At 38.5% G+C, this 72,089-nt stretch overlaps 1 protein-coding gene across 2 annotated transcripts; it reads right to left on the reverse strand.

The window, feature by feature from the left end:
• Positions 1 to 16,902: 16,902 nt before the first annotated feature.
• On the reverse strand, positions 16,903 to 46,621 carry ZC4H2 (zinc finger C4H2-type containing). Of its 2 annotated transcripts, XM_043569784.1 has the most exons (5): positions 46,456 to 46,618; positions 24,829 to 25,000; positions 23,084 to 23,256; positions 22,052 to 22,214; positions 16,903 to 18,332 (listed from the first exon to the last, which is right to left on the reverse strand). In XM_043569784.1, exons 1-5 carry the CDS (start codon positions 46,506 to 46,508, stop codon positions 18,219 to 18,221), a joined length of 675 nt encoding a protein of 224 aa, XP_043425719.1. In that variant the 5' UTR covers positions 46,509 to 46,618; the 3' UTR covers positions 16,903 to 18,218. The 2 variants fall into 2 exon arrangements, with proteins under 2 accessions (XP_043425719.1, XP_043425720.1); XM_043569785.1 differs by lacking the exon at positions 22,052 to 22,214 and having other exon boundaries at positions 46,456 to 46,621.
• Between the last annotated feature and the right edge of the window lie 25,468 nt (positions 46,622 to 72,089).

Here is a 72,089-nt window from a genome sequence, read left to right on the forward strand (position 1 = left end):
CCTTGTCTCAGCTAAGATGGTATTTAAGCCTGAATTCTTACTTTCCCCAGCTTCATTGAGATATAATTGACATATAACACTGTGTAAGTTTGAGGTGTAAAATGTGATGATTTGATTATTGTATATATTGTGAAGTATTTACCACAACAAGATGAGTTAACACATCTTTCTTTTCATATAATTATCATTTAATTTATTTTTGTGATAAGAACTTAAGCCTGAATTATAAGCCACCTCTTTTAGAGTTACTTATTTTTCCCTGAGTATCTCCCATGTATACATGAGAAATACATTTTAATAAAACTTCTGTTTTTTTTTCTCTTGTTAGTCTGTTTTTTTTTGGTTGCAGGGGCTCAAGCCAAGAACATAGAAAGGTAGAGGGAAATTATTTCCCCCACCCCAATAGCTGGAACATATTTTATCTTTTATTTAAGTTTTTAATTCATTTTCTGAAGAGTGTTTTGGAACAAAATGGCAGCAAAAATTAAGTAGACACATAAATGGAAGTTATTCATTGCTCAGGGACGTTTTCCATTTCTGTTCTGATTTCTCTGGGATTCTTTTGGCTTGAGCACCCAGTAATTGAGGTCTGTCCCTATGACCCTCATAAGAACAAAAACTAAAGCAACAAGGCCCTTTTCTATTTTCCTCAACCTCTTCACATTTCTGGGAGTTTGTTTTCATCACACCTCACCTGATTCTAGATATCCTATGATTTCCCTAGTCTTTCTCAAAGCAAATTCATCCTCTTGAGCTTGATATTCCAAGACATGTGTAATCAAGCCCACCCTACCTATCCAATTTTACTTCTTATTCTTTCCTAATATAGATCTTCTATTAGCCTTAGGCCATTCTCCTCATTCTCTGAAACTCATCAACATTTATATCATGAAAAAATAAAACAGACTCAATGTGGGTGTATAGTAAATGGGAAAAAGAAAGAGCACAGACCCTGGAATCAAGCTTTACGGACTCAAATCTCAGCACTGTCATTTATTTGTATTGTGGCTTTAAGAAAATTACTGTTAACCTCTGAGCATTAGTTTCTTTACCAGTACAGTGGATCTACTGATGTCTATCCAGAACAATTGTTATGAAACTTATAGAGATTCTAGGTACATTCAATTCAGAAATCAAATAGAACTGAAATACCAATAATGTGGCCCCTTCAACTCCATGGGAGCTTCTTTGCATGTGAGACCAAGGAGTCCTCTAGGGGAACAGTTAAAGGATGGGAGAATCAAGAATAATGGTTCAGTGTTTAGTATAAATATGTATGTGAGTACAGTATGCCACTCACATACACTTAGTCTCTGAGAATTCATTCCTAAGTATTATGAAAAGAGGGCTTAGATATTGCTCTAGAATCTTTGCCTATTTTACATGGAACTAGTGATATTAGAGTCAGTTTTTCCTCATAAAACAGACCAAATAGTAAAAAAAAAAAGTAGAAAAAGGGAGCATCATACACCAGGGAGACAGAGAAAAATGAGGTTAAGGTGATGTATAGCATGTAGTAACCAGAAAATATCTGTTACAAGATATATGAGACCTTCCTGAAAATTCCTAAATCCTTTTAGGGTGCATTCAGTGTACTAGATTTCCCACTGAGGAAACCTGGATAAAACTAGGAAAAAATATTTGTTGCTAGTTATTATAACTTAAATTTTCCCCAGATGATTTTACAATTAAAAATTCCAAGAATATTCACAATTAGAGAGAATAATAAGATCAATTCTTATGTATGCATCCTCAAGTTCTTTTTGTTTTTAATTTAAATTTTAGGTATTTAACATAGAGTGCAATATTGGTTTTGGAGTATAATTCACTGATTCTTCACTTACATACAACATGCAGTGCTCATCACAAGTTCTCTACTTAAAACAAGATGAAAACAAACAGGGAGGCAAACCATAAGAAACTCTTAAATACAGAGTACAAACTGTGTATTGCTGGAGGGGGGTTGGGTAGGGGGATGGGCTAAATGGATAATGAGCATTAAGGAGGGCACTTGTTGGGATGAGCACTAGGTGTTATATGTAAGTGAAGAATCACTAAATTCTATTCCTGAAACCATTATTACACTATATGCTAACTAACTTGTATTTAAATTTAATTAATTAATTAACTATTTGAAACACTAAAAATATTCCCTTTTTAATACCCATCATCCATCTAGCCCATCTCCTACCCACATCCCTCTGTCAACCCTCAGTTTATTCTCTAGAAGTTTCTTGTGGTTTATTTCCCTCTCTTCTATTTTTCCTACCCTTCCCATATCTCCATTTGTATTGTTTCTTGAATTCCACATATGAGTTAAATCATACAGTATTTGTCTTTCTCTCATTGACTTATTTTATTTAACATGATAAATTCTAGCTTCATTCATGTTGTTGCAAATGGCAAATTTCATTTTTTTGATGGCTGATTAATATTCCATGATATATATATATATACCACATCTTCTTTATCCATTCATCACTCAATGAGAATTTGGAATCTCTCCATAGTTTTACTATTTTTGATAGTGTTGGTACAAACATTGGGGTGCAAGTACCCCATCCAATCTGTATTTTTTGTATCCCTTGGGTAAATACCTAATAGGGATATTGATGGATAATTGGGTAGTTCTATTTTTAGTTTTCTGAGGAACATCCATACTATTAGAGTGGCTGCACCAGTTTTCATTCCCACCAATAGGCAAGAAGGTTCCCCTTTTTCCACATACTTGCCAACACTTATTGTTTCTTGTGTTTTTAATTTTAGCCATTCTGACAGGTATCTTATCATGGTTTGGATTTGTATTTCCCTGTTGATGAGTAATGCTGACCATCTTTTCATGTGTCTATTAACCATCTGGATGTCTCCTTTGGAAGTGTATATTCATGTCTTCTACCCATTTATAAACTGGGTTGTTTGTTTTTTGGCTGTTGAATTTGATAAGTTCTTTATAGATTTTGAATTCTAACCTTTTACCAGATATGTCATTTGCAAATATCTTCACCCATTCTAGGCTGCCTTTTAATTTTGGTGATTGTTATCCTTACTGTGCAAAAGCTATTTTATCTTGATGAAGTCCCAATAGTTCATGTTTGTTTTTGTTTCCCTTGCTTTCAGAGACATATCTAGTAAGAACTTGCTTTGGCTGAGGACAAAGAGGTTGCTACCTGTGATCTTTTCTAGGATTTTGCTTGTTTCCTGTCTGTCATTTAGGTCTTTCACCCATTCTGAATTTGTGTTTGTGTATGGTATAAGAACGTGGTGTAGTTTCATTCTTCTGCATGTCGCTGTCCAGTTTTCCCAACACCATTTATTAAAGAGACTGTCTTCTTTTCCTTTGGATATTATTTCTTGTTTGTCAAAGATTAATTGACCATATAGTCATGGATCCATTTCTGGGTTTTATGCTCTGTTCCCTTGATCTGTGTGTCTGTTTAGTGCCAGTACCATACTGTCTGGATGACTACAGCTTTGTAATATAGCTTGAAATCCAGAATTGTGATGGCTCCAGTTTTATTTATTTTTCAGGATTGCTTTGGCTATTCGGGGTCTTTTCTGGTTCCATACAAATTTTAGGATTGTCTCTTTTAGCTCTGCAAACAAATGGTGGTATTTTGATAAGGATTTTCAGTAAATGTGTAGATTGCTTTGGGAAATATAGTCATTTTAACAATGTTTGTTCTTCCAATCAATGAGCATGAAATGATTTCCACCTCTTTGTGTTTTGCTCAATTACTTTCATAAGTGTTCTATAGTTTTCAGAGTACAGATCGTTTACCTCTTTACTTAGGTTTATTCCTGGGTATCTTATGGTTTTTGGTGCAATTGCAAATGGGCTCAATTGCTTAATTTCTTTTTCTGCTTCTTCATTATTGGTGTATAGAAATGTAACAAATTTCTGTATGTTGATTTTATATCCTGCAACTAAACTGAATTCACACATTTTTTTGTGTAATCTTTTGGGTTTTCTACATAGAGTATCATGTCATCTGAGAATAGAGAATGTTTGACTTCTTCTTTGCTGATTTGTATGCCCTTTATTTCTTTATGTTGTCTGATTGCTGAGGCTAAGACTTCCATAGTATGTTAAATAGTAATGATGAGACTGGACATCCATGTCTCATTCCTGATCTAAGGGGAAAAGGTCTCAGTTTTTCCCTATTGAGAATGATATTAGCTTTAGGTCTTTCATATATGGCCTTTATGATGTTAACGTATGTTTCTTCTACCCCTACTTCCTTGAGGGTTTTTATCAAGAATGGATGTTGTATTTTGTGAAATTCTTTTTATGCATTTATTTACAGGATCATATTTTTCTTATGGTTCTTTCTTTTATTAATGTGGTGTATCACTTTGATTGATTTGCAGATATTAAAATAGACTTGCAGCCCAGGAACAAATCTCACTTGATCATGGTGAATATTTTTTAAGGTACTGTTGAATTTGATATGCTAATATCATGTTGAGAATTTTTTCATCCAAGTTCATCAGGAATATTTGCCTGTAATTCTCCTTTATAGTGAGGTCTTTGGTTTTGCAATAAAAGTAATGATGGCTTAAGAGAATGAGTTTGGAAGCTTTCATTCTAGTTCTTTCTTTCTTCTTCTTTTTTTTTTTGTAACAGTTTGAGGAGAATAGGTATTAAGTCTTCTTTAAATGTCAGGTAGAACTCCCCTGGGAAGCCATCTGTCCCAGGACTCTTGTTTGTTGGGAGATTTTTTAAAATTAAATTTACTTATTTATTTTGAGAGAGAGAGAGAGAGAGAGAGAAAGAGAGAAGCATGAGTCATGGAGGAGTACATGGAGAGGGAGAGAGAGAATCCCAAGCAGGCTTGGCACTGTCAGAACAGAGTTTGATGGCTCAAACCCATGAAGTTTGTGAGTTCAAGTCCCGCGTTGGGCTCTGTGCTGACAGCTCAGAACCTGGAGCCTGCTTTAGATTCTGTGTCTCCCTCTCTCTGCCCCTCCCCCACTCACACCTCTCTCTCTCTCTCTCTCTCTCTCTCTCAAAAATAAATAAGCATTAATTGTTTTTAAAGAGACAGATGCTTAACTGACCCAGGTACCACTATTTGTTGGGAGATTTTTTATTATTGTTTCAATTCCTTTGCATGGTATAGGTCTGTTCAAATTTTCTATTTCTTCCTACTTGAATTTTGGTAGTTTGTGCGTTTCTAGGAATTTGTTCATTTCTTCCAGATTGCCCAGTTTTTCACAGTATTCTTTTATAATTCTTTGTATTTCTGTGCTGTTATTTGTGATCTCTCCTCTTTGATTTGTGATTTTATCTATTTGTGTCATTGCTCTTTCTTTTTGATAAGTCTGGCTAGGGGGTTATCAATTTTGGTAAATCTTTCAAATAACCTGCTCTTAGTTTCATTGATCTGTTCTACTGTTTTCTTTGTTGTTGTTATTTCTATATCATTTATTTATGCTCTAATCTTTATTATTTCCCTCTTGCTGACATCAGACTTTATTTGTGGTTCCTTTTCTAGCTCTGTTAAGTATACGGTTAGTTTGTGTATTTGGGTCCTTTCTTGCTTCTTGAGATAAGCCTGAATGGCAATATACTTTCCTCTTAGGACTTCCTTTGATGCATTCCAAAGGTTTTGGATTATTGTGTTTTCATTTTCATTGGCTTCCATGTTTTGTTTCAATTTCTTCTGTAATATCCTGGTTAACACATTCAATCTTTAGTACGATGTTTTTTAACCTCCATGTATTTGAGGGGTTTCCAAATTTTTTTATTTTGGTTGAATGTAAGTTTCATAGCATTGTTATCTGAAAAAAAGGCATTGTATGATCTTGATTTTTTTTTATTTCTTAAGGGCTGATTTGTGACCCAGTATGTGACCTATACTGGAGAATGTTCCATGTGCACTCGAGAAGAATGTGTATTCTGTTTTAGGATGAAATATATCTGTTGAGTCTATCCAGTCCAGTGTGTCACTCAAAGCCATTGTTTCCTTGTTGATTTTCTGCTTAGATAATCTGTCCATTAATGTAAGTGGGGTTTTAACATCCCATACTATTATTGTGTTATTATCAGTGAGGTACTTTATGTTTGTTATTAATTGATTGAAATATTTGGGTTGTTCAAGTTGGGGGCATAAATATTTACAATTGTTAGATCTTCTTGATGGATAGACCCCTTGATTATGATATAATGCCCTTCTTCATCTATTGTTACAGTCTTTGTTTTAAAGTCTAGTTTGTCTGATATAAGTATGACTACACAAGCTTTCTTTTGATCTCCATTAGCACGACAGATGGTTCTCCATCCCCTCACTTTCAATCTGAAGGTGTCCCCAGGTCTAAAATGAGTCTCCTGTAGGCAGTATATAGATGGATTTTTTTAATCCATTTTGTTACCCTATGTCTTTTGATTGGAGCACTTAGTCCATTTACATTCAGAGTGAGTATTGAAAGAAATTAATTTAGTGCCATTGTGTTGCCTATAGTGTTGGTGTTTCTGGTGATGTTCTCTGGTCCTTTCTGGTCTTTGTTGCATTTGGTCTGTTGTTTGATTTTTTGTTTTTTCTCCACTCAAAGAGTACCCTTTAAAATTTCTTGTAGGGCTGCTTTAGTGGTCATGAACCCTTTTAGTTTTTGTTTGTCTGGGAAAGCTTGTATCTCTCCTTCTATTCTGAATGACAGTCTTGCTGGATAAAGACTTCTTGGATGCATATTTTTCCCATACGGCACATTGAATATTTCCTGCCACTGTTTTCTGGCCTTCCATGTTTCTGTGGACAGATCTGCTGCAAACCTGATCTGACTTCCCTTGTAGATTAAGTTTTTTTTCCCTTGCCACTTTCAAGATTTTTTCTTTGTGTGTTTATTTTGTGAATTTGTCTATTATATGCCTTGACAATGATTGGCTTTTGTTGAATTTAATGGGAGCTCCCTGTGCTTGGATTTTAATGCCTGTGTCCTCCTCCAGATTAGGGAATTTTTCAGCTAATTTATTCAAATAAACCTTCTGCCCTTCTTTTTCTGTCTTCATCTTCTGAGACTCTTATAATACAAATGTTACATTTTAATAAGTTGCTGAGTTCCCCAAGTCTGCCTTCCTGTTCCATGACCTTTCTTTTCCTCTTCTTTTCAGCTTCATTATTTTCCATTTTGTCTTCTGTAGCACAGATTCGTTCCTCTGCTGCATCCATCCTCATTTTTATGGCCTCCATTTGGGATTGCATATCAGTTATAGCATTTTTAATTTTGATCTGACTATATTTTAGTTCTTTTATCTCTGCAGTAAGAGATTCTCTAGTGTCTTCTATTGCTTTTTTCAAGCCTTGCTAATATCTTTATAATTGTTGTTTTAAGTCTAGTTCAGACATCTTATATCTCCCTTGAGTAAATCTGTGGCCATAATTTCTTCCTGTTCCCTTTGGGGGTGAAATCCTCCGTCTTGTCATTTTGGACACAAAAAAAACACAAAAAGATAAATAAGAAATTGATAACAAAATAAAAATAAAGTAAAATTACAAAGGATTCGTCTGTCACAAGAAGCTTGCTAGGAAAAAAAAATAAAAAGCAAACAAGAAAAAATTAAAAATTTGAAGTTAAATATTTTGAATAATTTTTAAAAATTAAATTAATTAATTGCTCTTTTTGTATCTAAAAACGAAAGAAACAAAGACACAAAAATAAAAAAAGAAATAAGCAAAAACCCAAATTACACTAGATCTTTTTTTTCCCCAGAGCCAACCAAAGCTTTGCAGTAACACCCTATGATCAGTAGAGTTGGTGTGGGAGATGGGTTTCTGCTAGTCTTTGGGGATGGGGTCTGCTGCTCTGATTCTCAGGTGCATTTGCCCTAGTGGAGATGTGCCTACAGGGCCTAGGCAGGAAGGGCTTGGTGCTGCAGGTCTATTCTCCATCAGTGGTGCTATTTAGCTCATTGAAGTTGATCAAGCTGCTGAGTACAGGGAGAAAATGGCCTCCCCCATTCATTCATCTAAGCAGCAGGAAATGCACACCACCCCTCTTCAGTAAGCCCTCACATATGCATAAACATTGACCTCGCCTGGGTCCCTGGTTTCCATCCTGCCTTCACCTTCTCTGTGTCCAAGATATTTGCCTGCCAAACAGTGTAGCACTCCTATGTTTTATCTCAGGCATGGCTATGTTTCAAAACCCCACATTTCAGAGACCCCACCAGCTGGGACCTGCACTGGTCTTCTGGGAAAGTGTTTTCCTGCATTGTGGAATTTGCGGGCTGGTTACAGAAGACAGCAATGTGACAGTGTCCTTGCTAAGAGTTCATGGTAAATTGCAACATACAACCAGAGCCAGGGATTCCTAACCTCAGCTGGAGTCTTTGTTCCTATACTGGTGAGCAGGACAGCTTGATGGTACCTGCAGAGTCCTTTGCCTACAGAGAGGCTGTATCACCTTTACCAAATGCACTCAAAGCAGGGGAACCACTTCTCCGTATATAACCCTGGGAATCTTCAGGCTGCTGCTGCTGGTGTTCAGCTCTGCTTTCACACCAGAGCACTGCTAAGTGCCCCAGGCACAAACCTGGCAATGTCCAGACCTCAGAAACTGGAATCTGCACTCTACTCTTTATAGAAAACTGCAATCTTCTCCTTTTTCCCCATCAAATGTGTTGGGAAGTCGTTTTCTTGTGTAATTACTTGCATGTATTTTCACTCTTTTTTCCCCCCCAGCTTTTTCTTTCTCCTCCTTCTCTCTTCTACTCCCACCACAGTTACTACTTCCTCCCCTGGGGGAGCACCCATGGTTCTTTTCTTCCACAAACTCTTAAATACAGTTCCTACCTTCCATGCGTTGTTTTTCTGGTTTATAGACATGCCGCTTGGTTCTCTAAGACTACCAGTTGATTTCTTGGTGTTCAGAATGATTTGATATTTACCTACCTGTGTTCAAGGGAGGAGGCACCCTGCTTAGAGCCACCATACTCTTCTGCCATCTTATCTTCAACCCCCCATCTTCCAATTTTTAAAAAATTTTTAACATTTATTTATTATTGAGAGACAGATAAAGACAAAGTGTGAGGAGGGGAGAGGCAGAGAGAGAGGGAGACACAGAATCTGAATCAGGTTCCAGGCTCTGAGCTGTCAGCACAGAGCTCGACCCAGGGCTCCAACTCACAAACTGCTAGATCCTGACCTGAGCTGAAGTTGGACGCTTAACTGACTGAGCCGCACAGGTGTCCCCCCGCCACATCTTCCAATTTTAACATGGCCACTTTATAGCCCCCTTTATTCTCTCAACTTTTCACTGGGTTACTTTAAAAAAATGCAAACATGGTCTTATTTCATGTTAAAATACTGCAGTATGTACATTTAAAATTTAAGAATTCTGCTTTACAACATTACCACATTATCATTATCACAACTTAAGAAGTTAACAGTTATTTAATGTTATTAAATACTCAATTAGTGCTCAAATTTCCCTGTTTTTTCCTCATATTTTACACTTAGTTTCTGAATTGAGATCCAATCCAAGATCTAGAGATTGCATTTCCTTGATATATCTTACTTTTCTTTTAACATTTTGGGGAAGATCAAATGGTACAATGGATGATAAAGTGCTTTTGTAAATTTTCCACACCTTATAGAAGAAGAAAATAAGGTTTAAGGGAGATTATGGACCTGCCCAAGGTCACAAAACCAATAACTTGAAGACACAAGGTTTAAACTCAGATGACCCTAACTATAGACTGCCCTTCTCCTCTACCTATGCTGACTTAACATATGCAATTTTGAGCACCCATATGACCTCTAGGTGACAGCTCTCACTCTTCTTCACTGAAGGAATAAGGAAAGGAAGATGACCAGGGACCAACGGTATGGTGACCAGGAACTAACTGCATAGCGCTAAAGACCCAGATAAAGTTAGGGTCTATGAATGCTAAGCAGGTCCAGACTACACAGGATTAGAGGGTGTTCCCTGCAACACTTAGCTGCCCAGAACAATAGCAGCAACTGTCCTTGATTTGAGTTCTCCAAGTAGCATTTAGAAAGGATGGGAATGAAGACAGCCTGAAGGCATTGGCAAGTGAAATACTAAAACAATTGACCAGAAGGTCTAGGCTGGAGTAGGAAGGCAGGATGGAGTTGGTGGACCAGGAAAGTGTCCCAGGCCTGAAGCCTCTGAGGTCCAGGAGTAGGTGGACTGGAGGAACTTAGAGAAAGAGGAAGGAGACTTGGAAATATGAGAGGGGGCTGAGGGGCAGAAAGGGGGATCTGAAGCCATAATTTTTAAGAGTCTGAGCCCTTTTGGAAGTGGAAAAATCTGGGAATCAGGAGCTGAGGTGGAGCATACTTGAAGGTCCAATAGGCTTTGATCTAGAACTGGAAGGAATTAATGCCTTCTCTTAAGAGATGAGCTTTAGGCAGTAAAGACCATCTTGTTAATGGAAAGAGTTCAGGTCAGTCTTTCTAGATGGTATACAGGACTGGATTTTCCCCCAAAACATTGTTTGTCCCATGGGACTGAGCTCTTTTATGTCAAATTCCCCCATCACAGCTCACTGGCTACTGCAACAATGGCCAGAGACCTCCTTTGGTCATGTTAGGAACAGGACCAAAGATACCCTAGCAAAGAGGAGATCCAGTGTAAAGACATCTAGGTGTTTAGATGAATTAGGACAAAGTTGGCATCAGGAACCTGGAATAGGCTGGGATTCAGGAGAAGACCTTGGTTCTAGCTCTACCTCTGTGATTTGTGACCTGTGCCAGTCCCTTCCCCTCTCTGGATTTGTTTCCATTAGTACAAGGATGAGTTAGACTAAATGACTCTCAGCACCTTTCCAGCTCTAAATTACTAGATTCAAATCTAAATAGAGATAAACTATGCCAGGAATGGGCTCTAATGTCTGAGAAGTTATTAAAAGAATTTGAATGGGATCACACAGGGAACATATGGGAAGGAGGAAAAAGGGAAACAAACCATAAGATACTCTTAATGATAGAGTATAAACTGAGGGTTGATGGACAGAAGTATAAATGGGTGATGAGTATTAAGGAGGGCATTTCTTATGACATGTATGATGAATCACTACATTTTACTCATGGAATTATTACACTATATGTTAACTAACTAGAATTTAATTCTAGTTTGAAAAAGAAAGATAAATCATATAAAATGCTCACTCAGTAAAGAGAAATTATTATACTTTGGCTCTTTCAGATCTTTCCTCACCCCAATGCATGTGTCACAGACTGTTGTATATTAGAAGGCATCAAGCAAGCCATATAAAATCCTGGTAAGCCATAGTTTTTTAAGGCCTATGGTGACTTGCCAGAGTAATATTAGACAGAAGAAGTGTACTTCTCTGTAGGCTTTTCTCTTGGGAACACTTAAAAACAGATATTGTATCTTTGGGGATTGCTAGGTTAGTTCTTCACTTTTTCCAGGTGCTGCCATATATATGAGCTTTGTTCCTTACCCCTTTTGGACAAATACAGGCACCTGCTTGCTGTGGAGGCATCCCTTCTGCTTTCTGGATGGAACCCAGACACCTCCTTGTAAGCAGTGTGGTTACTTGGTCAGAATGTGGAAGAATGTCTGGATTCAGTGTTGGCAGTGGGACCCAAATATCAAGGGCCATGTCTCTGTGCCCTTGGAGATGTCAGGGTTATGGGATTTCAAACTTGAATGGCTAGGACTGTGGTGATGTATACAGGAGAAAGGAGCAGGCATAACTGCTTCTGCACTGGGTGTGCACAACAATGTGGGGGAAGTTCTGTAATACATGCGCCCCATCACCAGCAGGGTGCAGCATCTGCCCAGTTGGCAGAGTGAATGAGTCAGGGCCAGATCTCAAAGTATTTGCCCAGAGCCCCTAAGCATCCTATGACATAAATTAAAAACAGTAAAAGCTGCCCTTAACACCACCAAAGAAAAAGAAGGCTCACAGTAAAGCTGGGACCAAAGGTGCAGTAAAGTGACCAACCATTCCAGTTTGCCTAGGACTGAGGGATTTCCCAAAATGTATGACTTTCTGTTTTAAAATCAGAACAGTCCTGGGAGGACTGGGACAAGAATGTCACCCTATGTGGGAACACAAATCTATCACCCTGTCTCCATTATCTTCTGTCCTCCCTGGTGCTCTGCCAACTCCATTGGGCTTAACAAAAGCTATGCTGATCATACAAGAGGTCAAATTATAAAGTGATAATACTAGTTAACAATCTGAGGCTTGTAGGCAAAGGAGCAATATTACCAGATAGATGTTTTACCTCCTCAATATTTTCTTATGAAAAATTTATACATACAGCAAATTTTATAGGTAACACCCACATGCCCTCACCTAGATCCTACAATTAGCATTTTACTGAACTTCTTTGATCACCTATCCATCAATCCATCAATCCACCTAAGAGTTGATGTATTTCATAATAAATTGCAGGCATCAGTACACTCTAAACATTTTTGTGGTTTAGTGGAGTCAGACCTAAATTTAAAGATACTTGACTTCTATCAGCCTCAATTTTCTCATCTCTAAGTTGGTGACACCAAGTGTTGCTAGGAAGATTTGATTTATTTGCTTTCTCACTCAAATAATGCTTTCTTTGTGCATTTTATAAATGTTATCTCATTTTATCCTAACAATTCAATCAGGTAAATTCTATTATTACCCCCATTGCAAACATAAGCTTTCAAGAAGTTAATGAGCTTACTGAAGGTCACACAGCAAATGTCATTGCTGAGAGTTGCTAAGAATTTCTTTACTATTGATGCTCTTAGCCACTACACTATGCTATCTTCTGTATGTGATAAAGTATATGAAAACACTCAACACAGTACCCACTAAATTACGGGCATTCAGTAATGGTGATCCTTCCCTTCTTCATTTTGAAAGTTTTCACTGCAACCCCACACAGCAATTATTATTTCCAGTGTACAAATGAGGAAACTGGAGGTCAGCAAGTTTGGTGACTTGCTCAAAGATGCACTGCTAATAAATAAAAACAATGGATTTGAAACCAGAAACAACTGGTTCCTGAGTCAATGTCATGTCTATATGATGTACAGTTCAAAAAACATTGAAGTGCACATGAGCCTATACCACATATTAGGGATTCTTGTTTAAGGATACTCTTACATCCCTATCCACAAGCAGAAAAGAATGTGTTAGAAATAGGGGCTTCTGCCTACTTCCCAAGAGGGCGCTGTGTCTTTTACAACTGTTAAACAGACTCAGTGACAGGTGGCAGAAGAGCCTGAGTCTCATCAAGCTCCAGGAAAGGAACCATGGCTTTCGGCTATCACCTTTTCCCTATTTGGGATGCCCTACATGATGTAATCTCTTCCCTATTGTACCCTTCCCTTTCCCCATCCTCTCCCACTTCTTCCCTAATCCCTTCATCACTCTTTTACTCTTCTTCCTCATTACCTTCCTCCTTCCTCTTTCTTCCTCATTACCTTCCTCCTTCCTATTTTTCCTCCCCATCTTTGTCCTCTCAGGAAGTCCCTCATAATCATTATTTTCTTCCTCATAGCTACCATTTACTGAATGCTTCTCAGATGCTATTCTAGGCACTTTACATGTATTAGCACATTTAGTCTTAACAATGCTATGAAGAGAGGTCTACCACTGCTCCTGCCCCACATTTGAGAAAATGGAGGCCAATAGAGGGTTAGTAACTAAGCTAGGAGAACCTGGACCTGAGTTAACAGACTTCCCAGAATTTATCTTGAGACATGTTGATCATTCCAAATATGCTCATAGCTGATGGCACAGTAGTAATAGGGAACTGGACTTTGAGAGATTTGCTAAAATTGCCTGGCCTTCTGTAGAGTGAGCTCCTATTCTCGGCATAAAAGCAACCTCTGGCACAAAGCATGCAAAAAATTCATTCCCACTGTGTCAAACATGTAAAGAGGTCCCCAGATTGGGTTATTCCAAGATTGGAAGGCCTGAGTTCTAGTTGTGCCTTTAGTTCCTCTTAACTTGCTATATGACTTTGCGTAAGCAAGTTTCCCTCTCTGGGCCTCATTTATAAAATGTGAATGATAATATATTCTCTACTAACAGTACAGGGTTATTAGCATTAGCATAAGATGAGAATATTGAAACAGGTGCTTTCATTGTAAAGGATTTTACCAATATAACAATTAACTTCCTTTATTCTCCTCCATCTTTTCTCTCTCTTTAATCTCCATTATCTTCTTCTTTCACTGTATTTTTATTCCTTCTCTTCCCTTATTCATTCTCCTTTAAGCAGGTCTTGGACTTGCAGCACTGCACTTAGGCAGAAGGAACACAGGCTTCAGAGGCAGATGGACCTAGGTCTGACCTCTGGTTCTGCCTTTTTCCTAGTTGTTGGGCAATTACTTTACCATTTTGAGCCACAGTTTTATCATCTATAAAGTGGACAGACATCACACCTTCCTTGAAATGTTGTTGCTGGAAGATGTGGTAGATTGTGTGTAAATATGGCCAATAATTCCTCCTATCTCTGACATGCATGCAGTCCTTCCCATCAGGGTATGGAGTCCCTTTTCCTCACTCTTTAAACCTGGGCTTCCTGTGTTAGCCCAGCTGGGCTTGCTTAGACCAGTAGAGTACAGCAGCAGTGTTGCTGTATCATTTCTGGTCTTATGCCACAAAAGGCCTTGAAGCTCTGTTTTTTACCTTTTTGGAAGCTGCTGCCAGGTTAAAAATGTCTGACTACTCAACTTGGAAGAGAGGCCATAGAGGATAAAATACCAACAAAGGAGTTGGGAGGTCCAGACAGCCCATAGCTCTTCCAGCCACCCCAGCTGAGGTGCCAGATCAAGAGTGCCGACATCTTGGATCCTCCAGCCCTAGCCAAGCCCTCCAGCCTGACTCAAGCTGTTTGAGTCAACACCACATGGAATAGAAATAAGCTATTCCCTGAAAGTCTTGTTCAAATTGAAGATAATGAGTAATGGTTGTTTTAAGCCACTAAGTTTTGAGGCAATTCGTTTCACAATAGATAAATAAACCAGAAAAACTAAATGAGGTAGTAGCACCCCAACCAGTGGCTATCAGATGTAGGTGCTCAACACGTGACTGTTCCCTTCCCATTCAGAAGTGTCCCTGGGAAATGACTGACCTAGTGGTGCTACAACTGAATTTTATAATTGACAAATATGAACTCCAGTGTGTCAAGGATGCAGAGCAATAACCACTCCTCATATACTTCCAGGGACCTACTGAGGCCTATACAGGTTATACTCAAAGTCACATAGCTCAGTGTGCTCTTTTTGCCCACAATGAGCCTGGGACACCTCAAAAGCAGTCCTGTAGATGAAAAAAATCTTGGGTAAGGAAGTAATGTTAGTTTTTTTTTTTTAATTTTTTTTCAACGTTTATTTATTTTTGGGACAGAGAGAGACAGAGCATGAACGGGGGAGGGGCAGAGAGAGAGGGAGACACAGAATCAGAAACAGGCTCCAGGCTCTGAGCCATCAGCCCAGAGCCTGACACAGGGCTCGAACTCCCGGACCGCGAGATCGTGACCTGGCTGAAGTCGGACGCTTAACCGACTGCGCCACTCAGGCGCCCCAAGGAAGTAATGTTAGTTTTGACAAACAGTATTTCTTTTGACTAGTCATTCAATTACCTGAAGGAAATTAACACGTATTGAGTGCTTACTATGTACATAGCATTGTTTACAATAGTCCTGGAAGTGGGTACTATTATTTTCCCCATTTTCCAGGTGAGGACACTGAGGCACAGAGAAATTTTTGTCAGCTACTGGGTTACTGGGAAACACTAGGACAGTTTAATGTACAAGATGTTAATTATGGAACCCTTGGGATCAACACTTGTAGAAGAGAAGCATTAGAGGAAGCAGTGTTGAACAGAGGGAGCTGTTGAGCTGAAAGTCTTTTCTTTATTTTTTAAGTTTATTTGTTTATTTTGAGAGAGAAAGAGAGCACAAGCAAGGGAGGGTCAGAGGGAAGGAGAGACATAATCCTAAGCAGATTCTGCATCCATCAGCACATAGCCCGATGTGGGGTTTAAACTCACAAACAGTGAGATCATGATCTGAGCCAAGGCAAGATCAAGAGTCAGACACTTAACTGCACCACCCAGGCACCCCTAACTGCAACACAGTGTTAATGGAAACCTTAGTCCACCCTATGGGGAGCTCTGAAACTAGATGGTTTTTCACTGTTGTTCCCTATTGTATCCCTGTATGGAAGGAGGCCTTTGTATTCCTGTATCAGTCACTGGATTCCTAGACCTTATTTTCTAGTTTAGAGTTATTTCAACTACTCCTATCATCAAACCATCCCCAAAGGGAGAAAGGCTTTAAAAAAAAATAATAATTATAGAGAAAAAGTAGGGAAAAACAGGCTCTAGAACCAAATCTGGGTTCACATCTTAAAATTTCTCTTACCAGCTGTTTAACTCAGGACAAGTTATTTAACTTGTCTGAACTTTGGTTTATTTTTTGGAAAATGGTAATAAAAGTACTTAGCTTGAAACATTTTTGGGCACCTGGATGGCTCAGTGAGTTAAGCATCTGACTCTTGATTTCAGCTCAGCTCATTATCTCAGGGTTGTGAGATAGAGCACTGCATTAGGCTCTGTGCACTGGGTGTGGAGCCTGCTTAAGATTCTCTCTCTCCCTTTCCTTCTACCCCTCCCCCACTTCCTCCTTCTCTCTCTCTCTCTCTCTCTCTCTCTCAAAAATATTAAAATTAGAAAGATTGTTTTGAAAATTAAATACAATCATGTACATACAGCATCTTGCATAGAGACCTGGGACAGAGTGGGTAGAGAATAAATGGAAATTATAATAATAGGGTAAATTATTGTGCAGTGGTTTATTCAGTTTCCTCATTTATAGGGTGGAGGGAATGAAAGGGAAGAAGAGCTACCCAGAAGGGGAAAAGGCACTATGTCTTTTATATTACTTGGTACTTAGAAGCATTCAGTCAGCATTCACTCCAATGAACAAATGTTTATTTAAAAGAATTCGCACGGACATAACACTCTACTTTCAAAGAGCAGAGTAACTTTTTATATTATGAACACATGAACACCAGCAACTTGAAACTACAGTTAAAGAAGGAAGAAAATATCCCCCTTTCCCCAGCCAGGGACTGAGATTGGAGTTAAAACTTTCTCACTCAGCCAACTCCCATCTGTCTTTAAGTATAAGAGTAACTTGACTAGACATCTGATTTTGGTAGAGAGGAGAGATACAGGGCCTGAGGAGCCTAGTGCCTTTTCTTCTATAAGGGAAGGCCACCTGGAGAATCTATAGGAAAGGGGGTGGCCAGCAGCTGACCTGAGCTGAGGCCTCCTTACAGAAGAGGGCAGACCCAAGAGAGGGATGGATGGATAGAAGGAAAGTCCCACCCTCTTGCCTGTGTAAAATGGTTATCACTCACTTGATTATCATATATATCACTATGTAAGTGCCAGAATAATAGTTCTGAACAAAAATGGTTTTGTTCAAAATGTTTTTGAAAATTTGGCAACACAGATGTCAGCATAGGGTCCCTCTCAACATAAGGCAGCTCCTACATTAGAGCCCAATGATTTAGGCAGCAAGTTATAAAGGACTTGTGGAGTGGGTGTGGCTCCCTAATTTCACCGTGGGGAACTTCTGCCATTGATTTGAAAAGCTAAGGTTATGGGAGAAAAACCCGTAAGTCTCAGAATCTCTAGACACACAGCCTGGTACCTGAGAACTTTAGTATATCTGGGAGACTAGGGTGAGAGTGAACTCCAAAGGAGGCCTTGTCCAAGTTACTTCTGGACTTTGATTAGATGAGATGAGATGAGTGTGGCAGTGGGGGAGAAATATACACCAAGGCTACTGGAAAGTCCTACAAGAAGACTATTGTCCCTTCAGAGCCTAAGGCAAAAGTACAAGGAGAGGTCACACTGGAGCCTTTACCTGAAGTAAGGGCCTCCTCCAACCCTCAGCCCTTAGGCCCCAGGCCTCAGACATAAGAGGCAGAGAATCACATCTGGGCTTTCTGTCCTTCCCTCAACTTCAAACAAGGGCAAGGGTTGAAATGTGGATGGGAGAGAAGGGATCATCAGACACACTGTCATTAGCACCTTCTTAAATCAGAAACTCCAAGAGAAAAAAGAAATAAGAGCAAAGTGAGAGGGGTTGTGCTTCCATCACATTAAATAGGAAACTTGCCAGAGGTAGGGGAGGGTGGTCTCAAATCAGGACATTAATCACTCTGGCCAAGGGGAAGGGTTATGAGCAGCAGAGCTCTATGTATTCTCCATCTCTTCATTCATCCTGCTTCCGTTTTGGCTTTTTGGGGTTCCGGGACCGACTCTTGGCTTTGCACAGAGGACATATAGGTGCATTCCGATGAATTTGCTGATGACATGACAAGCAGGCCTAGTGAAAGGACACAGGACAAAGAAAGTTAGTAATCAGATTCTTTTAGCCTATAGTTCAGGCTTCTGATCCCCAGAAAGCAGTTGTGATTTTCCAACAGAAAGGAGTAGTAATCAATGACTGAGACTCAAGTAGAGAGATCAGTGCCAGATGTAACAGATGTAAGGGCTATAAAGGAATGAGGGTCAAAAAAGGGTACTGAGGAAAAATATCCAAAGTTGGGAAATAACACAAAATGAGAGTTATATATCCATTTAATATTATGTTAAAGCATGGACCAACAGGTTGTGTCAAGGATTATTCAATTCTCTAGGATACATATTAGTAAACTTTCTCTATAAACACCAAGAGAATAAATATTTTAGACTTTTTAGGTCACATGGTGGTAGTTAAAACTACTCAACTATAACTGTTATACGTGAAAGAAGCTACAGAGAATACATAAACAAACAAGCATACATGTGCGCCAGTAAAACTTTATTTACAAAAACTGGGAGCAAATCAGACTTGGCCTGTGGGTTCTAGTTTGCTGACCCCTGCTCTAGGAGAATGTTCCTTTATTTGATTATTTACTATTGATCAGGGCCCAACTCTGTGATTTATGCTAATAAGCAACAAATGGTTTTTGCCCAGTAGAGATGCAGATTATTTCTGTTCCAAAGGAAAGATAATTAAAGGTTATAGTTCATCAACCAGTTCTGTATTTAATTTTCCAAACTTATTTCAGCATTCCTTTCATTCCCTTACTATATATGTGTGTTTCTTAAATGCTTTTTGAACCAGCTTTGTAATCCTGTTGAATTCCTCATTAACAACACATGCTCACTATATATTTGCACAAGTTTTGTTTCTAACTTTTTAAAAATTATGCTTTGGCAGATCCTGTCAATCTCCCTGCATTGTAGCCCCTCTGGGAATGTGAGGCTATAAAATCAGCTGGTATGCCACATGAACAAATGCTCAACACTAATCATCTTCAGAGAAATACAAATCAAAACCACAATAAGATATTGCATCACACCTGTCAGAATGGCTAAAATTAACAACTCAGGAAACCACAGATGTTGACAAGGATGCAGAGAAAGGGCAACCATTTTTGCACTGTTGATGTGACTGGAAACTGGTGCAGCCACTCTGGAAAACAGTATGGGCTTCCTAAAAAAAAATGAAAAACAGAACTACCCTATGACTCAGCAATTACACTACTAGGAATTTATCCAAAGGATACAAAAATGCAGATTCAAAGGGGTGCATGGACCCCAATGTTTATAGCAGCACTATCAACAATAGGCAAATTATGGAAAGAGCCCAAATGTCCATTGACTGATGAATGGATAAAGATATGGTGTGTGTGTGTTTATATATATGGGAATACTACTTGACAATGAAAAAGAATGAAATCTTGTCACTTGCAATAATGTGGATGGAAGTAAAGGGTAGTAAGCTAAGTGAAATGAGTCAGCCAGAGAAAGACAAATATCATATGATTTAACTCATAGGTGGAATTTGAGAAACTCAACAGATGAACATAGGAGAAAGGAAGGAAAAATAAGATAAAAACAGAGAGGTAGGCAAACAATAAGAGATTGTTAAATACAGAGCACAAACTGAGGGTTGCTGCAGGTGAGGTGGGTGGTGGGATGGGTTAAATGGATGATAGGCATTAAGGAGGTCACTTGTTGGGATAAACACTGGGTGTCATATGTAAGAGATGAATCACTGGGTTCTACTCCTGAAGCCAAGACTACACTGTATGTTAACTAATTTGAATTAAAAAAAGTTAAAAATAGTTGGCCATACTTTTGTGGGTCCAGTTCTGGAGTCTCTATTCTATTCCATTGGTCTATGTGTCTGTTTTTGTGCCAATACCATGCTGTCTTAATGATTACAGCTTTGTAGTAGAGGCTAAAGTCTGGGATTGTGATGCCTCCCACTTTGGTCTTCTTCATCAATATTACTCAGGCTATTCAGGGTCTTTAGTGGTTCCATACAAATTTTAGGATTGCTTGTTCTAGCTTTGAGAAGAATGCTGGTGCAATTTTGATTGGGATTGCATTGAATGTGTAGATTGCTTTGCGTAGTATTGACATTTTAACAATATTTATTCTTCCAATCCACAAGCACGGCATGTTTTTCCATTTCTTTGTATCTTCTTCAATTTCCTTCACAAACTTTCCATAGTTTTCAGCATACAGATCTTTTACATCTTTGGTTAGGTTTATTCCTAGGTATTTTATGATTCTTGGTGCAATTGTGAATGGGATCAGTTTCTTTATTTTTCTGTTGCTTCATTATTAGTGTATAAGAATGCAACTGATTTCTGTACATTAATTTTGTATTCTGCGACTTTGCTGAATTCATGTATCAGTTCTAGCAGATTTCTGGTGGAGCCTATTGGGTTTTCCATGTATAATATCATGTCATCTGCAAAAAGTGAAAGCTTGACTTCATCTTTGCCAATTTTGATGACTTTGATTTCCTTTTGTTGTCTGATTGCTGATGCTAGAACTTGCAACACCATGTGAAACAACAGCAGTGAGAGTGGACATCCCTGTTGTGTTCCTGATCTCAGGGGGAAAACTCTCAGTTTTTTCCCATTGAGGATGATATTAGCTGTGTGCTTTTCATAAATGGCTTTTATGATGTTTAAGTATGTTTCTTCCATCCCGACTTTCTCGAGGGTTTTTATTAAGAAAGAATGCTGAATTTTGTCAAAGGCTTTTTCTGCATCAATTGACAGGATCATTTGGTTCTTATCTTTTCTTTTATTAATGTGATGTATCACACTGATTGATTTGTGAATGTTGAACCAGCCCGCAGCCCAGGAATGAATCCCACTTGATCATGGTGAATAATTCTTTTTATATGCTGTTGAATTTGATTTGCTAGTATCTTACTGAGAATTTTTGCATCCATATTCATCAGGGATAAACTACCTGATGATCCAGCAATTGCACTACTAGGTATTTACCCCAAGGTTACAAAAATACTGATTCGAAGGGGTGCATGCACCGCAATGTTCGTAGCAGCATTATCAACAATAGGCAAATTGTGGAAAGAGCAAAATGTCCATCGACTGATGAATGGATAAAGAAGATGTAGTATATATATACAATGGAATATTACTCAGTCATCACTAAGTATGAAATCTTGCCATTTGCAACAACATGGATGGAACAAGTGTGTTATGCTAAGCAATATAGGTCAGTGAGAGAAAGACAAATACCGTATGAGTTCACTCATATGTGGAATTTAAGAAACAAAACAGATAAACATAGGGGAAAGGAATGAAATAAAATAAGATAAAACCAGAGAGGGAAGGATACAAACCATAAGAGATTCTTAAATACAGAGAACAAACTGAAGGTTGCTGGAAGGGAGGTGGGTGGGCAATGGGCTAAATGAGTGAGGGGAATTAAGGAGGGCTCTTGTTATGATCAGGACTGGGAGTTACATGCACGTGATGTATCACTAAATTCTACTCCTAAAACAAATACTACATTATATGTTAACTAACTTACATTTAAATAAAATCTTGAAAGAAAAAAAAAACAGCTGGTCTGCTACAGCACATATGAAACACCCCTTCTTCTGTGTCCTAAGCAAAGGCTGTTTTAGGAAGGCACCAAATAGGCAATTCCAAAGCCCCCATCCCAGCCTTCCATGAGGTTGCTTGAAGACACCTTTCTTCCTCCACAACCCCTACCCAGCTCACTTACTTTCATAGGTGGAGGCTGTTGCCTGAAGGTGGCTGTCTGCCGAGTGTCCTGCTTTCTAGCCACCTGGAGTTGTTGGGCAGCAGCGGCTGCAGCGGCCAGGGACTCAGGGATGGGGGGCTCCTGAGGCTCCGTCTGCCACTCTGCTTTCTGCTTCTCAAAGTAACTTTGGAGATGAAAGACATTAGCTGGATCATTCTGAAAGCAAGGAGAACCTTGCCCCTCTTAGAGACTCCATGCCACAGAACCAAAGGGGTTGGGCTGTGGCTCAGTATAGAAAGTTCCTACACCCTCCCCAGCACAAGGTTCCCCTTGGGTACCTGGCTCATTGTCTGCTGGTAAGGGTAATCCTTCTGCTCTCTGGCTCTGATAGATCCAGAAAATCAAGAATCCCAGGGCTAGCAAAGTCCTTAAAGGGCATTTTCCTATTTTTTATCCCATGTACCTTTGCAATATTCCCATCAAGTATCCTCAGGCCTATGCTGACATGCTTTTCAGAGTAAGAAGCTCACAACATCCACAGGCAGCCTGCTCTGCCTTATGGAAGTCTGCTTCCTTCTACTGAATTGAACTGTCTCTGTAAGGTGAGTGTAGTTCTTAATTCTGGGTCTTAAACAGAAGTTCCAAGGCTAGCCGCTAGAGACCATGAAAGCCCAGCCTTCTATATTTTCAAAGGTTTCTAGACATCCCTTCTGGACCTTGACTTGGGAAGTAAACTTGTAAGAGTCACAGACACACACACACACACACACACACACACACATAAAGAGTCACAGACACAGTCACGTGTTACCAAAATTGCACAAAGAATTTTAAAAGCCACCTAGAAATACTAGTCTAACTGTCCTTGTTTTGGTGCACAGAGACTTGCCCAAGGTCATACATTGAGTCAACCACTGACAGTCCTGGGGCTAGGACTGGGTACCATGACTTTTAAACCAGATTTTATGTTTGTATATGTGCCGCTACATGTGTGTGTAAGTATGTATGTGTTGTGTGTGTGTATGTTGCAAGGACAGGGAGCAAGCAGCTTACTCCAAGGACAGCTTCTCCTCCTCTTCACATAGGTCAGGGAGCCTCTGCAGGCCTAGAGTCATGCGCAGGGCATCCACATGTTCCTTCAGTGGCTTATACTCATCATGCAGCCGCCGTGTAGACTCTAGCAGCTTGTTTAGGTCATTCTCAGACTGTTTGATGGTGTTTTCCATCTGAAACATAGAGTGAGGTAGGTACCAAGAAAAGACACCAACATTCTCCACAAGGGTCTATAGCTGAGTGGATAAAATAGCACAGGCTCCAGAGCCAGGCCAATCTATAGTCATGTCCTTAATTCACCCTGTAGTCTATATGACTCTCTTCAAGCCTCAGTTTTTTTCATCTGTATAATGGTGATAATAATAGTTCCTACCTCATATAATCTTAGGAAAATTCAGTGATTGAGTGCATATAAGCTTTAAGTACAGGGACTACCACAGAGTAAAGGGTCAATTAATGGTAGTTATTATTCAAATATAGCACCTTAAAGCTAGAATGGACCTTAGAGCTCATTTAGTCTGCCCCACCAACATTTTAGATATCAGATAATTGAGACTCAAGAAGAAAAAAAAAACTTCCTCAGAGAAATACTTCTCAGGGGCAAAACCTAGACAAAAATTCAGGACTTCTGCTTCCCAGGCTAGTGGCTTTTCTCTTAGATCAGTGGTTTTCAAAATGTGGTCACTAGATCAGTAGCATTAGCACCACCTGAGAACTCATTAGGAATTCAAATTCTCAGACACCACCCCAGACATATAAAATCAGAAATTCTGGTGTGGAGTCCAATAATCTATGTTTTAAGAGCCTCTTCCATGTGACTTTGATGTATGTTTGTTTGAGATCCACTGGGTTAGATTCTCAGCCCCAGCTAATATTTTCTTAACTGAATTGACTTTGTATCCTTGGTTAGCTGGCAGCAGAAATGCCAACTCCTCATGAGACCCTGGAATCCTGTGATCCTGTGACACAGAAAATACCATTACTACTGTCTAAGTCACATCTATATTTCCTTTAAGGTCCTTGGCTTGGCAATACCAGGAAATAAGTATTGTCATAAAAATGAGTTTCCCAAGAATAAAAACTTAACTCCTTCAAATGTGATTAAAAAAATACTTTTTATTGTCATAAGCTCTAAGGATTAGAAAGGACATTATAAGTAAGCACCTCCAATTTTCCTCCTGGTGCAGGAATATCAATACCGCAGCTCAGACAGGTGATCATTCAGACCATATTTGAATAACTCCAAAAAATGGGAAACTTATCACCTTAGCTGGCAGTTTATTCTCCATGTTCCAAGTATCTCCAAAAGAGAGACTCTAATGAGGGAGCCTCACTTTAGTAGCCTGGCAGATATTATTTGTTTAGCCTACTTGGAAGCTTTGGAGCCCTTTGAGCTAGACCCAAGAGGCAGTTGTCTGCTCTGCTTTACCCTAAGGCTAACTCTCAACTCCCAGAATGAGAGCACATCAGTGCTGAAAAAGACTTGAGGTGACTGACTCCCTGTCATAGTAAAGAGAAGGAAAATAGGGCCTAGCAGAAAAAGGGATTTGTCCAGTGATATACAGTCAATCAGTGACAGAGCCAAGAATAGATCTCAGAACTCCTGGATTCTTCCATTCCACTACAGCCTGATGCCTACTCTCCCAAGTTGGTTGGCCAAAGCCACATCACAAGAGGCCATGGTACTCACTACTGTCTATTTCTCAGAGGGCCTAGAGGTAGGCTTCTGGCCATCAGCTACATACCACATTGATATCAGCATGGATCAGTCGGAGTTCCTCCACATGGGCCATCTTCTCCTGTAGCAACAGGTCCATCTCTTGCTTGTATTCTTTCAGGTGCCTCTCCTCTGATTCAAGGGCCTCAAACTCAGCCTTCAAACGTGCCTTGATCTTCTCCATCTGCAGTGTCTTGTTCCTGCAATTACCAAAAAGCAAGAAACAGACCAGTAGGAGAAGGGAGGAAAATGGGAATAGAGTGCAGTTAGGCCCTGAACCAGGGTTATTTTTCTAAGCCACCTTTCTAAGCTTTTCTTTCTCCAGGCATAGCCAACCTAAAGCCAGCGACAAAAAGTTAGGAGATTCTCTATTCTAAGATAGAAGCTCCGTGGGTCTCAAAGGGGATAGTTTTATTCTATTGTGGGACATTTGTAAATGTGGAAGACTTTTTGTTATTAGACTGATCCAAGAGAGAACACTACTGGCATGTAGTGAACATGGGCCAAAGATGCTAAACAGCCTCTCAAAGCACAGTAAAGTCCCATACCACAAATAATTCCCACTCGAAATGCCACCCATGACCTTTTGAGACATTCTTAAAGGAGCACTGTCCATTAACTTTTGTACAATGATGGAAATGTTCTGTCTCTATGCTTTCCAATACACTAGCCACCAGGCATGTGTAGGTACTGGGTACTTGAAATGTTGGTAGTGCAACTGAGGAACTGAATTTTGAATTTTATTTAATTTTGATTAATTTATCTTTAATTTAAACCACACATGTGGCTAATTGGACAGCACAGCTCTACAGGGTCAACTACTCAGTTCCAGAAGAGGAAGAGGACTAGAAGAACTATAGCTCATTTCTTTTCCTAAAAAAATAAAACCTGTTATTGGTTGTTAAATCCCAATTGTATACTCTCTGGTTAAGTAATCCCACCCTTGTGAATTTATTCTAAGGAAATAAGGAAAACAAAAGGTTAATACACAAGACTGTTCATTATGGACTATGGGCAAAATTGTAATATTTAGAAGCCATTAAAATGAATCATTATGAAGACTTGTGACATGAAAAGTACTGAAGATATGATACTCAATAAAATGTATATGCACTCAGATTGCATTTTTCAAAATATACATGCACAAAATGGAAGGAGGCCCCACTGCAGCACACTTTTGTCCTCCCCCTGGCTCTCTACTCTCTGGTTCTGAGGTACTTCCTAGCTGTTATCCATCACTAGCTGGGCTTGAAAAAAGCACAGAAGACATGAAGGAGTCCCTTATCTCAGAGACAAAAGAGCTTAAAATCATTCAGGCCAAAGTGAAAAATACAATAGCTGAGATGCAAAATGGACTGATGCAATGAACACAAGGATGGAAGAAGTAGAGGAAAAATAAGTGAAAGAGAAGATAGAATAATGGAAAATAATGAAGCTGATCAAAAGAGGGAAAGAAAACTCTTGGATCATGAAAGTATACTTGGGAAATCAGTGACTCCATGAAATATAATAGCATTTGTGTCATAGGAGTCCCAGAAGAAGAAGAGAGGGAAAAGAGAGCAGAAGGTTTATTTGAGGAAGTTATAGCTGAAAAATTTTCTAATCTGAGGGAGGAAACAGACTACCAAAACCAGGAAGCTCACAGAACTCCCACCAAAATCAAGAAAAGCAGGGAAACACCAGGGATATTGTACTTAAATTTGCCAAATATACAGATAAAGGAAAAAATCCTAAAAGCATCAAGAGAAAAAAAAATCCTAACTTACAAGGGAAGACAAATACGATTAGCATCACCAGATCTCTCCACAGAAATGGCAGGGCAGAATGAAGTGGAATGATATACTCAATATGCTGAGTAGAAAAAACTTACATCCAAGAATACCCTATCTAGCAAGCCTATCATTCAGAATAGAAAGAGAGGCAAAGAGTTTCCCAGACAAACAAAACCTGAAGGACTTTGACCATTAAAACAACCCTACAAGGAATATTAAAGGGGACTCTTTGGGAAAAAGACTAGAAAGGAAATGAGAAAATCTCTGGAAATAAAGACAACAAGCAATAAGATGGCACTAAATTCATAACTATCAACATTTACTCAGAATATAAATGTACTAAATAGTCCATTCAAAAGAATGGGTGTTGGGGTGCCTGGGTGCCTCAGTTCATTGAGTGTCCAACTTTGGCTAAGGACATAATCACATGGTTCATAAGTTCGAGCCCCACATTGGGCTCACTGCTATCAGCTTAGAGCATGCTTTGGATCCTCTGTTCCCCTCCCCCCATCCTTCCAATGCTCACTCTCTCTCTCTCTCTCTCTCTCTCTCTCTCTCTCTCAAAAATAAACATGAATAAACAAGAATAGGTGATGGGTATTGAGGACACTTGTTGGGATGAGCACTGGGTGTTGTATGTAAATGTTGATTCATGGGAATCTACCCCCAAAATTAAGAGGACACCATATACACTGTATGTTAGCTAATTTGACAATAAATTATATATATATATATATATATATATATATATATATGAATGGGTGTCAGAATGAATAAAAAAAGAGAAAGATCTATCTACATGCTGCCTACAGGAGATTCATTTTAAACCTAAAAATGTCTGCAGATTGAAAGTGAGGGGATGGAGAAATATTTATCATGTTAATGGACATCAAAAGAAAGCTGAATACCCATACTTATATTAGACAAACTACTTTTTAAACAAAAGACTGTAAGAGATGAAGAAGGATACTATATCATAATGAAGGGTCTAACAAGAAAATCTAAAAGATTGTAAACAGGTATGTCCCCAACTTTGAGGAACCCAAATATATAAAATAATTAATAGCAAACATAATGGAACCCAATGATAATAATACAATCATAGTAGGGCATTTTGACATCCCACTTACATCAATGGACAGATCATATAAGCAGAAAATCAGCAAGGAAGCTATGAATGACACATTGAACCAGATGGACTTAGCAGCAGAATACACTTTCTTGTGAAGTGCACATGGGTGCACTTCTCAGTATAGATCCCATACTAGGTCACAAATCAGGCCTCAACAAGTACAAAAAGATCGAGATCATACCATTACATATTTTCAGACCACAACACTATGAAACTTAACCCCCCCACATACACACACATGTGGAAAGAAAACAAATAAATGTCAATTAAATGGGTCAACCAGAAAATTAAAGAAGAAATAAAAAAAATACATGGAAACAAATGATAATGAAAACATGATGATCCACATCTTTGGGATGCAGCAAAAGCAATCATAAGAGGAAAGTATATAGCAATACAGGCCTATCTCAATAAGTAAAGAAAAATGTCAATTACACAACCTGAACTTACACCAAAAGGAGCTAAAAGAAGAACAACAAATGAAACATGAAGCCAGCAGAAGGGAAATAATAAAGATTAGACAGAAATTAATAATATAGAAAAAAGAAAAAAACATAACACAACAATAAAATCAGGAGTTGGTTCTTTAAAAAAAATAATAAAATTGATAAGTACCCAGTCAGACCTATGAAAAAGAAAAGAGAAAGGACCCAAATAAATAAAATCATGAATGAGAGAGGAGAGTTGACAATACCACAGAAATACAAACAATTATAAAAGAACACTATGCAAAAAACGTGTTCTAACAAATTGGACAATGTGGAAGAAATGGATAAAATACTTGAAACATATAAAGTACCAACACCGAAACAGGAAGAAATATAAAACTTGAACAGGCCTATAACCAGCAAGAAAATTGAATGAGTAATCAAAAAACTCCCAACAAACAAAATTCCAGGGCCAGATGGCGTCACAGGGGAATTCTCCAACACATTTGAAGAAGAGTTACTACCTATTCTTCTCAAACTGTTCCAAAAATAAAAATGGAATGCAATCTTCCAAACTTATTCTATGAAGGCAACATTGCCTTGATTCCAAAAGCAAATACTCCACTAAAATGGAGAACTATATGCTAATATTCTTCATGAAGGTGAATGTAAAAATTCTCAACAAGATAATAGGAAATCAAACAAAACACCACAATCAAGAATTATTCACGACAATAAAGCAGGATTTATTCCTGGGCTGCAATGGTGGTTCAGTATTTGCAAATCAAGGAATCTGATACACCACATTAATAAAATAAAGGATAAGAACCATATGATTCTTGGGGAACCCGGGTGGCTCAGTGCATTGAGTGTCTGAATCTTGATTTCAGCTCAGGTCGTGATCTCAGGATCATGGGATCAAGCACCATGTTGGGCTCCACACTAAGCATGGAGCCTACTTGGGATTCTTTCTCTCTCTCTCTGTCTCTTTCTGTCTCTCTCTGTCTTTCTCTCTCTCTCTCTCTCCCTCCCCTGCCCCTGTCTCCTGCTTGTGTGCTCTTTCTTTCCCTTTATCTCTAAAATAAAAGAAAAATTTTAAATAACCATACGATTTTCTCAACAGATGCAGAAAATGCATTTGACAAAGTCCAGTATCCATTTTTTTTAATAAAAACCCTCAACAAAGTAGGGATAGAGGGAACATAAATGAACATCATAAAGGCCATATATGAAATATCCACAGGTGATATCATCCTCAATGGGTAAAAACTGTGAACCTCTCCTCTACAGTCAGGATAAGACAGGGATGCCCATTCTCACCATTGTGATTTAACTTAGCACTGGAAGTCCTAGCTTCAGCATCAGACAACAGAAAGACATGAAAGGCATCCATGTTGGCAAGGAAGAAGTCAAACTTTCAATATTTGCAGGTAACATGATAATATATGTAGAAAAGCTGAAAGACTCCACCAGAAAAGTGTTAGAACTGATACACGAATTCAGTAAAGTTGCAGGGTGCAAAATAAACAAACAAAAATCTATTGAATTTCTATACATCAATAATTAAACAGTAGAAAAAGAAATCAAGGAACTGATTCCATTTACAATTGCACCAAAATCCATAAAATACCTAGGAGTAAACATAACCAAAGAGGTAAAAGATCTCTACTCTGAATCTTTAGAACACTTATGAAAGAAATTGAAAAGGGCACAAATATTTGGAAAAATATTCATGTTTATGAACTAGAGGAAGAAACACTGTTAAAATGTCTATACTACCCGAAGCAATCTACACATTTAATGCAATCCCTACCAAAATACCACCAGCATTTTTCACAGAGCTAGAACAAACAACCCTAAATTTGTATGTAACCACGAAAGACCTCAAAGAGCAAAAGTGATCCTGAAAAGGAAGGAAAACAAAGCTTTAGACATCATAATTAAGGATCTGAATCTATATTACAAAGTTGTAGTCATCAAGACAATACGGTACTGGCACAAAAAAAAAAAGACACATAGATCAATGAACAGAATAGAAAACCCAGAAATGGACACACAACCAAACGGTCAACTAATCTTTGAAAAAGCAGGAAAGAACATCCAATGGGGGGAAAACAGTTTCTTCAATAAATTTTGGGAAAACTGGACAGCCACATGCAGAAGAATGAAACTGGACCACTTTCTTATACCAAACATAAAAATAAACTCAAAATGGATGAAAGACCTAAATGTGAGACAGGAAACAATCAAATTCCTAGAGGAAAACATAGACAGCAGCCTCTTTGATTTTGGCTGCAGCAACTTTTTACTAGACACATCTCCAAAGGCAAGGGGAACAATAGTAAAAATGAACTATTGGGACTTCATCAAGATAAAAAGCTTCTGCTCAGGGAAGGAAACAATCAATGAAACTAAAAGATGATTTATGGAATGGGAGAAAATATGTGCAAATGACATGTCTGATAAAGAGTTAATATCCAAAAGCATAAAAAAATCTTATCAAAGTCCATACCCAAAAAAGCAAGTAATCCAGTAAAGAAATGGGCAGAACACAGGGTGCCTGGGAGTGTTAGTTGGATAAGCATGTGACTTTTGATTTCGGCTGAAGTCATGATCTCAAGGTTCATGGGATCGAGCTTCGTGCCAGGCTCTGTGCAGTCAGTACAGAGTCTGCTTGAGATACTTTCACTCTACTTCTCTCTCTGCCCCTCCCCCTTCAAAATAAGTAAAAAAATAAACATTTTTTACAAAGAAATGGGCAGAAGACATAAATAGGCATTTTTCCCAAGAAGACATACAAACAGCTTACAGATAAATGAAAAGATGCTCGATATCACTCATCATCAGGGAAATAGATATCAAAACCACGATGAGATATCACTTCACACCTTTTAGAATGATAAAATTAACAACACAGGAAGCAACAGATATTGGTGAGGATAAGGAGAAAGGGGATACTCTTATACTCTTGGTCTGAATGCAAAGTGGTGAAGCCACTCTGGAAAACAATATGAAGGTTCCTTAAAAAGTTAAAAATAGAACTACCCTATGACCCAGAAATTATTATATTGACCCAAAGGATAAAAAAACACAGATTTTAAGGGACACATGCACACCCAATGTTTATAGCAGAATTATCAACAATACCCAACCTATGGAAAGAGCCCAAATGTCCATTGAGTGATGAATGGATAAAGAAGAGTGGTGTGTATGTATACACACACACACACACACACACACACACACACTAGAATATTACTCAGCCATAAAAAAGAAATGAAATTTTGCCATTAGCAAGGACATGGATGAAGCTCTAGCTTCATTATGCTAATTATGTATTTATGTAATTATGTAATAATGAGCGTATTATGCTATGCAAAATAAGCCAGCCAGAGAAAGACAAATACCATATTATTTCCCTCACATGCGGAATTTAAGAAACAAAACAGATGAACATGGGGGAAGGGGAAAAAAGAAAGGGAAGGAAATTATAAGAGACTTTTAAATATAGAGAACAAACTGCGGGTTTATGGAGAGAAGTGGGTGGAAGATAGGCTAAGTGGGTGATGGGCATTAAGGAGGGCACTTATTGTGATGAGTACTGGCTGATATGTTGGCTGTGAACCACTAAATCTACACCTGAAACCAATTTTACCATATATTTTAACTAGGATTTTTTTTAATTGAAATAAAAATAATAAAACATAAAAAAATGCACAGTGAAGAAAACAATAAAAAAACTAAAAGGCAACCTTCTGAATGGGAAAAGATACTTTCAAATGGCATATCTGATAAAGGGTTACTATCCAAAATCTATAACAAACTTATCAAACTAAACACACAAAACAAATAACCCAGTTAACAAATGGGCAGAAGACATAAAGAGACATTTTTCCCATGAAGACATTCAGATGTCCAATAGACATATGAAAAGATGCTGAACATCACTCATCATCAGGGAAACATGAATCAAAACTGCAATGAGATATCACTTCATATTGTCAGAATGGCTAAAACTAACAACACAGGAAACATGAATATAGGGGGAAAGAGAGGAAATCTGTAAAACCTACTACTCTTAACTATAAAGAACAATCTGAGGGTTGCTGGAGATGAAGTGGATGGAGGATGTGTTAAATGTGTGATGGGTATTAAGGAGGGCAGTTGTGATGAGCAATGAGTGTTGTATGTAAGTGATGAATCTCTAAATCCTACACCTGAGACTAATATTAGAGTATATGTGAAGTAATTGGAAGTTTAATAAAAACTTGAAACTACAAAATATATATATATAAATAGACTCAACCATAGAGGTCAACCTGATGGTTACCAGAGGGGAGGCAGGTGGGGGGGGTGGGTTTAATAAGTGATGGGGATAAAGAATGCACTTGTGATGAGCACTGGTTATATCAAGTGCTGAATATTGTATGAAGTGCTGAATATTGTACACCTAAAATTAATGTTATATACTTTACTGACTGGAATTTGAATAAAAATTTAAAAACAAAACATATTTCCATGTAAAGACTTATATGATCCTGTTCAGAGAAACATTATTCCTAGAAACTGAAAGGTGGACACAACCAAAATGTTTATTAATATGTCAGTGAATAAACAAAATGTGGTGTATCCATACAATGAAAAACCATTTGTCAATAAAAAAGGAAACAGTAGCATATGATACAGTGTGTGTGAACCTCAGAAACAATATGCTAAGACTTATGCAATGTCCTGAAAATGCAAATCTATAAAGACAGGAAGTACATTCCTGGTTGCCTGGGGCTGTGGGTGGGAATGGAAGTCAACTGAAATTGGGCATAAGGGTTCTTTATGGGGTGATGGAAATGTTCTAAAATTGTATTGTGATGATAGTTGTATAATTGCAAATTTACTAAAAGCTACTGAATTGTTCACTTATAATGGATGTTTTCTACAGTATATAAATTACAACTCAATAGAGCTGTTGAACATATATCCTCCAATGGATTCTTACCACACCTAGAATTAAATCTAAACTTACAACACTGTCAGAACTGAAATTCTAAGGTCTTTCTATTCCTCTGTCCCTGTTTCTCTTGGAAAATAAATGAATCGTCAAAAGGCTTGTGTGTAGGAAAATAGATTTTTTTCTTTTTTTTAATATGAAATTTATTGTCAAATTGGTTTCCATACAACATCCAGTGCTCATCCCAACAGGTGCTCTCCTCAATACCCATCACCCACCCTCCCCTCCCTCCCACCCCCATCAACCCTCAGTTTGTTCTGTTTTTAAGAGTCTCTTAGATTTTTAATGAAGTTGGTCAACTGAAGTACCCAGGAAGACTAGGGAGGGGGTTAATGATGAAAACCAAAATGGAGACATTACCCTTGTGGTCAACTGCCTTTACTATGCTCTTCGGGCTTAGTATCTAGTGACCAACCTTCCATGCTCTGTCTAGTAACTGGGTAGTGAGCTTAAGATCAAATTTAAGTAAAATGTCCTCCCTTTCTCAAATCTAGAGTGAGCATCATGCTAGCTCCTTCTCTTTAAATTTTCTATCAATAAAGTGGACAAAGAAAGTTTATTAAGTAAATACCACTTACTCCAACAGTGTGCTGGATCCTGTGGGTGACTGAGGAGAAGATCCCTTACTTCAAATAAAATAATTGTGATCCAATACGGAAAATAGAACAAAATGCAACTGTTATGGTTGAAGTGGAAGTGGGACCCCCAGAGTCCTTATTCTTTCTTCAAATCCAACTCTGCCTGACTGTATTAGAGTGACCCTTGATATACCTTTCTGGAACTCCCAGGGCTCCTCAGAACATTATTTCAAAGCTACCAATCAAATCCATCCTCTTCATTTCAGAGATGAAGAAACAAATGTCCAGACCGGGAACAGAACTAGCCCAAGACCACATAGCTATGGTCCTCTGGGTCCTCTATGTGTACAGACTTACATATGAAGCAATTTAAAATCCAGATAATATACATACAAGATACTTCTAGAGACTGGCACAATTCCATAGTTCTCTCTGTAAATCCCACAGCATCTATAACACTGCTTTCACCATAAGCAGGGCTCAGAAATTACATTTGGAGTGACAAAATGAATGCAAATATGTAGTAAGTTTAGGGTATTGAATGTAATTTCAGTAGCCTAAGAGAAAAAAAAAACATTACCACGGGTGGGGAGGATTTGATTAATTCAGTCAACATTTGTTAAGAATTCATAAGTGCCAGGAACTGGGAAGAAGAAACTGGGTATTCACAAGGTTCTCTTTATTTTTTATATTTTAATTCATTTCTTTATTTTTGAGAGAAAGTGCATGCGCACAAGAGTGGGGGAAGGCCCTAGGGAAAAGGAGAGAGAGAATCTTAAGCAGGATCCACACCCAGCATGGCACCTGACATGGGGCTCAATCTCATGACCGTAAGATTATGACCTGAGCCAAAATCATGAGTCAGACACTTAACTGACTGAACCACCCAAATGCCCCCAGAAAGGTTCTGTTTAATAACAGTTATTTGTGTGTGTGTGTGTGTGTGTCTAGTATGTTTCTGCAATTGTTAGCTGTTTTATATGTCATCTAATTTAATCATTATCACCAGCATATGAATAGGTGTGTTTAGCTTCATTTTTGAAAAATCTGAGGCTGAGAGAAGTAAAGTGGCTTGTCAAAGCTCACAAACCAGGAGACAGAGAATTCATTGTGCTGAGCCTAATCAACCTTTGCACCATATCAAGGAACTTTCCTCATATGATATATTTCAAGTGACAGAAAACAAGCCAATGGGGGTGAATTCTTGTCCTACTGCAGTCACCGAGTTTCAGGGTGAAATAGGGCATATCCTGGAACCTCCTGGAACCATGGAAATTCTACCTGAGAAGTAGAATTCAGTGTAGACTTCACAGAGGTCTTGGATGACTCTATGAAGTAGAATCTGTGTCACGTTTGGCTCAACAAGTGAGGAAAGCATTCAAGTCATTAAATGTGTTATTTTATGTAGAAAAATTACTAATGAAATCCTCCCAAGAGGCTAAAGTGCAGCTGGTATGGCCACAGAAATGCAAGAAAACCACCGGATACTTCCTTAGGGTTTCTCACAGTCACTGGGGCCACAGTGCTACTTAACTGTTAAACAAGGACACCTGACCTCCATAGGCCATAGCCTATCCAGACAGAATCCCAAGTCAAAATAAAAACATTCAGCTGGCTGACTTCTTTCCAAAGGCTTTTTGCTGGCTAATGTGGAAGAAGAAGGGTAGAAAGAACGAGAGGTTCTAAGGCAATGGAACATCCATTCTTGGACCAGATGTGACAGGCTCATCCAACTTTGGAGGTTGCTTAGCCTCAACACTCACACAACAAGCAGGGTAGGACATCTGGGACCTGTAGGACTTGAGGATGGGCAGATCAAGTAAAGATATTGGCTAGTGAAGATGGATAAAAAAAACTGCACAGATTTGTTGATAAGGAAATGGTGAAAAATAGATCCAGAATATATTATATACGTATAGTCCACCAGGTCTTACTAATGCAGTGATTTTTAAAGTGTGATCCCTGGACCAGCAGTAACAATATTGCCTGGGAACTTGTTAGAAATGCAAATGCTCAGGCTCCACCCCAGATCTACTTAATCAGACTCTGGAGACAGGACCCAGCAATCTGTTTCAAGGGTCCAGCAGGTAGAGCCTGATGCATAACCAGTATGCTAATGTTTAATAGTCACTGAATTAATGCTTCAGATGTAGGGAGTCGGAGAGGGAGGAATAAAGAATGATTCCAGATTTTGGGTTGGGGTGACATTTACTGATGGGGAAGACTAGAAAAGGGGAATATTTGGGATGGGGGTGGAATTGAAATTCTGTTGGGGCCTGTTTGAGATGCCAGTGGCACATTCAGTGGGGTTGGTTAAGTGGGAAGTTGGATATGTGAGTCTGGAACTCAGGAGACAGATCAGAGCTATTCATCTTGATTCTAAGATCGTTGAGAGAAGGTCTAATTTATCTTAATGGTTCCCACAGAATATCCCAGCCTGGTGTATAGCACAGATCAGGCGGTTGGTAAATGTCACTTAATGAAGAAAAAGGAGCCAGCTTTTCTGGCCTACTCTAGTCTAGCTAGAACACTCCATAAATACTGAGTGTTCTTCCATTTTATATTTATTTGCTAATCTGGGAAAACAGCTACTGTCAGAAAAGCAGGTATCTTAGAACAGTTCAGTTTGAAGACTTCATTACAGCTATCAAATGTCAACTCCTCTCCATTCTCCCTCCTGTGATGGGCATTGTTTGGCTTGACTTGCCCATTCCTAAATCACAGAGGTACCAGATCTCCTATGATGAACTGTTGAGTGAGCACTGGGGATGTGTCAGTTCTCAAGCCAGGTGACAGAAGAACCTGCTGAAGCTGCCACAGCAATGACTGAATGAAGTAAGGAAAGGAGATGTCAATTCAAAACTTTATCAAAAGGCAGAATAACTTGAGTGGAATAATAAATTTCTGTAAGTTTCCTTGTGGGAGCCCAAAAAGTTAGTGATCCATTTGAACTGGGGAATGTGGAAGGTTCTGAATAAGAGGCAGGGTTTGTTCTGGGTCTTCCCTGAAAAAAAAAAAGAGTAGGACTTACAGGCTTAGAATGAGGGAAGGGAATTCAAGAATGAGGGACTGACACTGGAAAAGGCCTACAGGAATGAAAATTTGTGAGAGAGCAAGGAACATTCAGGTAGATAAAGGATAGGTTGAATGAAAAGGAGTAGTAGCAGATAAGATTGGAAAGGTGGGCCTGGGCCAGCCTTGGGGGGGGGGGGGCATGAATATAACAATTGTAGGCAAATAGCGGTCCAGTAGACATACAGTAAGAAATGACCTACAGCAAGAAATGATTTTCATATTGTGACTCAATACACACATAGACAGATAAAAACTTGAAAACAAAAGTTTGTGAGAAGAACACCTACCATTTCTTATGCAATGTATGCTTATATTTTCTATCTTATTTTATTATTTTTTTAATTTTTTAAAGTTTATTTATTTTTGAGAGAGAGAGAGAGAGACAGAGTGTGAGCTGGGGAAGGGGCAGAGAGAGGGAGACACAGAATCCAAAGCAGGCTCCAGGCTCTGAGCTGCCAGCACAGAGCCCGACACGGGGCTCGAACTCACAAGTGCGAGATGATGACCTGAGATGAAGACAGACGCTTAACCTACTGAGCCAACCAGGCCCCCCTTTATTTTATTTTAAAAAAGGTTTTATAAATGTTACTGGAAACTGACTAATTTGTTTCATGAAACATATGGCTCATGACCTGTGTTTTGAAAAAAAAATTGCTATAGGCAATGGGAAGTCAGTAAATGTGTTTGAAGGATAACATAGTAACACCAGCATTTTAGGAAGGCAGTTCTTAGAGCAATGTGGATGGCACTGAAGACAGGGAAGGAGAATGAAGACAGGAAAGTAATTCTGTAGGTACAAATGGATAAAACATTACAAAAACGCAGGACAGTCATGATGAAGGCATAATGGGGCAGTAAGTGTGGAAATGGAGAATGGGGCAGGAATTTGAGCCATATGGCAAATGTAGAAACAATAGGACTTACTAAGACATCAGATGTGAGTTATTAAAAAAATGTAAGCAACACTGACATTTAGGTTTCAATCTGAGGTAACTATTCAGAGAATAATGGCACTAAACCAGAAGTTTAGGGGAAGTACCTGGACTGGGGTAGGGGGAAACAAAATCATAAGATTTGGCCAATGTAAGCATCATAGTGGAACAACCAGGTGGACAAGTCCAGGAGGCTGTGGGATGTATTGGGCTGAAGCTTGGAAGGATGCTAGGGGGTAGAGACTGGGGATTTGAAAGTAATATTTGAAGCCATACGAGTATAGTTGGATGAAAGAAAGAAAAAAAGAGGACCCAGAGCAGAAACTTATACTTAAGAGAATCTCCTTCACACCACAAAACAGGCATGATTCTGACATATTATGGGTTCTGATTCAGACCACTGCAATACAATGAATATTACAATAATAAAAGCCAAATATTTTTTGTTTCCTAATACATAAAAAGCTATGTTTACACTGTACTATAGTCTATTAAGTATGCAATAACATTATGTCTAAAAAAGATGTACATACGTTAAAAATATTTTATTGCTAAAAACAGCTAAACATCATGTGACATTTCAATGAATGATAATCTTTTTGCTAGTGGAGGGTCTTGCCTTGATGTTGATGTCTGCTGACTGATCAGGGTGATGGTTGGTGAAGTGTGGGGTTGTTGTGGCAATTTCTTAAAACAAGACAATGAAGTCTGCTATATTAATTGACTCTTTACATGAATGATATCTCTGTAGCATGTGATGCTGTTTGGTGACATTTTATCCCAGAAGTTCTTTTAAAATTGCAGTTAATCCTCTCAAACATTGCTGCTTTATCAACTAATATTTATGTAATATCCTAAATATTTCAACAATCTTCATGGCCTCTTCAATCTTTATGGCCTCTTCATTTCAACAATCTTCATGGCCTCTTCACCAGGAGTATATTCCATCCCAAGAAACCACTTTCTTTGCTCATCCATAGGAAGCAACTCCTCATCTGTTAAAGTTTTATCATGAGATTGCAGCAATCCAGTCACATCTTCAGGTTCCACTTCTAATTCCAGTTTTCTTGCTATTTGCACCACATCTGCAGTTAGTTCCTCCAATGAAGTTTTAAATCCTTTAAAGTCATCCATAAGGGTGCAATTATTTCTTCTAAACTCCTGTCACTTTTGATATTTTGATCACTTCCCATGAACCATGAGTGTTCTTAATGACATCTAGAGTGGTTAACCTTTTCCAGAAGGTTTTCAATTTGCTTTACCCAGATACATCAGAGGAATCACTATCTATGACAGCTATAGCCTTACAAAATGTATTTCTTAAAAAAATTTTTTTTGACATTTATGTATTATTTTTGAGAGACAGAGACAGAGCATGAATGGGGGAGGGGCAGAGAGAGAGAGGGAGACACAGAATCTGAAGCAGGCTCCAGGCTCTATCAGCACAGAGCCCAACGTGGGGCTTGAACTCGCAAACTGTGAGATCATGACCTGAGCTGAAATTGGATGCTTAACTGACTGAGCCACTCAGGTGCCCCACAAAATGTGTTTCTTAAGGGTGAAATTACTCCTTGATCCATGGGCTACAGATGGATGCTGTGTTAGCAAGTACAGAAACAACATTAATCTAGTTGTTCATTTCTATCAGATCTCTTGGGTGACCAGGTGCATTGTCAGTGAGCAGTAATATTTTGAAAGGACTTTTTTTTCTCAACAGTAGCCTCAATGGTAGGCTTAAAATATTCAGTAAACCATACTGTAAACAGATGTGCTTTCATCCAGGCTTTGTTGTTCTGTTTATAGAGCATAAGCAGAGTGGCTTTAGGATAATTCTTAAGGGCACTAGGATTTTCAGAATGGTAAATGAGCCCTGGCTTCAACCTACATTAGCCCCTAACAAGAGAGTTAGCCTGTCCTTTGAAGCTTTGAAACTAGGAATTGACTTCTCCTCTCTAGCTATGAAAGTTCTAGATGGCATCTATTTCCAGTATAAGGCTGTTACATCAACATTGCAAATCTACTGTTTAGTGTAGCCACCCTCATTAATGATCTTAGCGACATTTCTGGATAACTTGCTGCAGCTTTTACATCAGCACTTATTGCTTCACCTTGTACTTCTGTGTTATGGAGAATGCTTCTTTCCTTAAACCTCATGAACCAACTTCTGCTAGTTTCAAACTTTTCTTCTGCAGCTTACTCACTTCTCTCAGTCTTCAAATAATTAAAAGTTTTTGGGTCTTGCTTTGGATTAGGCTTTGGCTTAAGGGAATGTTGTGGCTTGTTTTATCTTCTATCCAGACCACTAAAACTTTCCCAATATAAGCAACAAAGCTGTTTTCCTTTCTTATTGCTCACGTGTTTATTGGAACAACACTTTCAACTTCCATCAGGAAATTTTCCTTTGCATTCACAACTTAGCTAACTGGCACAAGCCTAGCTTTTGGCCTGTCTCATCTTTTGACTTACCTTCCTCAATAAGCTTAATAATTTCTAGCTTTTGATTTAAAGTGAGAAATGTGTTTCTTTCAGTTGAACACTTAGAGATCATTGTAGGTGTATTAATTAGTCTAATGTCAATATTGATGTATCTCATTGTATAGGGAAGCTCAAGGATATGGGGAGAGATGGCAAAACATCTGGGCGGTGGAGAAGTCAGAATGGACACCATTTACTCATTAAGTCCACCATTTTATATGGCTGCAGTTCATGGCTCCCTGAAACAATTACAATAATACATCACAGATCACTGACCACAGATCACCATAAGACATATAATAATAGTGAAAATTTTGAAATTTTACAAGAATTACCAAAATATGACATGGGAACATGAAGTGAGCAAATGATGTGGGAATAATGGCACCCAAAATCTTGCTTGATGCGGGGGTGATACAAACCTTCAATTTGTAAAAAAAATGCACTATCTGCAAAGCACAATAAAATGAGGTATACGTGTATATACTTCCAAAATGTGTTTTCCCTTTTTAAGTGGGGAAAGCTCAAAATGTGTTTTCCCTTTTTAAGTGGGGAAAGCTCATTGTGTATAGATACGTGTGCATGGGTGAGTATAATGTGTGTGCATGAATGGAATGGGCATGTCAAAGAGGTACTAGTATGCTCTGGTTCATCTAGTGGTGGCTGCATTCACTTTCTCTGCCTCATAACTTCTTTTATTCCCTTTTCCATCTCCCTTTTTTGTTCTATTCTCCTCTTCCCCTTTCTACATATCTGTGTGCTCTTTCACCACCACTTGAAAGCCTAATGAATGGGTGAGCAAAATAGACCAGTGTGAGATTTGGGGCCTGTGATCTGGAGCACAGTGTTGCTGTGTGGTTGGGATTGTGAGGAAAGACAAGGCTGGTCAGAGTCACGAGTGAGAAATGGTCTGTGGTGGAAGAATCTATTCCTGAGGCATTTCCTATTTCAAATTCTGTTGGTATACATGAGCGCTGAGTATGAATGTACTTCTTTCTGGGCCTCCACCTGGGGAGTCTGTCTAGCTTCCAGCTTGTCTTAATCAGGTCTTTTGTTGATGTTGCTTGCCATCATCACTGCTACTTCAGCTTAGAAACAACATTATTGTTAGTTTTTAATCAAAATAGGCTGCTCTGCTCATACCTTCAAGGGATTTGAGTATAGAGTAGTTGAAGAACTGCATAATGGTTAATCAGATTATCAGCATTTTTTGAAATGCATATGCCATGTGAATAGGATATATTCTCTCCCTTTGTTAGCTGTATGACCATAGATATGTTACCTAACCTCTCCGAGCCTCAATATCCTTACTGTAAAATGGGGAAAATAATTCCTACCAGATTTCCATTAGGAAGATTGAATATTAAATGACCCAAGAGCTTTGAAATTAGGTGATCAACAGATATGCTACCTCCTTTCTCCAGTTCTTTCTACCCTTTCCTTTGTTCCCTCCTTCTCTTCATCTCCCATACATGTTTACCTGTCTATGTGTGAACATCAAATATTTGTAGTACTCTCCCCACTTTAAATTCTTAAACCAAGTGATGTAACCTTTGTATATTACTGTAAAGTTGTCAAAAGCAAGCTAATTTAAATGATTTGGGGGACAGACACACCTAGAATTATATCTTCTTGGTGGCTTGGCCCTTTCTTATTATGTAATATCCCACTCTGTTCCTGGGATTTGTCTTTACTCTGAAATCTGCTTTATCTGACATTAACACAGCCATGCCTGGTTTCTTTTAATTCAAGTTTCCATGGTATCTTTTCGCTCCTTTTACTGTCAGCATATGTATATTATTATATCTGAAGTGCATTTTTTATAGATAGCATATGCTTGTATCATTTTTTAAATCCATTTTTAACTGGTGTGTTTAGACCACTTATATGCACATGATTATTGGTATGTTAAGCCACAGTCTGCCATTTTATTTTGTGCTATCTGTTTGTTCTCTCTGGTTTTAGTTTTTGTTTTTTCTTCTTTGTCCTGCTTTCCTATGGGTGACTTGCACATTTTTTTAATGTTTATTTTTGAGAGCAAGAGAGAGAGAGAGTGCGAGCAGGGTAGGGGCAGAGAGAGGGAGATAGAGAATCTGAAGCAGGCTCCAGGCTCTGAACTGTCACCACAGAGAACAACATGGGATTTAAACCCACAAACTGCAAAACCATGACCTGAGCTGAAGTCAACAACGCAGGGCTTGAACCCATGAACTGTGAGACCATGACCTGAGCTGAAGTCAGATGCTTCACCCAGGAGCCCCTTGAACATTTTTTTTTAATTCCACTTTGATTTATCTATAATGTTTTTGAGTGCATCTCTTTGTATAGCTTTTTTAGTATTTCCTCTCATTATTACAGTATGTATGCATAATTTATCTCAGTCATCTGATGTCATCATTGTTATCAGCTGAAGTGAAATATACAAACATCATCCCACTTTTACATCCCTTTACACTCCCCTATTTGTGACATGAATGTCTTAAACATTTCCTCTATGTACACGGAGAACTACATGAGACAGGGAGATAAATTTCAATCCAATCATCAAACATAATTCAGACAACTCAAGAGAAAAAAAAAACTTTTCTTGTATTTACTCATGTTTTAGCTCACTGTGTTCTTCCTTGCAAGAGTCCTTTTACTGTTTATTTTGTGTTCACAGAACCTACTTTAGTCATTAGTCATTCTTATAAGGTAGACTTCCTACTGATAAATTCCCTGCTTCAATTCATTTTAGAATGTCTTAATTAATCCTTTTATTCATGTAGGATATTATCACTGGACATAAGATTTTGGGTTTCATTCAGGATTTCTTTCAGGGTTCATGATTCTCTTCCTTCAGCACTTGGAAAATGTTGTGCCAGTTCCTGCTAGGGTCTGGTCAATGTCTGATGAGAAATCTGTTGTCTTCTAATTTTTCCCCCTGAATGTATAGGTAAGGTGTTGTTTGTCTTTGGTTGCTTCCTAGACCTTTTCTTTGCCTTTTGCTTTCAGAAGGTTGATTATAATGTATCTTGGTGTGAATTTCTTCACATTTATCCTGATGGTGTTTGCTTAGCTTGATGATTCTGGAGGTTCAAGTCCTTTGCTCAATTTGGGAAGTTTTAGCCAGTATTTCTTCAAGTACTTTCATAGTCCTCATTTCTCCTCAATTCCTGAAATTCTGTTGACATAGATGTTAGATCTTTTTTATAGTCCCACAGGTCTGGAGGCTGTGCTTAAGTCTTTCTTTTATCTTATTTTTTTGGAATCTAATTTTCCTTTGTTTGGATTTTTATTCCTATAGTTTGATGTTTAAATTGTCTGATTTGTTCCTCTGTCTTCCCCATCTTGCTGTGGAGCCCATCCACTCAGTGTGTGTAAGTGTGTGTGTGTGTGTGTGTGTGTGTGTGTGTGTATTTGTATATATGTATACAATTTAAAGTGGATTTTAAAAAATGATCAAACCATGTGCTGTGTGTTAAAAATGTACTTCAAATATAATGATATAGGTAGGATGAGAATAAAAAGAAATGATAACATGGAAACTTGAATTAAAAGAATCCAGGAGTGACTATGTTAATATCAGATAAAGCAGATTTCAGAGCAAAGGAACAGAGTAGGATATTACATAATAAGAGAGGTGAGGCCACCAAGAAAATATAACAATTCTAGACATGTATGCCCCCAATATGTATGTATGTATGTGGTATGTGTGCATGTGTGTGTGTGTGTATATATATGTGTGTGTGTGTGTGTGTGTGTGTGTACACATACATAATAATTTTCAGTTCATAAATTTCTGTTTAGTTCTCCTTTATGTTTTATATATCCTTGCTGAGACTTTCTATCTATATGCTGAGATATTCAATTTCATCATTTAAGTGTGGTGCAATCGCTTAGTGTATCATTTTTATGATAGCTGCTTTAAAATTCTTGTTGGTTGGGGCGCCTGGGTGGCACAGTCGGTTAAGCGTCTGACTTCAGCCAGGTCACCATCTCGCGGTCTGTGAGTTCGAGCCCCGCGTCAGGCTCTGGGCTGATGGCTCAGAGCCTGGAGCCTGTTTCCGATTCTGTGTCTCCCTCTCTCTCTGCCCCTCCCCCGTTCATGCTCTGTCTCTCTCTGTCCCAAAAATAAATAAACGTTGAAAAAAAATTAAAAAAAAATAAAATCCTTGTTGGGATGAGCACTGGGTATTGTATGGAAGCCAATTTGACAACAAATTATATTTAAAAAAATCCTTGCAAGATAATTCTAACATCTGTGTCATCTCAATGTTGGCATGTGTTTACTTTCTCTTGTCATTTAAGTTGATAATCTTGGTATGGCAAGTGATTTATCTAAAAATTAAATTTGGACAATAGATCTCTTTTAAATCTTTTGGTTTTTGCAGACCTGACATGTGTTTTGTTTTGTTTTGTTTTGTAGGAAGTGATCAGTATAAGTCCAGGTTCTTCACTGGGCCCCTGGTTGACTGCCAGGTTTGCAAGGGGCTCCTTGCTACTGCTGGTTGCTGGTGAGACTTCAGCCCTTTCTGTAGGCCTCTGATGTACCCATCCCAGCTAGTGGTAGGAATGCCTGGTTTATACTGGTAAGGGCAGAGGTTCCCCATGTATTCTCCACTGGTAGGAGTTACTTCCCTTGCTCTCAATTGTACCTTCTTTTGGAGTTGGGCAGAGGTTTCTTTAAAGTCCATTAAGAGTAAAAGTCTAGGTCTCCCACTTTCAGGCCTAAGCTTCTTATTACCTGTTATTAGCTTATTAGCTTATTGTTATTATGATAGCTGGCCTTCTGACACACCAAAGTATCTCACTCCCTATCTTATAATTTTTCAGAAAAATATTGCAACATAACGCCCCTCTCCAGCCTTTCCCATGGACCCTCCATGGGATACAGTGGGAAAACTAGAGCCTCTGCATACAAATTGACGGGGTTCCTATCAAAATCTGGCATTTTCAAGCTGTTTGGCTCTGGGAAAGCTACTTAAATGTTCCGAGCTTCCATTTTCCCAGTTGTAAAAGAGATGTAGGAAGCTCTCCGGACTCTTGCTGAAATAAGCAATAGTGGGTCAGTGAGCTTGGCACACCAGGTGCTCAATAAATAATAGTTCCCTTCCCTTTAAACCCCTGTGGAAGAGATGCAGACCATCCAAAGGAGAAAAAAAGCTCAAGTGCTTCCCTACACTGCCTATATGTGTGAGTCTCACCTAAGGCATTCACTCCAAGGATTAAATCTTTTGGTCCAAAGTCTTATTTCTTAAAGAGACATACTTGCTATCCACTCTCCCCCACTCCTGCTTTTCCCCAGGTTCTGTGAAAACACTCAAGGGAGACTGCCCAACCCAGGCCAAGCTGGAGTGGGCGAAGGGGTGTGGTCTGGCAAAGCATAGTAGGTGCAGGAAAGCCCAAGAAGTCCACTTGCCAGATGATACTGTGTTCTGAGCAAGGACAACATCATTGCCTTGCTAATGCTGCTCCTGGAGGGAAAGGGTCAGGACACAGGCAACTCCAACTTTGCTTGCCTACCTTACACCTCTGGAGTCTTAGAACTGCAGTTGAGCTCCCACTTTCTGGCACAGCCACCACTTCCCCAGTCTCCATTGATCCCATCCTCCTTATGGAGCACCGGGTAGGAGAGGAAGAAGATGGTGAGTGTGTGAATGCAAAAATGACACACTCTGGAGTGCTTGAGTGCTTGCCATCCTCCCAGTCCCAGCCTGCTGGATACCGCTGCACCCCCAACTCTCAGTCCCTGGCAGCCACCACCAGCCCCAATGCACTGGACTTTGTTCTCAAAAGGCTAGCCTGAGTTCCAGGTCCTGAAGTTGATCAGAAGACTGAAAACAAAACAAAACAAAACAAAACAAACAAACAAACAAACATCTTGACTCTTAAAAAGCAAGGAGCCAAATACACCCTGGAGCCAACAAACACTAAAAAAATAATGGATTTAAGAATGCTGTCCCCCAACTCCCATCCCAAGATGAAAAACGCTGTCTTGGAACCAACAACCCCCCCAACCCCCCTGTGTCTCCATCTGACTTTTCTAGGACAATGGCAAGAGAGACGTCTCAGTTGGTCATTCTCTCTGCTAGTCTCAGTTCCGACACTTTCCAGCCTCCCTGCCATCCTTGAATTCCGTGCGTGGGTTCCTTTCCAGCCCCTCTCCACAAGTAGCTTAACAATAGATACTTTCCCTAGGTAACTCAGCTCCCTCCCGCAGCGGGGGATTTTGGGGGCTTCGAGGGGGTCTGGGAGGCGCTGCAACGTTCCACTTACCTGATCTCTTTAATGCTTTCCAATTTGCACATGATTTCTTGTTCATCTGCCATGCTTTTCACTCTCAATTTCTCGTCCTGAGAAATGTACAAACACACAAGTCCAGCGATACAATAGACACAACGTAACCACCTCCTCCGGGCAGGGGATCTGAGCCTGTGCGGTAGGGATTCTGAGCAGGCCTGGGAGCTGTAGTTCTTAGCTCCAAGAGAAGCCAGGCAGCGCAAGGACCAGCGAGACTACAACTCCCAGAAGGTCTAGCGAGACATGCCTATTTCGCTTCCTGCAGCCACATTTTAAATCAATTTGTCACAGATAATTATGTCAAAGGTTATGAGGTATTCTAGTGAACGGGGATGTTCCTCTAGCCCCTGCGGAAAAAATGGGAAAAAAGTACACCGGAAGGCAACTGGAGAGATAAAAGACGTACTCACTCACACCCCTCCAGGGGCCCTTACGCCCCAAAAGGTAACCAGGAGTCAGTCGCTAATTAGTGGGCGCTTTGGGGCTGGAGAGAAACCCAGCAGAATTCTCTTTTGGGATGTTGAGTGTTCGGGTGGCAGCTAGGGGAATTAGTGGTTTTGGCATTCAGATGGAGATGCGGGAGGGCGGGGTTGGAGAAGAGGCAGGGGAGGAGGGAGTAGCTGCTAAAGCTGGGGGAGTGACCTAGTTCCTTCCAGCCTTCAATCCATTCTGAGCTCAGATTGTGCCAGTCAATGAAGGAGGCAAAAATGAATAAAAACAGGTCCTTGGCTTTGAGGAGCAGGAGAGCCTGTAAGGTGACCCATTAATTACAGTGCAGTGTTCCATCATAATACAGGAATGGATAAGGTGTAACCTGAGCAGAAAAGATGTAAATAGGTCTCAAAAGGTGACGGAGAATTTGCCAGACCATTGGGGAAGATAGACTTTCCAGGAGAAGGCACAACACATATATAAAGGAAAGGACAAGTGGACCACGGTGTCTGAAGTATAAGGTTCATATATGGGCTGTGGAGATGGGAAAGAGAAGTGGGAAAAGTATGTAGAAAGCTGGGTTGGAGCCAGAATATGAAAGACCTTGAATGTCACACTAAAAAGTTTAGACTTAATCATATAGGCACACATTTATTCAATTTACATTTATTAAGTGCTTACTATGTGCCAAATAATACCAAATTATTTTATGTTTCAAAGCATGGGAGTGATAAGATTGGAGGGATATCTTAGGGAGGTAACTCTAGAGGCCAAGTGGAAAATGATTTGGAGGAGATGAGAGCTTGTAAGAAATAGTTACTTCCAAAGCACAGACTGGGCCAGAGAGCTGGACTTTACAAAAAGAAGACTTTGGCTCTCTCCCAACTAAAGGTGAATCAGTGTCTCTCTGAATGAGCTTTCCCTTTCTTTTTCTGGGCCTCAGTTTCCTTATTTGAAAAATGAACTTATTTAGCCCCACTTCAAAGGCTTGTTATAAGTATTCAGTGAGATCATCCCAATGGTACTGAATAAAGGGCTTGGTAATTTTTAGGTGCTAGAGAAAAGTTAGTAGAATATATATCTCAGGACATTGTGGATGTCCACATTGATTTTTTAGAGGTTCTATAAGGAAAAACGAAGCCCCTCTCTTCTTTGGATCCCAGAAATACCTTTCACAACCAGGAAATTTTCCATGGTGTCTAGCCCAATACTTTCTTGATGGTCTTTAAGATCCCTGTCATATAGTTCCACTAGTAAGCATTTGAAGACTATTGAGTTAACTTGTCACAAAGACTATGGGTCTGAGCTACCCTACCATAGAGTCCAGCGGCAAGAATTGGGCCAAGCTGTGTCCTGTAAGAGGAGGGCAAAGGGTACAAGTCTGTGTAAGTGCCTGGCACATATCAGCTACTGTGCTGAAAGCTGCATGTACAGTCCCTCATTTCATCCTCACAACCACTATGAAGGTGGTAAGTAGGTTCATCTCCTTTTACCAGGAAAAGAACAGACTCATATAGGGAAAGTGGCTTGGCCCAGTGGCCCAAGGCCAGCAACTCTTAGCTTCTGTGAGTTTATCTTGCCTTCTTGACCTCTTCAATAACAGGTATCTCGCCTGCTCTTTACTGAGTTGTAAGAAACCAGGGTAGTTGGGAGAGGAAGGAAAATGTTATAGATAAACAAAGGGAAATAGAAATTATAGCCTTCTGCCCCTTTTCCTGAAGCAGTACTTAAAACAATATTCAAGCCAAACTGGTAGTCTTCTTATAGTAAGTGTTCAATAACTCTCAATTGATTAGAAGTTTGTAATGGATGAGAGAATATTTAGGAGCTGTGCTAGCAGTGAGTTCTAATTCATTATTTTATTAGAAAAGCTGACTGCTTTGAAGCGGTGGGAAAAAATCTTAGTCCTATCAGGACCAGCATTGTCCTCATTGCTATGAAACAGGTAAGGAGGGCAAGGAATGTTGGGGTGAATACCATTAAAACACAAGGAATTAGTAAAGAAGAAGCCAGCCAGTTGCTTGTGGGCATGATACTTTCATGAAATAGATCAAGATTTAAAGAGTAGAGGCCAAACTGTTTGAATTTGTGTATCTTTCCCTGTATTTCAATAGTGAACTGAACACTAAGAGAGGAGGCAGAGATGCGATTGCCTTTCAAAATGTGCTGCAAAGTACTTATTAAATTTCTCAAACCATGTTTCTTAATTAGCATTCCTAAGAGAAAAATTAGCCAAAGTTCTTGGGTCACTCAGCTAAAAACTATTTATTGTGTACCTATTATGTCAGGCACTATGTTCTGCAGCAGAGATCCCATAGTAGATAAAATAAGCTCTGCCCTCAGCAAGCTTGCAGTTTATTTGACCAGTTACATTACAAAGATCATACACAAATATATAGCTATACCCAGCAATTAAGGATTGGAAGAAGTCTGGGTTCTGTGAATACACATAACAGGAAAGTAAACTTAGTCCTGGGCAGAGGGCAAGGTTATAGTCAAAGAAAACCTTCCCAAAGGAAACTAAGCAGAAAAGGAGGGAAGGAACAGGAGGCATCAAGGATTAATTCATGTAATCAGCCTTCAAATATTTCTTGGGCACCTACTATATGCTAGACACTCTTCTAGGTACTGGGGATATAGTGCTTTGAATGTATTAATTCAGATTAATTTTTGCAACAACTCAAAAGAAGTATTTCTGTTATTATCCCCATTTTATAGAAAAGGAAGCTAGAAGGCATAGAGAAGTTAGATAATTTTACCAGAGTCACTCAACTAATAAGTGGCAGAACTGAGATCCAAATTTAGATTGTCTGTCTCTGGAGGCCATGCCCCTAACCACTATGTTCTGTTACTTTCCTAAGATTCCTGGCCCCATGAAATTTGCGTTATAGTAAGAGGAGCCAGACAATAATCACGGAAAAGAAAAAAACAAATAAATATGATAATTTTAGGTGAAGATAAAGCCAATAAACAAACTAAAAGAGGGTAATAGAATTACAGTAGTGGTAGAAGGGAGGATATTTTAGATAGGGTGGCCAGGGAAGTCTCTACATTGGAGTAGAGACCTGAAAAGGAATCAGTCATGCAATGATTTGGAGAAAGAGTATTCCAGGAAGAGGGAACAGCCAGTGTAATGGTCCTGAGGCAGAAACATTCTTGATCTATGAAAGAAAGTAGGTAGGATTCTGGCTGATTGAGGGGAACAGTAGTAGATTGAGGAGATGGGCAGAGACAATATCTTGTAAACCCTAGTGAGAAATTTGGATTTTATTCTAATTACAATGGCATCATTGAGGGTTTAAAGTAATGGAGTAACATGATCTAGTTTTTTTAAATAAAAATTTTAATGTTTATTTATTTTTGAGAGAGAGAGAGAGAGAGAGAGAGAGAGAGAGAGAGAGAGAGACAAAGTGTGAGCAGGGGAGGGGCACAGAGAGAGGGAGACATAATCTGAAGCAGGTTCCAGGTTCTGAGCTGTCAGCACAAAGCCTGATACAGGGCTTGAGCCCATGAACCATGAGATCATGACCTGAGCCAGTTGGACTCTTAACTGACCTAGCCACCCTGGCACCATGATCTAATTTTTAAAGATCACTCTGACTGCTATGAGAATAACAGATTGTACTGGGTCAAGAGTAGAAGCAGGAAGCTAGTGAAGGGCTATTGCGGTTATCCAGGAAATAGATGATGGTGGCTTGGATTGGGTTAGTAACAGTGGATATGAAGAAAAACAGACTGACTGGAAACATATTATTGGATCCAGAACTGGTATTATTTGCTCACTGGTTGGATAAAGAAGTATGGAGGAAAAGATAGGGCATCTAAAATGACTCCTGGAGTTTTAGACTGGATGATAGGGTAGTGCCAAGAACGGAAGAGAACTATAGGTTGTTAGTTAGAAGGGCTCCTACATGTGGCATATGGAAAATCTGAAGATCAGAAATGGTAATTCACCTGCCTGTGGTCAACCAGTAACTTGGGAGCAGAGATAAGCAGTCCCATTTTCACAGTCTTCCAGAAATTTTTATATTCTTCATCTCTTCAATAAATCTGGCCTAATAATTCTTATAATGTGTGTGGGGTTAGAAATTGAAGACTTATTCAAGATTCCCTTAGGAGATGGGAACTGTGGGTGATTAGCATATAATTGGCATCTGCCTACATGGATTATGCTAGGTATTTTCAGGCCATGTTTCATCTGAGATTCTTGCTATTTTTTTTTTAGTTTTTTAACTAAAAAGTTTTTTTTTAGTTTTTTAACTAAAAAGTTTAGTTTATTCATTTTTGAGAGAGAGAGAGTGAGCGAGCAAGCACAAATGGGGGAACAGCAGAGAGAGAGAGACGGAAACGCAGAATATGAAGCAGGCTCCAAGCTCCAAGCTGTCAGCACAGAGCCAGATGCAGAGCTTGAACCCATGAACCGGGAGATCATGACCTGAGATGAAGTCGGACCGTTAACCAACTGAGCCACCCAGGCGCCCTGATTCTTGCTATTTTTGATGGCTTTGTGTCATTAAACTATCTTGCTCCTCTACCCTTTCTCACCTACCCAATGTCACTGACCTAAATCCCCCAAATGAAAGTGCAGGGTATAAAGAAATGTTGTCAGAGTAGGGAAGGCCCACTCCAAATCTATAAACCATATTGTGAAAAAACCCTATTATAAAAGTAGCCTAGTGTACATCTACTGAATTTGCTTAGTAAACATTCATCAGCTTCCTCCAGAACTCAAGAGAGAAGGTACATTGACTGCTGAGTCTACGACTTTGGATTCAAAGTCCTTTCCCCTACTAGGTCTCAGTCTTCACATCTCTAAAATGATAAGATGGCACTAATATACCCAGGAACTTAAAAGAAAATATCTAACAGAGGATAGATGCTTAAAAGCCCCATTTTCTAAGCCCAACAAGATGTGAACCTAGGGCCCTCTCTTGTTTATTTTCCTGTGTTATCCATCCCGCCAACTCCCAGTAGATGTGAGTCATTTAAGCCATCTGCCCTTGCTCTTTCCTGTTTATCCTGTTCTAAAAGATGCAGTCATTCTCTCATTTCCTTGAACTTTCTTCTTATGTACTTGTTCGCACAGCACGTGCATTCTGACCAGGAGAGGCAAAAAATCATGTGAACAATTGCTTTTGTTGTATTTATTTTTGTAATGTATGCAGGTTTTCTAAATCTGTATGGATCAGCTTCCATGAAGAGGCAGGCTAAGGAAGCAGGGGAGCTTTGTTGAGGGACTGGCTGCACCACTTACCAGCCAAGCCCTTTCTGAGTCTCAGTTTCCTCATTTGTAAAATATCATCACACTAGATGAGGAATTCCAGGGCCTGCTCTAGTACTGATGTTCTGAGATTCTATTTTCTACCACATATACTTTTAAAAATTCATCAATTTAACTGGGAATATTTGCCACCAATTCTTTCCTCATTAGTTTCTCATTTACTCAGAACCACACAAATGAGAGAAGGAGGCAGGAGACCTGGTTTCTCTGCCCAGCTTTGCCATTGACTCTCGGTGTGACCTATGCAGGTCTGTTTCCTTCTCTGTGCTTCCATTCCAACATTTTTAACACAAAGGGGTTAGACCTTGTGTCTGGTATTCTAGGTCAGTTACTCTGGGATTCTACAATGTTATAATTGAGTATCTTTAAGGATTAATAGGTAGACAAAAAGAACTGGATAACTATATTTGTAACTTTTCTGACTCCTTAGATATCCCCCTGAACACATAAACTGATAATGGTCAGGACTTTCCAAGATGTGTGTTCACCTGTGTGTTAATATAATTGCTATTCTACTAAATGCTTTCATCTGTATGTTTCATTTTTGCTGGAACCTGTTCCAGTGTTCATTTAGCTTCTATGGTAGCAGAACAGAAGGCTTGCTGCTGGGCTCTATCTGTTTGTTGTTGCTTCCCAGAGAGATGGTCAGAGCCATGTTCTCAGAGTGATATACTGCAATGGCCTTCTTTGCCTTGGCTTTCAAGCCACAGCACTGCTTTTACTGCTTTTTTCTTTGAGTGCATTTCTCCTCCTTTGCTTCTTTTCTTCCTCCTTACTTCAAAATAGAAGCTATCCCCAAGGTATTGACATCAAATTTCTTTTTTTTCTTCTGCTTTCTCCATCAGAGAACTGATAACACCCCTCCCACTTCCTTCAATTCTTACCTCTTTGAGGAAGACCAAACTGTATGTCTAGCTCAAATGACCTTCAGGCTCTCATTACTAAGTGTCTGCTTTATATCTCAAGGACCAAGTATGGAGCTGGGCTTGTAGAAGGGCTGAATCACATTTTTCCCAGTTTGGGGCACCTTGCAAGCACCCATAGGCTCCTCCTCCTCCTCATACAGATGTTTAAGGATTAAATGAAAAAAGATAAGGTATGAAAAAGCACCCTGTACAATGAGTGAAATATAGTAGGCATTCAGTACCTGTTAATACCTTTTACTGTCCTCTCCACTTCTCCAAATTCTCAGAGTTGCTTTGTTTCCCCAAATTTGGAGAGAATTTAGTGAACAGAAATAGGAGCAGAGCATAAAAAATGATAAATAGTTTTTCTTAATTTATGCATAAGAAAACAATGATAGAGGTTTATTTAGAGATCTCAAAATGGACAGGGCAGCATATGATGTGAAGGTTAGAGTTATTTTCTCCCCCTTAATATAGGGCCAAAAAAACACCACCTTTAATTATAGTAGAGTCTCAGAAGGATGATAACTTGTAAAGCCACCATGACAAGAAAAACAACCCCAAAGGAAAATATGGACAGATTTAACTATATAAAGATTGAAGCTATATAATACAAAGTGATATGCATAAAATACAAATAAAAACAGACTAGGAAAATAAAAATAACTCCTAATTCTTAGTGTTACCTCACCCAGGGGTTGGTTGCATTATGAACAGCAGACCAAATCTTAAGTGAAAGGAATGAATCTCAATAAATGAAACCTCAGGCATCTTTAAGTGAATAGTTTGGGAGATAAGTGAAAAGACAAATATCTTTTCCTGAGTTTTCAAAATCCCCCTGCATAGACCCCATATAATTGCCCAACCTGACTGCCCCATATAGCCTTTCCTTTCTTAGCCCAGTAGTAGTATGCACGGTGGTGAGTCACCCAGACTCTGCAGTTAGGCTGCATGTCTGTGCTCCAATATGTTTAGCTGTTTGACTTATGGACAAATCACTTAGTTTATCTGAATTTTGTTCTTCTCATCTGGTATGATGGTCATTATAACTACCTTTCAGAGTTGCAATGAGAATTAACTTGAGTTAATATTTGGAACTGGCTTAAAACCAGTAAGCAATATAGAAATATTTGCTATTATATTAAGATGGATATTTTTCAATGAACTTTTCACCTTTTTATTTACCACCATTGACAACCTAGCTCTCCCACCAGTCAGGTTCCCATTATCCCCCAAATACTAAGTATTGAAAGGAAGAATTGTGCCTATCTGCTTAGGAATGAAAATGCCAAATAAGTACATTAATGATGTGGTCACCAATCTGTCATAAAATTGAAGATACAAAATATTTAAATTTCTGAGATTATTTTAAAATATGGAAATTATAGGGGCACCTGGGTGGCTCAGTCAGTTAACCATCTGACTCTTGATTTTGGCTCAGGTCATGACCTCACAATTTGTGAAATTGAGCCCTGCAATGGGCTCTGTGCTGACAGTATGGAGCCTGCTTGGGATTTTCTCTCTCCCTCTCCCTCTCCCTGCCTCTCCCTCTCTCCCTCTCTTTTTCTCTCAAAACTAAATAAGCTTTTAAAAAAAGTAGGGCAATTTTGTTCCTGGTCTTATAAAATGGCCATTAAGATACTATACACATTGATTATATGATCTGCTATTTGGTATTGATCTATTATTTGGTATTAACCAAGTAATGTTAGATAAACCCTACACATAGCACATTGGCACACAAAAATGCATCTCAACTTTATCATAAATCAGATTAAAAATCAATATTCTAACTCTATGGAAGACTAATTAATATAGTTTGCTTTCTTTAAATTTAGACAAAATTTCTGGAGAATGATCTGGATGATTTGGGTTTCGTAGGGGGGAAAGGTATTCAAGGATGGAACAAAATAATTCAAGAAACACTTTTTTTCTTGATCCAACATTTCACTTCAACAAATGTTTATTGAATAACCTCTCCATTTTGGGTGTTATTCTAAGGGCTGGAGGTCTAGAGAAATAAGGCAGTTCCTACTTTCAGGAAGTTCATAGCCTAATTTGAGATGGGCTGGTAAACAAACAATGGTAATACATTGTTATTTGTGTTATAAGGGAGAACTTGATAGTATGCTCTGGGTTCATATAGAAAGGACTAAGGAACTCCAAATGGGAGAATCACGAGGGTTTTCCCAGACAAGTATTATCAGAGCTGGGTCTTTTTCAGACACCAGTAGAAAGCTTGAATCAATATCCCTCTGGCAGGCAAAGACATGCATGTTCCTAGAACCCATACCCCTCTAAACCAGCACATCTTTTTTTTTTTTTCAACGTTTATTTATTTTTGGGACAGAGAGAGACAGAGCATGAACGGGGGAGGGGCAGAGAGAGAGGGAGACACAGAATCGGAAACAGGCTCCAGGCTCTGAGCCATCAGCCCAGAGCCTGATGCGGGGCTCGAACTCACGGACCGCGAGATCGTGACCTGGCTGAAGTCGGACGCTTAACCGACTGCGCCACCCAGGCGCCCCTAAACCAGCACATCTTGAATAAAGAATGCCTCAACATTTCTACCCCTCTTGATCCTTGTATTCCCTTGGTTTATTTAACACACAAAGGCTTCTTTAATCATCAAGACAGCATGGTATTGGCACAAAAACAGACACATAGACCAATGGAATAGAATAGAGACTCCAGAATTGGACCCACAAATGTATGGCCAACTAATCTTCGACAAAGGAGGAAAGAGTATCCAGTGGAACAAAGACACTCTCTTTAACCAATGGTGCTCAGAAAACTGGACAGCAACATGCAGACAAATGAAACTAGACCGCTTTCTTACACTATACCCCAAAATAAACTCAAAATAGATGTAAGACCTGAATGTGAGACAGGAAGCCATCAAAACCCTAGAGGAAAAAGCAGGAAAAAACCTCTCTGACCTCAGCTGAAGTAATTTCTTACTTGACACATCTCCAAAGGCAAGGGAATTAAAAGCAAAAATGAACTATTGGGATCTCATGAAGACAAAAAGCTTCTGAACTTCAAAGGAAAAAATCAACAAAACTAAAAGGCAGCTGACAGAATGGGAAAAGATATTTGCAAATGGCATATCAGATAAAGGGCTAGTATCCAAAATCTACAAAGAACTCACCATACTCCACACCCAAAAAAACAAATAATCCAATTTGACAATAAATTTCATATTAAAGAAAAATACACAAAGGCTAGTGAATATTAGTTCTCCAAAAGCCTCTCAGAAATCAGCTAGATCAATGGTTTTCAAATTGGGTTTGAGAGAGCCCTAAAATTTAGAGTAAAGGGGAGCCACTTCACTCCTGGTTAAACTAGAGCTCAGCTAGTATTGTTTTCATTTTGGGGGTTTCATGAAAGAGATTTTTCAACATAGTGCTCTGTTGCTTAAAAATTACTGGATTTTGAAAAACAGTCATTTAGTCCTATTTGTCCTTATTTTAAATATAGGGAAACTGAGGATCAGAGTAAGCAGGACCTGGCTGAAGACCAAAGAAATGCAACAAGTAAAAAGTGCTATTAAGATAAACATGCTTATCTTTAACTTGCCAAAAACAGCTTTGCCAAAGGGCCTTTTTAGACTATAAATCCTCCAGTCCCAAGCTACAAGCCCTGCCTAGTGTGGCCCTGTTAGGAGTGGAGGGTCAGGTAAGGCTGAAAGGGCCCAGAAACCAGGACCAAGAATTCTCCCCATTCACCTGGTACCACATATTCACAAAGGTGTTAGATGGGTGTTTGGGGAAGACTCAGGCCCTACATAAAAAACTGGACTTGTAACATTAACTGACAAGCCACAGACCAGAGAGCTCGTTGGAATGTGACATGAATTAACAGGAGTATCCCAAAAGGCAGGAGATGCAGAGCAAGAAGTTTCCAACAGAGTGCATATTTGGAAGATCCCAGAAGACAGCTACCTCCAGGATGGTGTGTCCATAGAGACAAGAGCTCCAGCCACCAGATTCCAGTTAGCTCTGATATGGAAGCAATGGAGGAAGGTAGATACAGACATTTCTGTGAGATAAAAGCAAGTCTCTGTTGTAGAGGGATTGGTGACCTGGACAGCAAATTAAGCATAAAGAACAAGACAAGAGCCTAATGATGAACACTGGGACAAAATACTGATTCTTTCCAAATTGATTCATAAGTTTAATGTAGTTGATACCAAACTACAGAAAAAAAATTGGGTAGAGACAAGATAATTCTAAAATTGGAATGGGAAAGCAAAGGAACAGGAATAGCTAAAAGTAATTTTGAAAGAGAATACTAAAGTGAAATAAATCACTTTAACCTCTTTCAATACTTATTAGATAGCTACAGTAATTAACACTGATTGGTGGAGGGATAAACATAGAAATCAATAGAATAGAATAGAATAGAATAGAATAGAATAGAAAGCCTAGAAATAGACCCAAACAAATATACCAAACTTATTTTTGGCAAAAGTACAAAAGCATTTCAGTGGAAGAAGAATGGTCTTTTCCATAAATGATGCTGGACTAAGTGGATATCTGTTGGAAAAAAAAATAATCTTGACCTAAGCCTCACATCTTATGCAAAAATTAACTCAAAATTGATGATGGACTTAAATGTAAAATGTAAAACTAGAAAATTTTACGAAAGGAAAACAGGAGAAAATCCTTGGAATCTAGGGCCAGGCAAATAATTCTTAGATTTACAACAAAAGCATAATCCATAAAAGGAGAAATTGATAAATTGGACTTTATCAGGATTTAAAACTTCTGTTGAATGAAGATTAAAAAACAAGCTATAAACTGTAAGAAAATATTTTTTAATGTTTTTTCAACGTTTTTTTATTTATTTTTGGGACAGAGAGAGACAGAGCATGAACGGGGGAGGGGCAGAGAGAGAGGGAGACACAGAATCGGAAACAGGCTCCAGGCTCTGAGCCATCAGCCCAGAGCCCGACGCGGGGCTCGAACTCCCGGACCGCGAGATCGTGACCTGGCTGAAGTCGGACGCTCAACCGACTGCGCCACCCAGGCGCCCCATGTAAGAAAATATTTGAAAGCCGCATAGTCAACAAAGAACTAGCATCTAGAATATATAAAGAACCCTCAAAATTTAACAGAAAAAAAACCACCCAATCTGATTAGAAAATGGGCAAAAGATATGAAGGAACATGTTATAGAAGAGGATATACAGATGGCAATTAAGTACACAAAAAGATATTCAACATCATTAGCCACTTGGGAAGTACAAATTAAGACCACAATAAGATATTGCTACATACTGATCATAAAGTCTAACATAAAAAAAAAATTGTGATAACACCAAATGCTGGCAAGGATTCAGAGAAACTGGATCATGTTGGTAAGCATGTAAAATGGTATGGCCACTCTGGCAAACAGTTTGTAAGTTTCTTTTTAAAAAAGGAAACATGTAACTATCGTACAACCCAGTAAATGCACTCTTAGGCATTAATCTTACAAAAAATAAAACTTATGTTTATACCAAATCCATATATTTATAGCCATTTTATTTTTAATAGCCAAGAACTGGAAATAAACCAGATGTTTTCAATACATGAATGTTTGAACAAGCTGTGGCACATTCATATCATGGAGTACTACTCAGCAATGAAAACATAATTATGCTTAATGAAAGCCAATCTCCAAAAGTTACTATATGATTATGTAACATTCTTGAAATTATAAAACTGTGTAAGCAGAGAACAAATTAATGGCTATCAAGGTTTAGAAAGAGGATGGTGGTAAGAGGGAAGTAGGTGTAGCTATAAAAGAGCAATGTGAGGGAGGCTTGCAGTGGTGAAAATGTTCTGTATCTTGACTGTATCATTGTCAATATTCTCTTTGGGATATTTTACTATATTTTTTGCAAGAATTACCATTGGGGAAACACAGTAAAGGGTGCACAGGATCTATCTGTATTATTTTGGCAACAGCATATGAATCTACAATTTTCTGAAAACAAAAATCAATAAAACTTTTGTTTATCTTGATTACTGTTTTTTTTGGGGGGGGATCCCCTTAAAATTCTTCCCAAGGCAAATACCTCACTCATCTTACCTTAGTGCCAGACTTTCTCCTTCTCTTCTGTATCTCAGGGCCTAGCATAGACCAGGCCTTCAAAGGATTCACACTCTACAGATGAGGAGTGGATATCTCCCTTCAGATAAGTCATTCCCAATCATGCTACCTTCACAGGAAAAAAAAAAACAGCATTCCTTGTAACCTTCTGTCCATGTTTATTTCTTTTCCCTTTGGCATAAAGATCAACTTTCAACATTGTTGAGGCAATCTGGATTTAGTTTATGAGCCCAAACATACCAGTGATCTTCCACTTTTTCCAGAGGTGTTATAGGGCACAGACTTCAGTGAAAAGGAGCCTAGACCAGGTGTCTAAAGCCTTAGCATCTAATGCAAGATCAGCAACTCATTGACTTCAGGACATTTGACAAGTCACATTACCGCTTGGAGCCTCAGTTTCCTCATGTACCAAATGGGAATAGTAATGCTTTCCTGTCAAAAAAGATTTGTAACCTGGAAAATACAGTGTATCTGAAAGACGTATAAAGATACATTTTTCACCTCCCTATCTTCATAAACTGAATAGAAATAAGAAAGGGTGGGGAGAAAGGAAGGGCACATTTAATAGTTATTGCATAAGGCATCATTTGGGGGTGGCACTATATTGGGATAGTCCTTTCCATTGGACCTTGAAGATCATCCCAGTAGTCAATACTGGTTAAGGATAGGATTTCTCAGTGGTGAGGAATCTCAGATTATTTCCAATTTTGAAGGTTCTTGGGAATATTACAAAGTAAAAGTTGATAGGTCCTCAACAAGTTAAGTTACCATGTGACCCATTAATTCCACAATGAGGTATATACCCAAGAGAAACGAAAACCTATGTCCACACAAAAACTTGTACATGAATAGTCATAGCAGCATTATTAATAAAACACAAAATGGTAGAAATAAGCACCCAAAGTCCATCAACTGACAAATGGATAATCAAAATATAATTTATCCTTACAATGAAATATTATCCATAAAAGAATGAAATGCTGATCACCTGCTAAAACATGGATGAACCTTAAAAATATTAGACCATATAGAAGGGCCACATATTGTATGATTCCATTTATATGTAATATTCAGAATAGGGAAATCCATAGAAAGTAGCTTTGTTGTTGCCAGGGGATGGGTTAGTGTGGGGGGGGGGCAGTGAGTTATATAGAGTTACTTCTTAATGGGTATTGGTTTTCTTTTGGTGGTTATGAAAATATTTCAGAATTAGCCAGTGGAAATGGTTGCCACAACATTCTGAATGTAATAAAAGCCACCAAATTGTACATTTAAAAAAGTAACTGTACAGGGGCGCCTGAGTGGCGCAGTCGGTTAAGCGTCCGACTTCAGCCAGGTCACGATCTCGCAGTCCGGTGAGTTCGAGCCCCGCGTCAGGCTCTGGGCTGATGGCTCGGAGCCTGGAGCCTGTTTCCGATTCTGTGTCTCCCTCTCTCTCTGCCCCTCCCCCGTTCATGCTCTGTCTCTCTCTGTCCCAAAAATAAATAAAAACGTTGAAAAAAAATTTTAAAAAAAAAGTAACTGTACATTTTAAAACGAGTGAAATTTATGCTATATGGGCTATATCTCTGAAAATATTAAATAATGTCTTATATCAGTGACAGTATTTAAACTCATCTGTAATGTCAAGGCCTCAAATTAAGACCTAACATGAATGTGACTTTCAGGCCAAATGTGTCTCCTCATCCCTCATACTCCCTGACCTCATCCTTTTGATAGGCTGCGATTACCATCCACATGTGTGTTAAAAATATAGCTGAATCCACTAATGCCACTATTCAGGCTCAGATCTGCCCATGTCTGAACACTTGGCAAGACATATAATAACTCTGCACACTGATCTGTGGGGTTTAGAATTTACTTGCATTCTCAAGTTTGAGGTTGGGTGTCCCTTCACAATAGCTGAACTCCCCAAGCCTTCCTCCTCCCAGGCATACTCAGGATTCAGTGGTCTCAGAGACCAGTCCTGGTCATGTCAGTGATTTCATTCCCTAACTCTCAAACTTGCTTGCTCTGCCCCACTTGTGCTCAAGTCTGCAGAGCTAGGTTTCTGCTACTTTCCCATTTTGGTGTTGATGGTTACTGTGGTTGATATTGCCAAGTTTCACTCCCTCTTTTCTTCCCACAGATACAAAATACTACAATGGTTTATCATTCTCCACCTTGCTTTTATTGCTTGCCAGTACCTTTACTTGGGACAGATCTGGCCCCCACACTTCCTAGTCACTGATTATGTTCTATATACTATTCTAGAACCCCAGATTCTATCTCCCTGATGATTCCTGAGTATTTTGCAAGAGTCTGGATACATGGCTGTCTAATCCACCCACCACAAGGCTTAACTTAGTGCTGCCACTTCAAGAATTGGGTGTTGGTTCTAGAGCATGTAACTGTGCAGTCCTTAGCTAACCTCTGCAAATGGGGCCATTGTATCCCACCCTCCAGATAGGATTACTAGATTTAGAAAATAAAGTACAGGATACCCAGTCAGATTTAAATTTCAGATAAACAATATTTCTTTAGTATGTCTCATGCAATATCTCAGCCATACTAACTTTTGTGGTTTAACTGAGATTCAAATTTAGCTGATCATCTTGCATTTTATTTGGCAACTCTGTCACCATGGGAGTTGGCATCAACTTAGTCACCCCATCCCTTTAAGCTCCTTATCTTAGTGTCGTCCTCCTCCATTCATGTACTGCCTGATTGATTTATTTAGTTCTTAATCTCAGCCCTTGTTATTGTTATGGGTTCTTTTCTTCACCACTCTCCTAAAGCCTCCTCTCTTCTCTATTTTATTTTATTTATTTATTTATATTTATATTTATATTTTTTTGAGAGAGTGTGAGCGGGCGAGAGGGACAGAGTGAGAGAGAGAGAATCTTAAGCAGGCTCCATGTTCACCAAGGACCCTGATGCAGTGCTCAATCCCATGACCCTGAGATCATGACCTGAGACAAAATCGAGTCAGACATTCAATTGACTGAGCCATCCAGGTGTCCCTCAACTCTATTTTAAATATGCCCATTCTTTATCCAGAATAATAAGAGCCACTTGATTGCTTATGTGTCAAGTATTGTGCTGGGTACTTTCATTTCATCCTCAAAGCAGTTATTATTTCAACACCCATTTTATAGATGAGGAATCTCAGGTGCAAATAGGTGAAATAAATTTACCAAAAGCCACTTACTAAATGGCAAATCCAGGATCTTATTCATATTTATTTTCATGATTCTAAGATAATTATTTCCCATTAAAAAGCATTTATATAAGAATTGTTTAAATTTTGTTTTAATTTTAAAATTAAGTCAAGTTTTTCATTTGCCAGTTATAGAAACACAACGTCACATTTTTCATGATGTTTCATCATTGAATAATAACATTTACTGAGTACTTAACTATATTTTAGGTACTATGTTAAGCCATTACATGGATAAATTAATTTATTCTTAAAAGCACTTTATGAATTAGGCACTGCCATTATTCTCGTGTTAAAGCTGCAGAAACAGAGTCAGAGAGAGGTAATATAACTACCCCAAGGTCACTTAGTTAATAAGTGACATGCCTAGGGTAAAACCTAGGGAAACTGGCTGAAGAGCTCATGTATTTAACACTATGCAATTCTCTATATGAATAAAATAAAGAAAATTTTGATTTATTATGTCTGTGTTAATTAAATCAGAGTGTTCTTAGGGATCCAAAACAAATTTTTCTTTATATTAGTCAATGTCTAGAAACTTTGTACTATTTTGTATTGCTGAGTTGTTGCAGAAACCTCATCTTTTTCAGTTTATAGACTTCATAGTTGAAAAGCAGGTTCAGGAACTCATTTCGCCATTATAAATTATTAGTTGTGATATGCTTTTTGTGATATTCTTGGCTTTTTCCCCCCACTGAATCAATGATATAGTGTTAAAGCAACAAGATTTCAACACATATTTACGAAGAATTCTTTCCCAGTTATAAGGTGGCCAGGTAGTAAGTGAAAATATTGGAATTTAATCATATTCTTTTCTTTATATCTCACCTCCTTCCATCAAAAGAATTTCATGCAGTTTACAGAGATACACACATTAGAAAAAAATATAGTGAAAAAGAAAACAGGAACAAATGGGAAATAAATACATAAAATAAGATAAAGGTAGAGGTAAAGACAAGAAAGAAAGTCTTGCATAATTGCTAGTGGTAGCCACAATCTATCTCTGAGTTTCTTAGCAGCCAAGGTCAGAATGAAATTACAAAATTAATCATGCTTTCCAGAGGATTCACTGGAGAAAAAAAGCAAATTAGTTTCTCAGGAGTCCCTTTTCTGTAAAAGACAGATTCTAGGTGACAACAGGAAAATGGTGGAGCAGGAAGCTCCATTCCCATCCTAATAACAAAACAATGAAAAATGGGCAAAAATATTGTTAGAACCAACTTTGTTAGAATTGTGGAAAGCAAATATTTACAGCAATCAAGACAATTTTAATCAATAAATTCTTGTGGAAAATTATTGTACAAAAGTTTGTGGTGTTTTTATTTGTCATTGTCCCACCGTCTACTCAGGTTGGCGACAGTCTTGAAAAAGGCAATTGCATTTGTAGAGTGAGACTTTGGTACCAGCTTCCATAAGAAGCACAATAGACCTCACTTACAAATTATTACATAGGTCTATTCTAACCTATCTGTGGGATAACTTAAGGACTGATGCAAGGCATTCATGTCTGTTTTTCCTAACTTGTAGTATACTCAGGCCATTAAACTAGTGGGTGTTGCTTGAAAACATTGTAAGGCAAAGCAGACAAACCACACACTACTGGGGCAAAGGACTACTGTTTACATATGCAGTATTCCTCCTGAGGCCTGGGAGAAAAAGCTGGAGGAAAGTTTCCTTGGGAAATTAGGGCATTCAAAAGTACCTGTGTATATGAAGGAATTTAGGAAGCCTTGTATGTACACAGGGCAAGATGCATCCTCACAAAAGGCCATGAAGACCTTAAGCTTTCACTTTGGACTGATTCTTAGGCTTGATGCTTAAAGGTAAGGTTCAAGCTAAGTGTCAAAGAAAGGCCCATCACACAACCAATATGCAAAGACAGGGAGAGGTGGGGTTTTGTTTGTTTCCTTAGGCCCTGACATTTATAGAAACATGTTCACACAAGGGGGGCACCAGCTAAAAAACAAAAACTTCAGGGCGCCTGGGTGGCTCAGTCGGTTAAGTGGCCGATTTCAGCTCAGGTCATGATCTCACTGTCTGTGAGTTCAAGCCCCGCGTCGGGCTGTGTGCTGACAGCTCAGAGCCTGGAGCCTGTTTCAGATTCTGTGTCTCCCTCTCTCTGACCCTCCCCCGTTCATGATCTGTCTCTCTCTGTCTCAAAAAATAAATAAACGTTAAAAATTAAAAAAAAAAGAAACAAAAACTTCAAGAACCACACACCCCCCATGCACCAAGTGTACTGAATATCAAGTTTGTCAAAATGACACCTTCAGTTCTCATGTAAATAAGACCAGGCTTACTTTTTTTCTTTTTCTTTTTTCTTTTGGAATCAGGTTCATAGTTTCTTGTTTGTTTATTTCATTTCCTTTTGTCTTTTTATTTGGATCAGGCTTCTATATTTCTTTCTTTGTCTTCATTTTTCTTTTCCTCATTTGTTCCTTTCTTTATCTTTGGAATCAGCCTTATATTTTTTGATTCTCTATATTCTTTTTTTTGTTGTTGTTCTCTTTCCTTTTCTCTATTTATGGGATAAGTGTTTTCTCCCATTTTTCCAGCCTTATTTTAACACACAAATCAAAGCACACCTACTTAAAGATCCAAACACTCTCCACTGCAAGAACAGAGAAGCTCTATACAGGACTGACCAGTGGGAAAGAGCAACCAAAACACAACAGCAGAATACACCAGGAACACTTCCTAAAGTGCCAGGTTCTGGAGAGTGTATGATCTCTTTTTAATATAGCAGTACTCTCAGGTGCAAGAAACATAACAAGAGCTTTTAAAACATGCAAAAGACAGAAACTTAGCCAAAATGACAGGACTGAGGAATTCTCCCCAGAAGAAAGATGAAGAAGAAATCACAGCCAGGGACTTGCTCAAAACAGATATATGCAATATATCTGAAAAGGAATTTAGAAAAATAGTCATAAGACTACTAGCAGAGCTTGAAAAAAGACACCAGAAAAACCTTTGCTGCAGAGACCAAAGACCTAAAAACTAGTCAGTATGCAATAAAAAAATGCTAGAACTGAGATGAGAAACCAATTGGATAGTCACAATGAGGACTGAAAAGGCAAAGGAGAGAATACGTGAAATAGAAAATAAAATTATGGAAAATAATGAAGCTGAAAAGAAGTGGGAAAGCAATTATATCACAAGGGTAGAATTAGAGAACTAAGTGTTTCCATGAAAAGTAACAATATCTGTATCATAGGAGAGCCTGAAGAAGAAGAGCAGGAAAAAGGAGCAGAAGGCTTATTTGAAAAAAAAAAAAAAAATATATATATATATATATATATATATATATATATATATAGCTGCTTTGAATGCATCTGGGGATAGAAGGAAACAGGCATTAAAGTCCAAGAGACACAGAGAACTCCCCCTCAAACCAACAAAAACAGGGGAACACCATGACATATTATAGTGTAACTTACAAAATACGAAGATAAAGGTCCTGAACCTACAAGGGTAGATACATAGGATTAGTAGCAGATCTGTCCACTGAAACCTAACAGGTCAGAAGGGAATGGCAGGAAATATTCAATGTGATGAATGGGAAAATATGCAGCCAAAAATTCTTTAGCCAGCAAGGCTATGATTCAAAATAGAAGGAGAGATAAAGACTATCCCAGACAAAAAAAAAAAAAAACAAAAAAAACTATAGGTATTTGTGACCACTAAACCAGCCCTGCAAGAAATTCTAAGGGGGACTCTTTGAGTAGAGAAAGAAAAGAAGACCAAAGCAACAAATATTATAAAGACCAGAGAACATCATCAGAAAAACAACTCTACATGTAACACAATGACACTAAATTCATACCTTTGAATATACACTCTGAAGGTATATGGACTACATGCTCCACACAAATTACATTGGGTATAAGAATGGATAAAAACAAAAACAAAAACAAAAACAAAACAAGCTCCATCTATATGCTGCCTACAAGAGACTCATTTTAGTCCTAAACCTGCAGAATGAAAGTAAGGGGATGGAGAACCAGCTATCATGCTAATAGATGTTGAAAGAAAGCCAGAGAAGCCATATTTATATCATAAAAATTAGATTAAAAAAGGCTATAATAAGAGATGAGGAAGGGCATTATGTCAAAATTAAGGGTCTATCCATCAAGATCTAACTATTGTAGGGGCGCCTGGGTGGCGCAGTCGGTTAAGCGTCCGACTTCAGCCAGGTCACGATCTCGCAGTCCGTGAGTTCGAGCCCCGCGTCGGGCTCTGGGCTGATGGCTCGGAGCCTGGAGCCTGTTTCCGATTCTGTGTCTCCCTCTCACTCTGCCCCTCCTCCGTTCATGCTCTGTCTCTCTCTGTCCCAAAAATAAATAAACGTTAAAAAAAAAAAAGATCTAACTATTGTAAGTATTTATGCCCACAACTTGAAGCATTCCAAATATATAAATCAATTAATAACAGACATAAATTGATTGATAATAATACCATAATAGTAGGGGATGCTAATACCCCACTTACAACAATGGACAGATCATCTAAGCAGAAAATCAACAAGGAAACAATGGCTTTGAATGACACCTTGGACCAGATTGACTTAATAGATATATTCAGAATATTTCATCCTAAAACAGCATAATACACATTCTTCTCAAGTGCACATAGAACATTCTCCAGAATAGATCACATAATGGATCACAAATCGACCCTCAACAGGGGCAAACATATTGAGATCATACTTTGCATATTTTCACATCATGACGCTACGAACCATGAAATCAACCACAAGAAAAAAATTGGAATGCCCTCAAATATATGGAGGTTAAAGAACATCCTATTAAAGAATAAATGGATTAACTAGGAAATTAAAGAAGAAATAAAAAATATATTTAAGCCAATGAAAATGAAAACACAGCAGTCCAAAATCCTTGAGTTGCAGCAAAGGCAGTCCTAAGAGAAATGTATATTGCAAATCAGTCCTATCTGAAGAAGCAAGAAGGTCCCAAATATGCAATCTAACCTTATACCTAAAAGAGTCAGAAAAGGAACATCAAATAAAAACTAAAGCCAGCAGAAGAGAAATAATAAAAATTAGAGCAGAAAAAAATTATTTAGAAAAAAAAACCAGAACAAATCAATGAAACTAAGAGTTGATTTCTTGAAAAAATTAACAAAATTGATAAGCCCCTAGCCATACTTATCAAAACTAAAGAATGGAGGACCAAAATAAATAAAATCACAAATGAAAGAGGAGAGACTACAATAAACATCATATAAATGCAAACAATTATAAGAATACTATGAAAAGTTATATGACAACAAACTGAGCAATCTGGAAGAAATGGACAAATTCGTAGAAATTCATAAACTACCAAAACTGAAACAGGAGAAAAATAGAAATTTGAAAGAATCATAACTGGCAAACAAATTGAATCAGTAATCAAAAATATCCCAACAAACAAGAGTCCTGGGCCAGATGGCCCAGACTTTTAAATTGTTACAAAGAAAAAAATGGCAATGGAAGGATCTTCCAAACTCATTCTATGGTCATTACCATAGAATCAACATTACCTTGGTTCCAAAACCAAAGACTCCAATAAAAAGGAAAATTACAGTATCCCTGATGAACTTGGATGCAAAAATTCTTAAGATACTAGCAAATCAATCAACAGTACATTAAAATAATTGTTCCCTATGATCAAGTGGGATTTATTCCTTGGCTGCAGGGCTGGTTCAATATTTGTGAGTCAATCAACATGATAAAGCACATTAATAAAAGAAAAGAAGCATATGATCCTCTCAAGACACAGAAAAAGTATTTGACAAAATACACCATCCTCTCTTTAAAAAAAACCCTCAAGACAGTAAGACAGAAGGAACATACATCAACATCATAAAAGCCATATATTAAAGACCTACAGCTAATATCATCCTCAATGGGGAAAAACTGAGAACTTTTTCCCAAAGGTCAGGAACACAACAGAAATGTCCACTGTCACCATTGTTGTTCAACACAGTACTGTACATCCGTGCCTCCATAATCAGACAACAAAAAGAAATAAAAGGCATCCAAAACTGGCAAGCAAGTAGTAAAGCTTTCACTCTTTGCCAATGTCATGATACTCTATGTGGAAAACCCAAAAGACACTAGAAAACTACTAGAAATGATAAATTATTTTAGCAAGTCACAGGATGCAAAATCAATGTACAGAAATAAGTTGCACTTCTGTACACCAATAATGAAGGAATAATGAAAGAGAAATCAAGAAATCAATCCCACTTACAATTGCTCCAAAAACCATAAGATACCTAGGAATAAACATCACCAGAGTGGTAAAAGACTTCTACACTGAAAATTATAAAAGCTTCTGAATGAAATTGAAGAAGACACAAAGAAATTGAAAAACATTCCATGTTCATGGATTGGAAGAACAAATATTGTTAAAATGTCTGTAGTACCCAACGATATCTACACACTCAATGCAATCTCTATCAAATACAAGCAACATTATTCGTTGAGCTAATTCAAACAATAATAACATTTTTATGGAAGCAGAAAAGATCAAGAATAAAATAATATTGAATAATAAAAATGAAGCTGAAGGCATCACAGTTATAAATTTCAAGCTGTATAACAAATCTTTAATCATCAAGGCAGTATGGAACTGGCACAAAAATAGACACATAGATCAATGCAATAGAATAGAAAACCCATAAATTGAACCCACAACTCTCTGGTCAACTAATGTTCAACAAAGCTGGAGAGAATATCCAATGGAAAAAGACAGTCTTTTCAGTAAATGGTGCTGGGAAAACTGGACAGCGACATGCAGAAGAATGAAACTTGACCACTTTCTTACACCATAACCAAATATAAATTCAAAATTGATGAAAGGCCTAAATGTAAGACAGGAAACCATCAAAATCCTACAGGAGACAACAGGCAGCAACCTCTTTGATCTCAGCTGCAGCATCTTCTTATTAGACATGTCTCTGGAGGCAAGGGAAACAGAAGTAATAATGAACTATTGGGACTTCATCAAGATAAAAAGCTTCTGCACAGCGAAGGAAACAATCAGTAAAACTGAAAGTCAACCAATGGAATGGGAGAAGACATTTGTAAATTACTTATCAGAAAAAAGGTTAGTATACAAAATCTGTAAAATACGCATCAAAGTCAACACCCCCCAACACACACAAAACAAACCAGTGAATAAATAGGCAGAAGACATGAATAGACACTATTGCAAAGAAGACATCCAGATGGAAACAGACACATGAAAATATGCTCAACATCACTCATCCTCAAGTAAATTCAAATCAAAACCACAATGATATATCACTTCACACCTGTCAAAATGGCTGAAATGAACAACTCAGGAAACAGCAGATTTTGGCGAGGATGCAGAGAAAGGGCAACCCTTTTGCAGTGCTGGTGGAAATGCAAACTGAGCCACTCTGGAAAACAGTATGGAAGTTCCTCAAAAAAGTTAATAATTGAACTACCCACAACCAAGAAATTGCAGTACTAGGTATATATCCAAAGGATACAAAAATGTTAATTTGAAGGGGCACATGCACTCCAATTTTTATAGCAGTGCTATCAACAATAGTCAAGTTATGGAAAGAGCCCAAATGTCCACCAACTGATGAATGGGTAAAGAAGATGTGGTGTGTATATATATTTTTTCCAGTGATCAAAAAGAAGGAAATTTTGCCATTTGTAACAACTTGGATGGAATTAGAATGTTTACGCTAAGTGAAATAAGTCAGCCAGAGAAAGACAAATATATGATTTCACTTATATGTGGAATTTAAGAAAAGAAACAGATGAACATAATAGAATGGAAGGAAAAATAAGATAAAAAAAAGAGAGGGACACAAACCATAGGAGCCTCATAACTATATAGAACAACCTGTGGGTTGCTGGAAGGATGTGGGTGGATGGATGTGCTAAATCAGTGATGGGAATTAAGGAGGGTACTTCTTGGGATGAACACTGGGTATTACATGTAAGTGATGAATCACTGGGTTCTACTCCTGAAACCAATACTATACCATGTGTTAACTAACTGGAATTTAAATAAATAATTTAAGAAAGAAAAGAAAAGAAAAGAAAAGAAAAGAAAAGAAAAGAAAGGAAAAGAAAAGAAAAGAAAAGAAAAGAAAAGAAAAGCTGGAAGCATCATAATTCTTGACTTCCAGCTATATTACAAAGCTGTAGTCATCAAGATTACAGTTCTGGCACAAAAACAGACACATGTATCAATGGAATATAATAGAAAACCTATAAATTAACCCATGACTCTCTGGTCAACTAATCTTTGACAAAGCAGGATAGAATATCCGGTGGAAGAAAGATTGTCCCTTTAAGAAATGGTGTTGGGAAAACTGGACCATGACATGTAGAAGAATGAAACTGTACCACTTTATTACACCATAAACAAATAAATTCAAAATGGATGAATGACCTAAATGTATGACAGGAAGCCACCACAATCCTAAAGGAGAGTACAGGCAGCAAGTTCTTTGGCCTCAGTCATGGGAACTTCTTACTAGACATGTTGCCAAAGGCAAGGGAAGCAAAAGCAAAAATGGACACTTGTGACTTCATCAAGATAAAAAAAGCTTCTTCACAGCAAGAGAAACAATCAACAAAACTAAAACGCAGCCTATGTAATGGGAGAAGATATTTGCAAATGATATATCTGATAAAGGGTTAGTATCCAAAATCTATAAAGAACTTATCAAACTCAACACCCAAAAAACAACTCAGTTAGGAAATGGACATAAGACATGAATAGACACTTTTCCAAAGAAGGCATCCAGATGGCTAACAAACACATGAAAAGATGTTCAACATCACTCATCATCAGAGAAATACAAATCAAAACCATGATGAGATACCACCTCACACATATCAGAATGGCTAAAATTAACAACACAAGAAACAACAGGTGTTGGTGAGGATGCAGAGAAAGGGGAACCCTCTTGCACTGTTAGTGGAAATTCAAACTGGTGCAGCCACTCTGGAAAACAGTATGGAGGTTCTTCAAAAGTTAAAAATAGGACTACCCTACAACCCAGAAATTGTACTACTAGGTATTTACCCCAAGGATACAGAAATACTGATTCGAAGGGGCACATGCACCCCAATGTTCATAGGAGCCTTATCAACAATAGCCAAATTATGGAAAGAGCCCAAAATGTCCATCAACTGATGAATGGATAGAGAAGAAGTGGTATGTGTGTGTGTATACATATATGCATATATATGCATGCAAAAACACAATGGGATATTATTTAGCTATAAAAATGAAATCTTTCCATTTGCATAGGGGTGAATGGAGCTAGAGTGTATTATGGTAAAGGGAATAAGTCAGTCTGAGAAAGACAAATACCGTATGATTTCACTCAGTATGTAGAATTTAAGATACAATATAGAAGAACATAGCAGAGAAAAGAAAGAGGCAAACCACAAAACAAACTCTTACATGTAGAGAACCAAATGGTGGTTCCTGAAGGGGACATGAGTGGGGAAGTGGTCTAAATGGTGATGTGTTAAGGAGTACACTTGTGATGAGGACTGGGTGTTATATATATGCAATGAATCACTAAATTCTATTCCTGAAAGTAATATTATACTCTATGAAAATGAACTTGAATTTAAAAACTTGAAACTAACTAATTAACTAACTAAATAAATGCATACATGCATAATTAAAAAA

This window comes from Prionailurus bengalensis, chromosome X (genome assembly GCF_016509475.1).
Source record: "Prionailurus bengalensis isolate Pbe53 chromosome X, Fcat_Pben_1.1_paternal_pri, whole genome shotgun sequence".
NCBI classification, from domain to species: Eukaryota; Metazoa; Chordata; class Mammalia; order Carnivora; family Felidae; genus Prionailurus; species Prionailurus bengalensis.

What these genes read in the sequence shown, in the direction of transcription:
- ZC4H2 (XM_043569784.1), bottom strand. Translation starts at nt 46,508, where the DNA reads ATGGCAGATGAACAAGAAATCATGTGCAAATTGGAAAGCATTAAAGAG. An exon ending in TCCATGCTGATATCAATGTG is followed by an intron (nt 23,257 to 24,828) that starts GTATGTAGCTGA and finishes TCTATGTTTCAG; the next exon opens with ATGGAAAACACCATCAAACA. An exon ending in GAGGAGAAGCTGTCCTTGGA is followed by an intron (nt 22,215 to 23,083) that starts GTAAGCTGCTTG and finishes TCATCTCCAAAG; the next exon opens with TTACTTTGAGAAGCAGAAAG.